At 35.0% G+C, this 71,527-nt stretch overlaps 8 protein-coding genes across 10 annotated transcripts; 7 read left to right on the top strand and 1 right to left on the bottom strand.

The window, feature by feature from the left end:
* Nucleotides 1–544: 544 nt before the first annotated feature.
* LOC113861677 (germin-like protein subfamily 1 member 7) lies at nt 545–1,307 on the top strand. Its single transcript, XM_027494648.1, has 2 exons — nt 545–659; nt 760–1,307. The coding sequence occupies exons 1-2, from the start codon at nt 545–547 to the stop codon at nt 1,305–1,307; spliced, it is 663 nt and encodes a 220-aa protein (XP_027350449.1).
* A 4,009-nt stretch (nt 1,308–5,316) lies between these two features.
* Nucleotides 5,317–12,397, top strand: LOC113862309. Its single transcript, XM_027495399.1, has 6 exons — nt 5,317–5,373; nt 5,472–5,745; nt 5,848–5,945; nt 6,092–6,166; nt 6,260–6,400; nt 12,281–12,397. Exons 1-6 carry the CDS (start codon nt 5,317–5,319, stop codon nt 12,395–12,397), a joined length of 762 nt encoding a protein of 253 aa, XP_027351200.1.
* Nucleotides 12,398–15,995: 3,598 nt separating this feature from the next.
* LOC113862310 lies at nt 15,996–17,015 on the top strand. The gene is made up of 2 exons (XM_027495400.1): nt 15,996–16,079; nt 16,314–17,015. Exons 1-2 carry the CDS (start codon nt 15,996–15,998, stop codon nt 17,013–17,015), a joined length of 786 nt encoding a protein of 261 aa, XP_027351201.1.
* Nucleotides 17,016–17,036: 21 nt separating this feature from the next.
* Nucleotides 17,037–18,147, top strand: LOC113862311. The gene is made up of 2 exons (XM_027495401.1): nt 17,037–17,525; nt 17,983–18,147. The coding sequence occupies exons 1-2, from the start codon at nt 17,037–17,039 to the stop codon at nt 18,145–18,147; spliced, it is 654 nt and encodes a 217-aa protein (XP_027351202.1).
* A 7,896-nt stretch (nt 18,148–26,043) lies between these two features.
* On the top strand, nt 26,044–26,806 carry LOC113863971 (germin-like protein subfamily 1 member 7). The gene is made up of 2 exons (XM_027497782.1): nt 26,044–26,158; nt 26,259–26,806. Exons 1-2 carry the CDS (start codon nt 26,044–26,046, stop codon nt 26,804–26,806), a joined length of 663 nt encoding a protein of 220 aa, XP_027353583.1.
* A 5,641-nt stretch (nt 26,807–32,447) lies between these two features.
* Nucleotides 32,448–33,871, top strand: LOC113862312. Its single transcript, XM_027495403.1, has 2 exons — nt 32,448–33,288; nt 33,372–33,871. Exons 1-2 carry the CDS (start codon nt 32,448–32,450, stop codon nt 33,869–33,871), a joined length of 1,341 nt encoding a protein of 446 aa, XP_027351204.1.
* Nucleotides 33,872–48,036: 14,165 nt separating this feature from the next.
* Nucleotides 48,037–48,863, bottom strand: LOC113863972 (germin-like protein subfamily 1 member 7). Of its 3 annotated transcripts, XM_027497785.1 has the most exons (3): nt 48,711–48,863; nt 48,370–48,593; nt 48,037–48,255 (listed from the first exon to the last, which is right to left on the bottom strand). In XM_027497785.1, exons 1-3 carry the CDS (start codon nt 48,826–48,828, stop codon nt 48,046–48,048), a joined length of 552 nt encoding a protein of 183 aa, XP_027353586.1. In that variant the 5' UTR covers nt 48,829–48,863; the 3' UTR covers nt 48,037–48,045. The 3 variants fall into 3 exon arrangements, with proteins under 3 accessions (XP_027353586.1, XP_027353585.1, XP_027353584.1); XM_027497784.1 differs by having other exon boundaries at nt 48,037–48,542; XM_027497783.1 differs by having other exon boundaries at nt 48,037–48,593.
* Nucleotides 48,864–50,378: 1,515 nt separating this feature from the next.
* LOC113863970 (germin-like protein subfamily 1 member 7) lies at nt 50,379–51,161 on the top strand. The gene is made up of 2 exons (XM_027497780.1): nt 50,379–50,513; nt 50,614–51,161. The coding sequence occupies exons 1-2, from the start codon at nt 50,399–50,401 to the stop codon at nt 51,159–51,161; spliced, it is 663 nt and encodes a 220-aa protein (XP_027353581.1). The 5' UTR covers nt 50,379–50,398.
* The last annotated feature ends 20,366 nt before the right edge of the window (nt 51,162–71,527 follow it).

Genomic DNA, 71,527 nt, shown 5'->3' on the forward strand with positions numbered 1-71,527 from the left:
TATTACAATAGGGTAAGAAAACAAGTTATACAGAAACAAGTTAAGGCTTTTTCCTTGCTAACATATACAAGTGAGATTTTGACCCTATCTTTGATAAAATAATCCCTATTCCACCAACTACTCATTACGATCGTATCTAAACTATACTATAATTCATAACACGCAGCAAGAAGAAAAAGGTGAGTTTGAAAAAGGGAAAACTATTTAATCACTCTGAAAATTTGAGAAAGAGTCCAAACAGGCCTTGGATTTAACTGATAATAGCTTTCCATTATAAAATAATATGACTGGAACAACTAGTGCGTGTGGAAAGGCAACTTGAAGAGGTAATACTGAAACATTCAAAATATGGAGCATCTCCTTAGTCTACTCTTTGATCAAGCACAAATGCAGTTGCTAAGGAAAGGTTCATCAAATAAATTAAAGAATTAATTGCGTAAGGTAAGAGTAATTTGGCAGCCAATCCTTATAAATAGCTAGCTTCAGTGCTTCACATGATCAAAATTCAATTCAAAACACAATTACTTAAGAAGAATCATTAGAAATGAAGGTTGTCTACTTCCTTGTTGCCACCTTGGCTTTGGCATCCTCACTTGTCTTTGGATATGACCCCAGTCCTTTACAAGACTTTTGTGTGGCAATCAACGAAACCGATGGTGGTATGTACAAACGTTCCTAACATGTCTTCCTACATAAATTTTAAGATTCTCGTAATAACAAGAACGTATTGTTTAAAAAATGTTCCTTGTTAATTTGCAGTGTTTGTGAATGGAAAATTCTGCAAAGACCCCAAACTTGTGAAGGCTGAAGATTTCTTCAAACATGTGGATCCCGGAAATGCAAACAACCCACTGGGCTCACAAGTGACTCCGGTCTTTGTTGATCAACTACCAGGACTAAACACACTTGGTGTATCTTTGGCTCGCATAGATTTTGCACCTAAGGGTTTAAACCCTCCCCATATTCACCCTCGAGGCACTGAGATCCTTATAGTCCTTGAAGGCACTCTTTTTGTTGGATTTGTCGCCTCTAATCAAAACAATAATCGTCTCTTCACCAAAGTGCTTAATAAGGGTGATGTTTTTGTGTTCCCAATTGGTCTCATTCATTTCCAGCTCAATGTGGGATACGGAAACGCTGTTGCCATTGCTGCTCTCAGTAGCCAAAATCCAGGGCTTATCATTGTTGCAAATTCTTTATTTAAAGCTAATCCACCTATTTCTCCAGAGGTTCTTACTAAAGCGTTCCAGGTAGACAAGAACACAATTGCTTATCTTCAGAAGCAATCTTGGTATGACAACAACTAGTTTCTCAGCATTCGTGCTCAATTTATTCTGATGCGATATATCACAACAGTGTTTTGATCACCTCAACCATTTGACCGTTTTCCAAATAGTTAGGGTTATTGTAACAAATAAATTGGATGCGGAGGTTATAATGATATATTATAGTTATGTTTTATTTATTTTGATTAAATACATTGTTATGTTGATTTTATACTAAAGGTTGACTTCCTCCTTACTTTGTCAAATTATATTTTAGTTGGGATATGTTTTCTTATTTATACTAATTTACAAACAAGGAATTCATAATACTTTCCGCGAAAATCAAAATCAAATACATATACCATATTGTACGTATATGATATAGTGTCTTCCTCAACTGCAACACTTTGCCAATTATAATAACATTATTTGCCTTTTTAATATCTTTGGTAATAAGGAATCAAAGTACAAAAGGAAAAATGTATAATATTTCTCGAAATACATAGTTGTGTACGATGGTTTTTGTTTTCAATAAATAAATAAATTTAAGGGTTCGTTTCATGCATGAAATCAAAATTGACATTTAGAATTGTAATTTTAATTCCAATTTCATCATAATTGGAATTGGTTTAGAATTACAATTTTACGTTTGACATATTCAAGGAATTAAAATGTAGAATTAAAATTTTAAGTTTGAAATCAAATTCTACAGTGTGATGTAAGATCTAAATGTTTAAAAAATAATTTAATTTTGCATTAAAATTTTATTTAATAATTTTTTCAAAAATATTGTAGTAATTAAAAATACAAAATAATTAAAAAATAAATTGGTAAAGATGATAACTTAATATTTTTTTTCAAAAATTATGTCACAATAAATTTATCTTTTTATATTTAATCATTAAAATTTAATATTATGTTATGAACTATCTTTCTTATAAATTAGATGAAAGCATACAAATGCTCACAAATATAATTTAATTCTCAAAATTGAATAAGTGCTTTCAAGAACTCTTATTTTGAAACCATGAGTTAAAATAAGTAAAAACATTGTAACAAATTCTTCTACGCTTACATAATAATAAAATATTGCAAAGCTAAAAAAAAACCTCGTTTAATAACACTTAATTGATTATAACAATTTCATCCGTTTTATGATATAATTGCGAAAACCTTCGACTATGTCTTTGTCACACTCTGTAGAATTAATTTCTAATATTTTCTACGACATCTAACAATTCAAGAAAAGTATTAAACAATTTATTATACAATTAACATAAACAATTTGCAGTAAGCGCATAATAGTAATATGATACAATAACGTAAATATATTAAACGTCTAACAAATGTGAAAAATGAGAAAGAAAGAAAGAAAGAAGAAGACGTAAAAGAAAAATAGGAAACAAATGTAAAAAAAGAAGAAAGAAAAAATAAAAAGCATAAAAGAAAAATAGGAAGAATAAGAGGAAGAGGAATAGAAAAAAATTACTTTTATTAATAATCAATGTAAAACGAGAAAGAAGATAATAGAGAAAAAACGAGAGAACATATAAAAGAAGTGGTATTAATAATCAATGTTAGAATAAAGTTAAAAATAGATGAAAATATAGAGAATTAACAGAGCATAAGTAAAAGAAGAAAGATGCATAGGGGAAAGAGAGAATAAAGAAGAGAAAGAAAGCATTGGGAAAGAAACAAGAACTACGAAGATGAGGGAGACAAGATACGCGAGAGTGTATTTGTGAATTATGATATTAGGAATTCAAAATCCTAGGGTGCAGTAGGAATTGAAGTGAGTCAAATTTAGTTATAATAGAATTTCATAGAATTGGTCCATGGAATCATTATCTCAATTCCAAATGGACATCCAAACATGATAATTAGAATTCTTAAGCCTAATTCCAATTCTAACGTCCAATTCCATAATCAATTCTATATACTAAATAGACACAGAATAATCTATGTTTGAATTTTAGATTCTTTTAATAAATTCTTTATTAATGTGATTTTAGAAAACAAATTAATGAAGATAAGTGGATGGCATTTGAATGAGAAATAGAAAAAGAAAAAGAAGAACAATTATAAAGAAATAACAATAAATAAAGAAATATAAAAAACAATCTTAATAAAAAAATTACAATAAACAAAAAGTGTAGCTTAAAATGAGTCTATATTTATAAAAAAAACAAAAATACTAAAGTAACTTTCTATGGACACATCTAAACCTTATCGGTTCTTTTACATGATTTTTTCATAAATACTAATAAACGGCTTCTAACATGTCAAACTTAACATTTTTACACTTCTTTTATCATCTTTGAAACCTTTAGATTTAAATACTCCACTTTTAAAAATAGCTTAATTCATTACAATTTTATGTCTAATTAAATTCAAATTATTTTCGCTCAAACTCTCTTGATCCAATTCGCTAATATTCACTGTCCATAATGGGTCAGTGAGTTGACTGGTTCAATCTCATTGCATTTAATTACGGTTTCATTTTTCAAAGTCCTTGTCCCATCTTTGCGAAGTTATAATTACCTCTAAAATTAAATTTAACCCTTGAGTATGACTTTAAATTTTAAATAATGATTCATATACTTTTATTGTATATTTATTTTAGAATAAAAAACATGTATATTGCATAGACTATTAACTAATTTTAGTTTTATAATAAGTCGTTTCTACAATAAATTCTTATGTTCCTTCTTTTGATCTACTTTCATTACATCATTTTTCCATTTTTTTTATACTTGTTTTGCTTTTATCAAACGGCTCCATTTTCGTTTATTTTCATTTTCGTTATATTGTACAAATGAATTTAAATGGCTTCCGTAAGAAAGGGTCATTTTCATCCCAGAGCAATGAACATGTATGTTTTAGAACATCATTAAAACCTACAATCTTCACTAAAATGCAGGTTCTAATGATGTTCATCATTAGAATAGAACCCACGTACCTATATCTAGCCATTTAAATGTAATATTGTTCCTCTAGTGAAGTTTAGATGAAATGCACGTAGTGTTGTGGGGATAAGAGTGGATTAATAATGGGTAAAGTATAGATAGGGTATTATAATACCTATTTTTCTACCTGCATTTTTTAAAAATACCTATATTTAGTCTCATACCAACGTGGGTAGTAATTTTAATCCTAATATGCATATCCTTTGTGAGTATCTTAGAGCTTGCCTTCTTGTTTTCATCTCTATGTTTTCTATTTCATCTCTTCTCAAAGAGTATTCCACTTTATAAGGTGTAGCATGATTTTATCCTTTGGACCACCCATTTTCACTCTCTCCTTCATTGAACTTGTCTTTTGAGGTAAGGAGAGCTCTACCTCATTACTAAGAACATGGTATGTTTGGGCTCATGAAAATGTTGTGAGCGTGGTTATGTATATATATCTTGGATGAAAACATGTTTTTTTTTTTATTGAGAATGTGTATGACCTTTATTTTGAGCATATATGTATGTGCGTTGTGGACTGAGTCCGAGAGTGACCAACCTTCTTCGACAATGATGGATTGATGTATGATATAATAATGAACTAGAGCAAAATAGACAGATGAAAGGATGAATAATTTGTTAATAGAAAATAACGAGTTCAGGTTATGATGACTAATGAGAGGAATAGAGCCAGAATGAAAAACATAGAAATACAATGGGAAGTATGAAAGGAGAAATAAAATGAGAAAGGTAAATTGTTAGGACGAGTGTAGATAGTTCAGAGGTACACTAGAAGTGTGGAAGATGGGGGCAATTTGAAAAATCTTACAAAAATGAGGGTGGTGGAGCTTTCTTGAATTACGCATAACAACTGAGAGTAAGAGCACTACAAGCCTCACACTCATTTCCTGACTTAAACTCTTGACCATGTTTTTGCTGAATATTATTCCATTCTTATCTTCGCAACACAATGCTACGCGCATTTCATCTAAACTTCACGAGAGGAACAATATTATGTTTTACATAGTAAGATCAATTGCAATGATAAATTTTAAGTTCGATTAAGGGGTTTATTAATTGGTCGACATGCGGGTCAAAGATTAATGAAGAGGGATGTGACTGAATATGTGGCTAGATGCCTAACTTGCCAGAAGGCGAAGGTAGAACACTAGCATCCACCTAGGTTGTTACAGCCGTTGGAGATCCCTGAGTGGAAATGGGATAGTATTTCCATGGACTTTGTGTCTGGTTGTCGAAGACCAGGAACAATCATGATGCCATTTGGATGATAGTGGATTGGTTGACTAAGGCTGCATACTTTCTCCAAATTAACATGAAGTATAAGTTAGAGAGGTTGGCGAACTTGTATGTACAGAAGATAGTCAGGCTACATGGAGTGTCGATCAGTGTTGTGTCAGATAGAGATCTGAGGTTTACCTCGAGGTTTTGGGAGAGCCTGCAACGGGAGTTGGGGACTAAGCTGAGACTGAGCTCGGCTTATCACCCACAGACTGACAGCCAGACCGATATAAGTATTCAGTCCTACTGGAGGACTTACTGAGGGCTTATGTGCTCGATCAGCAGGGGACTTGGGAGGAATGCCTGCCATTGGTAAAGTTTACTTACAATAACAGTTACCATGCTAGTATTGGGATGGCGCCATTTGAGGCTTTGTATGGGCAGAGGTGCAGAACTTCGTTGTGTTGGTATGAAACTGGGGAAATGGTTCTGTGTGAGCCAGATATGATTCAAAAGCAAAACGAACAGATCAAAATGATCAGAGAGAAGATGAAGGCTGCCCAAGATCGATAGAAGAGTTATTATGATAATAGGAGGAAGCCTTTGGAGTTTCAGGTGGGTGACCATGTGTTTTTGAAGGTCTCACCTGTGACCGGAGTTGGGAGAGCTCTGAAATCTCAGAAGCTATCTCTTAAGTTCATTGGGCCATTTGAAGTGCTGAGTAGAATTGGTCCGGCTGCATACTGAATAGCGTTGCCTCTGAATCTCTTGAATCTACATCTGGTGTTCCATGTGTCACAACTCAAGCAATATGTGTCAGATCCTTCACATGTGATTGATCTTGACTCGGTCCAAGTTAGAGAAGACTTGTCATATGACATGCATCCTGTAAGGAAAGTGGATCTCTGTGTTAAACAGCTGAGGGGCAAGGAGATCTCATTGGTGAAGGTAATATGGAGCTCGAGTGATGAGGGAGATGCCACATGGGAAACAGAGAGTACGATGAGAGAGTTGTACCTGGAATTGTTTGTGTAATCTGTGTATGTTGAATTGAATTTTGGAGACGAAATTTCCTAAAGGAGGGGAGAGTTGTAACGCCCCAAATTTTGTAATATTAATTATTATTGATATATGTATATGGATATATGTGTGTGTGTGTCTATACATATATATATATATATATATATATAACTGGATTGGATTGATTGGGCTGAAAATAGGCTAAGTATGGATGCTGCTGCAGGGCATTCTCACTGTAGCGAGAGGCCCTTGGGCATGAGGCATGAAACTGTGCCTTTTTCGCTGTAGCGACAGGATTCTTGCTGCAGCGAAAGGGCATTGGGAGAGAAGGATGAAACTGTCGTCTTGTCACTGTAGCAAGAGGTATCTTGCTGTAGCGACAAAGCCACAATTTGGGCTGTATTTCTGGGTGCAGTCTCGCTGTAGCGAGATTCTGCAGAAACCAGGGTGCATATTCGTCTGAGATTTTTGCTATACAGACAAGAAGCATCGATGCAGCGAGAGATGCCTCGCTGCAGCGAGAGTGTGTCGCTATAGCGACAATGTCGTGACCAGGGGGTTTAGGGATTGGGATTTCATTTCCTTATTTCCCTTCCAAATCTCTTCGATTCTCTCGACCTCAAACCCTATTCTACTGATTAAATTGCCTCCAGAGCCATTCGAGAGCAGGATTGAAGGTTGAATTCGTGTGGGGAACGCTTGGAGGTGACTTTTAATAGTTAGCGTTTTCATTTTTCATCCCCTTTCTTTGTTTTCGTGAGTTCCTTGGGTTCTCATGGAATTCTTCCATGTATTTGGCTAAAATCCATGTGGGAGCACTTCCATAGTTGAATTCGAGTGTGGGTCTTCAATCCAAGGTAAGGGAGAGAGGGACTCTACCCTATCTCTTTGGGTTTGATTGTCATGTATTGTGATGAATATTGCAATGTAGTTGAGATAGAGGGTAGGAAATATGTGTTTGATGAAAATTGCTGCATGTTGTGAGGTGTGATAGAATGTGGAAACCCGTGATGCGTGATTGTGTTATGTGAGTATGCCAATACTTGATGAATGAGGAATGTAAATGTGAACTATGTTTAAAATATTGTGTGTGTTGTTGAAATGAATTATGTTATAAATACATGTAGGCACTTGTGCCGTGTATTGAGAACGATTATTATGAACATGTGTGAGCCCAAGGGCCGTGTAATATGAACGAATATAGGCTTTGTGCCATATACTATAAAACGAATGAGGGCCTAGTGCCGTGTATTATGCATGATTGTGGGATTTATGCCGTATACTGAGAATGAATATTGCAATGTGTGTGAATGGGGCGTGATTAACGCCGGTGTAATGTGTTGTGAATGGTTCAGCGATACACTAGGAGTGTGGAAGATGAGGACGGTAGAAATACCTTGGGGAAGAGGGAGTGGTGGTGATACCGACAGTGGGAGCGGGTACACCACGGGCCACACACTCTCTTCCTAACTAGACCTCTGACCACTACCTTTGCTAAGAGGATAAATGTACTTAGGTTTGAGCTTTTAGATGCTAGAGAGAAAAACATATGTGCACAGTTGCATGTTGAACAATAGTGAAATTTTCTATTCTAAGTGATAGGTGTAACACTGATGAATCCATATTTTAATAAATTTTTATTAGCCTTTTCAATATTCTTTAATAGAAAAAAACAAACTTAGAAAGTGTAAATAAGGTGAAAATTTCATTTATGTCAAATATCATAGGTTTTATTAATTTTTGGTTTATTTACATTGATTTACATAGATATAATTTGCAATTTGATCATTTGAATAATTGTGCAGGAATTTCTAGACTTATTCTATGGATTTTTAGCCTTTGAAAAAATTTGAGGTAAAAGTGACCACTTTCAGAAGTGATAGTGGACACTACAACAAGCTAGATCCAGAGGGCAAATCAAAGTGACCACTTTTAGAAGTAATAGTGAACACTACAGAGAACCCAGATTGCACTAGACCTACGTGTAGCTACTATCAGAAGTGATAGTGACAATTACAGCAAGAGCCAAACTCACATAGACTTGCGCATAGTTACTTTGACTCACCATAGTAGCTACACGCACTGCGTGTAACCACTATCATTTGCCAAACTGACAGCTACAGAGAGGGAATGACAGATCTGAAGGTTGCCCGTAGCTACTATCACTTATGATAGTAGCTACTATGGACGACACCTACTTCACTATAAATAGATTTTTGAAAATTAGGGTAAGGAGATTTTTACACTTTTCGATTTTTGCCATTTTGAGGAACATTTGTAGAGCTTAGGTCAGCCTTGGGTGGCAGCCAAGAACCCAACCTAGGGTTTGATTTACTTTTCTCTTTACTTTCCTTTGATTTTTACATTCATGTCATTGAATTCTCTTTACTTTCATCTGGTATTTGTTAGACCCATCCTTATGGAGGGCTAAACCTTTTGTAATTCTTAGTGAGTTCAATTGGATTCAAGAATTCCTGGGTTATGAATGTTAATACAATTCCCTTTCCTTCATGGATTTCTTTTTCCTAATTTTTTAATTGAATTAATGGTTGAATGAGAGGGATATTGCGTAATTAATCCTAATTTGTTTTAATGAGATTCTAAACTTGAATTGCTTAATTCTGGGTTTATTTCTAAGGTTGCTTAATCTTGAAAAAAGGGATTAGAGTCCATTGAATTGCTTAAATTCGTACGGGATTTTAAGGTTGATTCTTGCTTGTTGAATTAACCTAATTGTGAGGTGTCGTAGGAAAATAGGGTGCTATTTGGACCTTCCTCGCTAAGGTGAGAATACCTCTTCTCAGGCGAGGATATCAGAAAAACCACTGTTTGGTTATCTCGCTTAAGCAGGGAAGAGCTCGCTCAAGCATGGATCTACTCGCTCAAGCGAGAGCCTGCTCGCTCAAGCGAGATCGCGCGGGTTTAAAGGGTATTTAAGATCTTATGCGTTCAAAATTTTCATTTTTCACCTAAACCACCTCTCCTTCTCTGATCGCTTTGTTCTCTCCCTTCCCCATCCTAGAGAAAGCTTTCAATACCTCTGAATCTCTGCTAGATCTAAGCTCAAATGTTCGTTCCACTCAGATCCAAGTAAATTTTTGGAGTCTAACCTTCGAATCTAGTTTCTATTTCTCTGCTCTTTCCCCTTCTAATCGTAATCTATTCTGTGATGTCAAAAAGAACTCTAGTTCTTGGGAAGTGTTACCGGTTGAGATGTGGAGTTTCTCCTTAGAGCCAACGAAAAACTTAGTTCTCAGGCCCATTTCCATGTAAAGGGAGTATTCTCGAGCCTTAGTTTTATTTCTATATGTAGTGACCCCATGACAATTTGAGTAACCTATTTTAGGAATAATCTATAAATTTTTATGAAACTATATTGTAAAAGTAGATTTTTAGTATAAAGGAAGGTTTTGAGTTTATTTGAAATTAATAGAATTGCATTTTTAGCAAAATGTCATGGGCTAGAACATCATTAAGAAGTTTTATGGCTAAGTTATTTGAGATGTACATGAGTGAGTAATAAAAGGTAGAGAATACTGAACCTTAGGTCAGAAGACTCTATTGAGACTGCAAAAATATGACCTCTAGTAAATTATTATGGAAACTGTACTATTTGAGCTGAGTCCGACCCCAGCATGTTGTGTGTTAATATGTTACTATTTGATAAATATTTGTTGACACGATAGAACATGATGATTGTGCTAAATTGTATGATAATGTGTTATTATTTGAGGTTATGTACTGAAATAATAGAATATGATGGTTGTATGAATTTGATGAAGTTTAGTTGATACTGGGAAGATTTGATGTATTAATATGTGAATTAGAATTAGTTGAGATATGCAAATTACTGAATATGTTTTGATTAATCAAATGATAAGAAAGGAGATAGAGAATATGATGGTGAATAGGGATGTATGAGCATGACTCTTAGGAAATTATGTAATATAAAAAATGATGATATGTGTGGAGGAAAGAAATAGGAATACTAGTACGTGTTTTACAAATACACCGATTGATGAGATTATGGTATATGTGTTATCAACAGGTGAGATTATAACACATAGGTTGTAATACATCAATTAATGTGGTTGCAACATATGTATTAGAACAATATAAGATGATGTGCCACAATTAAGATATGGTATGGGCTATGAATGTCCACGTTGTATCCGTGTGTGGTTTAGCTTACCATCGATTATCTATGTTGTGTAAGTCCTTCGTAACTAGGGATAATACGTTGGCAACGATTTAGAGTTCTGAGAGTACCAGGAGTACTGTTGAATTGATAGAATATTTGGATTTGATATGGATAAAGTGGCACAAAGTTATGGAATGGATAATGATATTTGGCAAACTGTAAAGTGACGTGCCTTCTTGTTTTATTATTGTATGTTTAATTGAGAAGTTAAGTTTTGAATGAAATTGATATGGATGGAATTAACTATCTTTAAATAACAAAAGAAGTTAGGTTATATGTGTGAACTAGAAGAAGTAAGAATCCCTGTGCTCTAGATATAAGTGACAAACCAATTTGTTAGAAAATGGAATGTTCCTAATTTATTATATGTGATTTTGAAAATACTTTTTTGTATTGATTTCATTATCGTATAAATTAAGAATTTTAGTGGGCAAGGGATACTCACTCTTACAACTATTTTTCAGGTAAAGAAGATCGATCTGTTCTAGGGTTATACTCGCAAGGAATGGTAGGAAGAAAACTGTTCTACAAAAATTTAGTTTATTTTAAAGGTCTGTAATAATATTATTGACTAAATTTCTATTCAAAGTTATTTACCCTATGTAATTATATTGATGGAAGTAATTAATTTGGAGTTAAAAACTTTGATAAATTTATTGTGACGGATGATTAGAAAATATATGTATAATAGTTAGTGACTAATTGTTAATATAACATTTCAAACATTTCAGCTCTTCTTTAAATGTGTATGAATTGAAATTCTAAAATCTTATTCTATTTTAGTAATTCAAAACATACATGCACAAAGATTTCTTATATACTTATTGATCTTTTACCTATTTTACTCAATAATTGATGATACTTCTATATTTATATAGAAGAAATCATTTAAATAAATATTAGGGGGTTACAATAGGTATTGCATGTAACTTTAGGTTTGTGGGGTGAAAGCAGTATAAATTTCTAGTGTTAGTTTTTTTTTTTTAAGGTTCTTTCTTTATTTTATAAAATAAATATTACATATCTTTATTATCTTAAATATATAAAATATATTTAAAGTTTTTTATTTAATTACTAGAAAGATTTATAAGAATAAACAAATATAAAAAATAAAATATTCGGAAATTACATTATATATCTTAGCAATTAATGCATTCCAATGTTTATCCTCTAGTACGCTAGTCTTGGTTGAGTATCGGGAAACAAGTTACGAATATACGTTAGAATTTGGGCTTGAAATAAAAGCTTTTTATTTTTTGAATTTATTTTATTTTTTTATAAATTACATGTATTTTTTTATAAAAGATAATTTTATTTAAGTTAAATAAAATTGTTATGAATAATAAAACTCTATTTTTATAAAAAATTTAATATAGTGGAATTATGTAAAACTTAAACTCAAAATTACATATTAAACCAAAATGCTTTATAAAAGAGTCTTTAATAAATAATTCTTTTCATAACTAGAAATAAGTTAATTAAAGGAAAAATAAAAAACAAATTTTGATTGATAATCAGTTTTTCAAAATTTAACAACCAATCCTCTCTCTCTCTCTATGTATATACACACACTTGGCCACAAGTTGAGGTTGATCTTTTGATCACAGGTTTTATCGATGTGGCAATGGCGACTTCTTATCACCGCCACTGCAAACATCACCTTCTTCTATCATGATAGCCACCACGTTTTCATGTCTTACAATGATGGTGCAATGTCATTGTAGAAAATTCCAAAACCAACCCTGTAACGCCCCGAATTTTATAATATTAATTATTTTTATTTATATAAATCTAAATGTATATTCATGTGTGTATTTTTAGATATATGTTGTGAATATGTATATATATATATATATATATACATATATATCAGTGTGTGTATGTGTGTATGCATGGTTGGGCTGAAATGGGCTAAGTGCCTAAGTGCAAGACGTGTTACTTAGTTGTTCTCGCTACAGCGAAAGGGCCCTGGGAGGAAGGATCAGAACTGTCGCCTTCTCACTGTAGCGAGTGATGATGCGAGATTTCGCTACTCATTATGCACAAAGATTGTCGTTAATCCTCATCAAATATGCAAAGAAATGAATGCAGTACTAGGGTGTTATCCTAGGTCGTCTCCAAGGAATTTTTGGTTGGGAACATACATCGAACAAGTGTAAACATGGATTTTAAAGCAAGTAAATTGGGGGGAGGTTTCTCAATTTCCAGATTTTAATCAAGAGCAAAATGTAAACTAGTGAAATTCAATCAATTAAGAAGCGTAATCCCTAGTCAATCAACGAGTTCTATCCCTATTCTTTCAAATGATTCAATAATCCCCAATTTTTCCCTTGAATTAAGTTAATTTATCAAGCGTAAATTAACTTTAGCATCCCAATTAAAATTAAGCATCTTAATGAGCTCCAATCTCTATCCCTAAGATTAAGCAATCTCAAAGATTAATCAAAATTAAGCAATTTTGGATTAGAATTTCGTTTGGGTAATTTAGGGTTCATTAAGCAATGTTCCCTTCATGCAAATTTCATTTCATTCAGAGATTGGGGTTAATAAATCCAAGGAAAGAAAGAGTAATATCGCCATTAAGCACAAGAATTCAAGAACCATATGAGTTGACTAGGAATTACAAGAGAATTTAGCCCTCCATATGGATGGGCTTCACAAATGAAAGAAAGAAAAGCAGAAACGTAAACAACATTAATGTGAACTCAATGAAAATAAAAGGGAAATTGGAAATCAAAACCTATAATGGACCCCTGGCTGTCACCCAAGGCTCCAAAGCTCTGTCAAGAAAATGTCCTAATTTGGTAAAGAGAATGAAAGAAATTAAAATGTTCAAGTCCCCATACCCTAATTCCTAAAATCTATTTATAGTGGAGGACATGTCAGCAAAGTGTCCACTTTTGCCTTTGAAAGTGTCCACTTTGGGCCTTGAAAGTGTCCACGCGCAATTCACGTAAGTTTGTCAATTCTCTGGAGTTGCCACTATTGGACTTGAAAGTGGCTACTTTGGATGCGTGTAGCCACTATGAAAGGCAATAGTGGCCACACGCAAAATGCTTCCAAAATGGTGTCCCTGGAGCTCTCTGGAGTTGCCATTTTTGGACTTGAAAGTGGCTACTTTGGAACCTTTAATGCCCAGACTTGCTGTAGTTGCCACTTTTGCTCCTAAAAGTGGCTACTTTGGGGGCAACTTTCATCCAAGGGCCAAGATATCTCAGAATTAACTTGGGGACTCTGCAAAATTATCAAGATAATTAAAATTGCAATCTATATCTATATAATTAAATGCAAATTAACCAAAACTTAATAAACCTATGATATTTACTCAAAATGTGATTTCTATATTATTTGCATTATCTAAGTCCATTTTTTCTATCAAGGAGCACAAAAAACGCAAGTAAAAATATAATAATAGGTGGATTCATCAGCGAGAGAGCGACAATTTGGGATGCATTTATGGGAGCAATCTCGCTGTAGCAAGATTCTGTACAAACTAGGATGCAATTTTGTCTGAGATTTTCACTGTGGCGACAGAGGGCATCACTGCAGCGAGAGATTCCTTGCTACAGCGAGAATTACTCGCTGTAGCGAGAGTATCTCGATCTGAGGGGTTTTAAAAGGGGGTTTAGGGATTTGAGATTCATTTCTCAAATTCCCTCCCAAATCTCTTCAATTCTCTGGACTCAAAGCCCTATTCCACCGATTAATTGCCTCCAAAGCCGTTCGGGAGCTTGATTGAAGGTTGAATCTATGTGGGGAATGCTTGGAAGTGAGTTTTCACGGTTAGAGTTTTGATTTTTCACCCCCTTTCTCTATTTTCATGGTTTCCCTGGGTTCTCATGGAATTTCTCCATGTGTTTAGGACAAAATCCGTGAGGGGGAGCACTTCTTGGTGGATTTAGCGTAAGAGACATCAATCCGAGGTAAGGGGGACTCTATCTATCTCAAATGTGTTGTAATTCTTGTGTGTTTTGTTAATTAATGCAATGTGGCTGAGATAGAGAGTAGGAATTGTGTGTTTGATGGAAATTGGTGTGCCATGTGATGTATGTTGGAATAGTTAGGCCCCGTGGGGTGATTGTGTGTGATAGAAAGATAGTGATTGGTAAATTAATGTTATTGTGAATGAATGAAGGCTATGTGCCGTAGATTATGGATAAAATGTGGGCTATGTGCCGAGTATTGTGAATTGAATATAGGCTGTGTGACGTGTGCAAGCATGAATATTGCGTGCGTGAATGAAATGTATATGAATGGGGCGTGTAGCACCATTGTAAAGTGCTGTGAATGGTTCAGCGATACAGTGGGGGTGTGGAAGATGAGGACGGTAGAAATACCTTAGGGAAGAGAGAGTGGTGGTGACACCAACTGTGGAATAGGTGCACCACGGGCCACACACTCTCTTCTTGACTAAAACTCTGACCATTACCTTTGCTGAGCGACCCATGACTGCACACGTGGTATCTGTGAGGCGAGGGTGACCGGTGACCATTCATAGTGTAAATCTGTGATCACAGTACTATAGTGAGATGGTTGGTGTGCATATGCATGGGTTTATGTATTGTAATTATGGATGTGAATTGTTGCCGATGTCGTGAGTGCATCGGTGTTAAATTGACATGAGCTGTGTGATAATGTTGCTTGTGATTGTGTTTGTTTAATGTATTGAAAATGTTCTGGAGGTGGGACTCTACATTGATTGTGTGTTTTTGGGTAGTATAGAGTACTCACCCTTACATTCATTTTTCAGGTAATCAAGACGATCAGCACCGGACTCAGTGAAGGGATGGATGGACTGCTATAGGACTTAACTTTTATTTTGAAATTGTTCAAACTGAACGAGTCTTGTAGTAGTCATTTGATATTAATTTGTAACCCTTCCCTTATTTTGAAGTATTTTATGAAAATTCAATTGTTCGAATTTGCGAAACTCTTATTTAATTGAAATTAAATTTAAGGTGTTACAATTTTGGTATCAGAGCAGTTTATCCAAACTGGACTGGGGTATCACGCTGAAGCGTCCAAGATAAGTTTTAATTGTTTTGTTTGCCTGAATTATAAATGTATTATTGATTTGATGTGTTGGACTGTGACCGTTAAATTGTGTAGCTAGATTAAATATGTCTGATAGAGATAGAGGTAGAGGTAGACGAACTAGAGGCACCGATGACCTCATGGAACGCATGGCTTAGATTCTGGAAGCAATGGTGCACAATCAAGGTGGAGAGCCGAATGAGTATAGAGGGTTATCTGCTTTCACTAGGCATGATCCTCTAAAGTTTGAGATTCAACTCCGAAGAAGCTCAAAGGTGGGTGGCCGATATGGAGAAGATCTTCAATGCAATGGGGTGCCATGAGGAGAACAAGGTTGTCTATGCCACCTACTTACTGTGTGGGGAGGTGGAGGTTTGTCAGTTAGACCCTGCCACAGGAAGATGGCTACATCCAGTGGGAAACATTCAAGACCATCTTCCTAGGGAACTACTTTCCTCGAGACCTAAGGAAGCATAAAGCTAGGGAGTTCCTTGAGTTGAAGCAAGGAAGTATGACCGTGGGGAATATGCAGCTAAGTTCCAGGAGTTGATGAAGTACTGGCCTCATTATCAGCATAGTGATGGAGAGGAGGATCTGTGTGCTTAGTTTGAGCATGGATTGAGGCCAAACATCCGGGCTGCAGTCAGTGTGTTTCAACTGACGGACTTGCCCACTCTGGTGGGCAAGAGTAGAATCTTTAAAGCTAACTCAAGGGGGAAGACAATGGATACTAGGGGAGCTGGCCCAGTGAGACAAGATAGAAGACCTCCTAGGTTCTCAAGTAGACCGTACTCAGGATCAAATAGCTCTCAATCTCGAGGGAGTTCTTCCCAGGAGAGGAGTAGTGAAAGTGGTTCAGGATCGAGTTCTTTCAGAGGGCCGCTTAAGTGCTTCAGGTGTGGAGGGCCACACATGGTGAAGGACTGCCCACAGCCGAGGATAACTTCTAGCAACTGTGGGAAGTCGGGGCACGTTGCCAACGAGTGCTGGGCCGCCAAGAGGGGAGACAGTACAAGTACAGCTCAAAGGCCGAAATTGAGAGGAAGTACGGGACAGAGTACGAGGCAGAAGCTGAGCATTCCTGGTAGAGTCTTTGCTATGAGTGAGGCAAAGGCTTCACAATCCAAAGAGCTGATCCGAGGTAAATGTATAATTAAAGGCATACTACTTGATGTGTTGTTTGAGTCGAGTGCTACGCACTCCTTTATATCTGTGGACTGTGTGAAGAGTCTAAATTTGTATGTGATGGAATTGTCGTGTAATGTTGTGGTGACTACCCCTACGAGTAAGCCAGTTGTGACGTCATAGGTGTGTCTGGGATGCGCAATGATGGTACACGGTAGGGAGTTTGAGGTGGACTTAATTTGTTTACCTCTTTCTCAATTGGATGTAATTTTGGAAATGGATTGGCTTGCTGCCAACCATGTGCTGCTGGACTGTAGGGAGAAGACTTTGATCTTCGGGGCGACAATGGCAAAGGTTCCAAGGCTTATGAGTCAAGGTGCATGGGGGAACATAGTGAACGCCAAGGCCTTTTCGATCATGTTTTCAGTGGAGGCCAAAAGTGTGGTGGAGCCGAAATATATTCCGGTGGTGACGGATTTCTTGGAGGTGTTTCCTGAAGATGTCTCCAAACTGCCACCTGAGAGGGAGATAGAGTTTGCTATCGACCTCATTCTGGGAGCAAGCCCAATTTCTGTAGTGCCTTACAGGATGTCACCAGTGGAGTTGGCAGCGGTCAAAAAGCAAGTAAAAGACTTATTGCAGAAACGGTTCGTGAGACTAAGTGTGTCACCGTGGGGAGAACCAGTGCTCTTGGTGAAGAAGAAGGATGGAAACATGAGGATGTGTGTGGATTACCGACAATTGAACAAGATAACAGTCAAGAACAAGTATCCACTTCTGAGGATCGATGACTTGATGGACCAATTAAGAGGAGCAGCAGTGTTCTTAAAGATTGACCTGAGGTCAGGGTACTATCTAATCTGAGTGAAGGATGCAGATGTACCTAAGACGGCGTTCAGAACACGGTATAGTCACTATAAGTATTTGGTGATGCCGTTTAGAGTGACCAATGCGCCTGCAGTGTTCATGGACTACATGAACAGGATCTTCCACAAGTTTTTGGATAAGTTTGTGGTAGTGTTCATTGACGACATCCTCATTTATTCAAAGACTCAAGAAGAGCATGCCGAGCACTTGAGGATTGTCCGGCAAATTCTGAGGGGGAGATAGCTGTATGTGAAATTCTCCAACTGAGTTCTGGCTGTCAAAGATCCAGTTTCTGGGACATGTAGTGTCAAAGGAAAGAATCATGGTAGACCCTGCAAAAGTGAAAGCAGTAGCTGAGTGGCCGAGGTCGATGAATGTGACAGAGGTGCGCAGTTTCCTCGATTGGCAGGCTATTATAGGAAATTCATTGAGGGATTTTCTAAGATAGCGTTGCCTTTAACGAAGCTGACTGGCAAGGGAAAAGAATTCAAGTGGACCAAGGGGTGTGAAGCTAGTTTCTTGGAGCTAAAGATAAGACTGACCTCAGCGCCGGTGTTGGCTACCTGATCCAGAGTGGAAGTTTAATGTGTATTGTGATGCATCTGGAAAAAGGACTTGGTTGTGTTTTGATGCAAGACGGGCGAGTGGTTGCCTATGTCTCAAGGCAATTGCACTCGCATGAAGTCAACTATCCGACTCACGATTTGGAATTGGCCACGGTGGTTTTTGCTCTTAAGGTATGGAGGAATTACCTATATGGGGCGAGGTTCGAGGTGTTTAGTGATCACAAAAGCTTGAAGTATCTATTTGATCAAAAGGAGCTGAATATACGGCAGAGGAGATGGATGGAATTCCTCGAGGACTACGACTTCACATTGTCTTACCATCCTGGCAAGGCAAATGTGGTAGCCGATGCATTGAGTCGGAAATCATTGCATGTGGCAGCGATGATGGTGAAAGAGATGGAGTTGATTGAGGAATTTCGGGACATGAATTTGGCCATGGAGGTGAGGTCGAGGAGTTTGTATCTCGGAGCGACGACGATTCACAACGACTTTCTGGTGTACGTCCGAGATGCTTAGCAGGGAGATGCCTTCATGCAAGACATGATGAAGCAGAAGGATGAGGGAAAGGACTTGGAGTTCCACCGTGATGAGAATGGAGTGATTAAGTTCTGGAACTGAGTGTGCATTCCTCAAGTGGATGAGCTGAGACAAATGGTGCTTGAGGAAGCACATAAGAGCAGGATGAGTTTTCACCCCGGTGCAACTAAAATGTATCAGAATCTCTGGAAGAGCTTTTGGTGGAATGGAATGAAGAGAGACACGGCTGAATATGTGACTAAATGCCTAACTTGCCAAAAGGCGAAGGTAGAACACCAGCATCCACCTGGGTTGTTACAGCCGTTGGAGATCCTTGAGTAGAAATGGGATAGTATTTCAATGGACTTTGTTTCTGGACTGCCTAAGACTAGGAACAACCATGATGCCATCTGGGTGATAGTGGATCGATTGACCAAGGCTGCACACTTTCTTCCGATCAACATGAAGTATAAATTGGAAAGACTTGCGGAGTTATATGTGTGAGAGATAGTAAGGCCGCATGGAGTGTCGACTAGTATGGTATCAGATAGAGACCCAAGGTTTACCTCTAGGTTTTGGGAGAGCCTGCAATGGGCGTTGGGGACTAAGTTGAGACTGAGCTCGGCTTATCACCCTTAGACTGAGCGGACCATCCAATCTCTGGAGGACTTGTTGAGGGCTTGTGTGCTCGAGCAGCAAGGGACTTGGGAAGAGTGCTTGCCGCTAGTGTCAATTCACGTACAACAATAGTTACCATGCTAGCATTAGAATGGCACCGTTTGAGGCCTTGTATGAGCGGAGATGCAGGACCTCGTTGTCTTGGTATGAAACCGGAGAGGCGACTCTGTGTGCGCCGAATATGATCCAAAGGCAGAATGAGCAAATCAGAATGATAAAAGAGAAAATGAAGGTTGCACAAGACAGGCAAAAGAGCTACTATGATAAGAGGAGGAAACCGTTAGAGTTCCAAGTGGGGGACCATGTGTTTCTAAAGGTCTCACCTATAACCAGAGTGGGGAGAGCTCTAAAGTCTCAGAAGTTGTCCCCTAAGTTTATTGGGCCATTCAAAGTGCTGTGTAGAATTGGTCCTACTGCATATCGGATCGCGTTGCCTTTAAATCTCTCAAATCTACATCTAGTGTTCCATGTGTTGCAGCTTAGGCAATCTGTGCCGGATCCTTCCCATGTGGTAGATCTTGACCCGGTTCAAATAAGAGAAGGCTTGTCGTATGACATGTACCTAGTGAGGATTGCGAATCACCGTATTAAACAGCTGAGGGGTAAAGAGATATCATTGGTGAAGGTAATTTGGAGCTCAAGTGATGAGGAAGATGCCACATGAGAAACGAAGAGTAGAATGAGGGAGTTGTACCCGAGATTATTTCTGCATACCATGATTATTTTTGTAGATTGTGTGTTTGGTTGAATTTTGGTTGAATGAGGGAGTTGTAACGCCCTGAGTTTTGTAATATTAATTATTGTTATTTATATAAATCTAAATGTATATTCATGTGTGTATTTTTAGATATATGTTGTGAATACGTATATATATATATATATATGTGTGTGTGTGTGTGTGTGTGTGTATGTGTGTGTGTGTAACTGGTTGGGTTGAATTGGGCTAAGTGCCTAAGTGAAGGGCGTGTTACTGGGCTGTTCCCGCTGTAGCGAGAGGGCCCTGGGAGGAAGGACCAGAACTGTCGCCTTCTCGCTATAGTGAGAGACGTCTTGCTGTAGCGAGAGAGCGACAATTTGGGGTGCATTTCTGGGTGCAGTCTCGCTGTAGCGAGATTCTACAGAAATCAGGATGCAATTTCGTCTGAGATTTTCGCTATGGCAACAAAGGGCGTCGCTGCAGCGAGAATTTCTCGCTGTAGCGAGAGTATCGCGATCTGAGGGGTTTTAAAAAGGGGTTTAGGAATTTGAGATTCATTTCTCAAATTTCCACCTAAATCTCTTTAATCCTCTCGACCCAAAGCCCTATTTCACTGATTAATTGCCTCTAAAGCTGTTCGGAAGCTTGATTGAAGGTTGAATCTGTCTGGGAAATGCTTGGAGGTGAGTTTTCATGGTTAGCGTTTCGATTTTTCATCCCCTTTCTCTGTTTTCGTGGTTTCCCTAGGTTCTCATGAAATTTCTCCATGTGTTTAGGACGAAATCCGTGAGGGGGAGCACTTCTTGGTGGATTTAGCATGAGGGATGTCACGACCCCAAGGGCAAGGTCATAAACATAATCCCCTAAATCTCAGCAATACACAATAATCACTATTAATTAGGCATTCATGGAAAATCATCAAGGAAATCAACATGTATTGATTGAGAATAATTCTTAAACAATATAAGTATTACAAAATATGACTTAGTTTGTCATTACAAATAATAATTACAACAAAAGTCGAATACACGAGAAGTTCTAAATAACCTAATGTCTAAACCTCCGTTTCTCCATCAGCTACTCCTGTCAGCCTGGGAAGCCGAGGCCTCACTTGCCTGATCTGCTCACGTACCGAGGTACGATCATCACAGCACAAACATCACAACAACAGCAATGCAAGGGTGAGCTTACGAAAGAAACATCATATCAAGTAAAATAATCGCAGCAAATCAGCAAGAAACACCAATTTCAGTCCATGCAGCCCATGCAGCCCAGCCCTGCTCATGCTTATGCAGAAATGAGAAACAGAGTCCAAGAGGAACTGCGCCGGTCCAAGAGCGACTCATTCCGGTATCTGGATCTAGATAGTACAACTCAGCTTTTTAAAGCCACATGACTACCCACCTAGCATATGACACAGTGCCTATCATGACAGCCCTATTCAGCTATAATATGATGCAGCAATCAGCATATTAATAATTTCAGCAATAGTAATCATGTAACAGCTCAACTAATTCAGCAAATTTTCAGCAATATACAGCACTACTAACTCAGCAAACAGCCCAGCAATTTACTACACGGCATATTCAGCACATTGGGTCATCCTCTCTAGGGTTTTTCACAGCATACAACCACAATACTCAATCATTCGGCTATCAAATTACTTCTCCTAGGGTTCAACAATAATCAATCATATCAATACAACAATTTCATTTCAAAAACGCAGTTCTAGCCCTCTCTCAACACCTCTCATCACTCCCAAATCATTAAAATGACCTAGGGCAAGCTCCCCTTACCTCAATCCGGTGTTTTTCAAGGTGTTATTGGTTATTCAAGTCCAGAATCCGCAAGAATTTCCCTACAAACGCAGCCAAGCTCAGAAAATCAAATGGGGATTTGAAGAAATTCAAGAAATCTCAAAGGAAACCATAGAACTTACCCAAAATGGCTTAAATCACTCCCCTTGGCCTAGAATCACGCAAGAGGTTAGGGTTTTCTAGTAATTTGGGGTGGAAATTGGCCGAAAATGTGAAAGGAAGAAGAGAGGGGTTGAGGGTTTTGAAATAACCCTCCCGCAGCTTTCTAAGAACCCTTAAATACAGTCTGATTCGCAACATTCTCACTACAGCAACATGTTCTTGCTGCAGCGAGGTTTCCTCGCTGTGCCCTCTCGCCATAGCGAAAAACTCAGAAGAAATTGCACTCTGATTTCTGCAGAATCTCGCTACAGCGAGGCCCTCTCGCTACAGCGAGACTGCACCCAGAAATGCAACCCAGACTGTCGTTTTCTCGCTACAACGAGACCTCTCTCGCTACAGCGAGAAGGCGACAGACGCATGCCTTTCTCCCTGAGTGTTACTAGGCTGTTCTCGTTGCAGTGAGAGAATTCTCGCTGTAGCAAGAGGGCCCTGTTAGGAAGGACAAGAACTGTCGCCTTCTCACTGTAGCTAGAGATGTCTCGCTGTAGAGAGAGAGCGACAGTGTGGGGTGCATTTCTGGGTGCAGTCTTGCTGTAACGAGTTCCTGCAGAAACCAGGATGCAATTTCATCTGAGATTTTCGCGTTGGCGACAGAGGGCGTTGCTGCAGCGAGAGTATTGCGATCTGAGGGGTTTTAAAAAGGGGTTTAGGGATTTGAGATTCATTTCTCAAATTCCCTCCCAAATCTCTTCAATCCTCTTGACCCAAAGCCCTATTCCACCGATTAATTGCCTCCAAAGTTGTTCGAGAGCTTGATTGAAGGTTGAATCTGTGTGCGGAACGCTTGGAGGTGAGTTTTCATTGTTAGCGTTTCGATTTTTCATCCCCTTTCTCTGTTTTCGTGGTTTCCCTGGGTTCTCATGGAATTTCTCCATGTGTTTAGGACGAAATCTGTGAGGGGGAGCACTTCTTGGTGGATTTAGCATGAGGGACGTCAATCCGCGGGAAGTGGAGACTTTATCTATCTCAAATGTGTTGTAATTCTTGTGTGTTTTGTTAATTAATGCAATGTGGTTGAGATAGAGAGTAGGAAGTGTGTGTTTGATTGAAATTGGTGTGCCATGTGATGTTTGTTGAAATAGTTAGGCCTCGTGGGGGTGATTGTGTGTGATAGAAAGCTAGTGATTGGTAAATTAATGTTATTGTGAATGAATGAAGGCTATGTGCCGTATATTGTGGATAAAATGTGGGCTATGTGCCGTGTACTGTGAATTGAATATAGGCTGTGTGCCATGTGCAAGCATGAATATTGCGTGCGTGAATGAAATGTATGTGAATGGGGCATGTAGCACCGTTGTAATGTGTTGTGAATGGTTCAGCGATACACTGGGGTGTGGAAGATGAGGACAGTAGAAATACCTTGGGAAAGAGGGAGTGGTGGTGACACCGACTGTGGAACGGGTGCACCATGGGCCACACATTCTCTTCCTGACTAGACCTCTGACCATTACCTTTGCTGAGAGACCCGTGACTGCCCACGTGGTATCTGTGAGGCGGGGGTGACCGACGACCATTCGTAGTGTAAATCTATGATCACAGTACTATAGTGAGGTGGCTGGTGTGCATATGCATGGGTTTATGTATTGTAATTATGGATGTGAATTGTTGCCGATCCCATGAGTGCATCGGTGTTAAATTGACATGAGCTGTGTGATAATATTACTTGTGATTGTGTTTGTTTAATGTATTAAAAATGTTCTGAAGGTGGGACTCTACATTGATTGTGTGTTTTTGGGTAGTGTAGAGTACTCACCCTTACATTCATTTTTCAGGTAATCAAGACGATCTGCACCGGACTCAGTGAAGGGATGGATGGACTGCTATAGGACTTAACTTTTATTTTGAAATTGTTGAAACTAAACTAGTCTTGTAGCAGTCATTTGATATTAATTTGTAATCCTTCCCTTATTTCAAAGTATTTTATGAAAATTTAATTGTGCGAATTTGTGAAACTCTTATTTAATTGAAATTAAATTTAAGGTGTTACAAACCCAAGCTTTTATTTTGTTTGATTTGCTTTGAATCTTCAAGTTCCATATCTGAAGTTCTGTGTGTACAAAGTTCGAGAATTATTTTCATAAATTAAAATAATATATTAGCTGCCGAATATTTGATTGCTAGTTAAGCGATTGAAAAATTTTGTTGTTAATACGGTCACTAATTTGGCAAATAAAAAAAATGTGGTGGGTAATTCACTTTCAGCAAGTTAACATTGAATTAGCGATCAAATATTTATCTCACTCACTACGCCAGAACGGAGATCTGAGAGTGGTTCCGTAACCGCTCTCCAAAGTATAGGTGTAAGATTAGAGAGCGATTATGCGTGGATTTCTAAAGTATAGATATAGACAGTGAATCTAAAATTTGAAATTGATTTCGTTTTGAATTTTCTAATGCAAAATAAAATTAATTTATTATTACGTTTAAATCAAAATTTAGAATTGATTTCTTTGTGAGTTTTCTTCATTTTTATCACAAATTAAAATTGAATCTTGAGTTTACACATTTGGTGTTAACCAAACAGTCCACATCTGCATGAACTAAATACAAGTAAGCAAAGAAAAAAGTGAACAAATTAATAGGATGATTTTTAACATTAATAGAGATAAAAAGAAAGAAAGAGAGAATGAATGATTCACCGTTAACAAAGAGAAGAAGAAAGAAAGAGAGAATGAAGAAGTACATACAAATGTGAAAAAAAAACTAATTTGTTAGTGTAGAGAAGATGAAGAGAGCAGACTAAAAGAGAATGAAGAGGTACCTACAGATAAAAAAAAATTCAATTTGTGAGCGAGAGAAGACTAAGAGAGCAGACTAAACAAAGAAGATGAAGAGAACATAAGAGAGCAGAGAAGAAACATTAGAGATTAGAGAAGAAACATGTTTCATTTATAAATGACTTTAGTAACATTAGAGAGCGGTTCTTTATTAACCGCTCTCCAAGAATGAGATTAGAGAATAACTATTTGGCTGTTTCTTTATATAGTTACAAAGCAATTTTTACTGCTGTCCAAGTTAACGTTCTAAAAGCTCATTTATGATATAGTGACTTTTGCAACAAAAAATTTTGGTGGCTAATTTATTATGTGCAATTTAGCAACTAAATTCATATTTTATTTTTGCCACCGAATCTTTTAGTCGTTAATTTGATCGCTATTTTTGTAAAAAATTTTAAAATTATAATTATCATCGGTGGCTAAGTAGGTTGATAATTATAGTGTTTGCCTTGCGAATTTATACCAGTGATAATTCGAAAGATTTTGACTCTCTCTTTGTATATATATTTGAATGTGCTGTTTATCTTGTTACACTTTTGTGTTAATTGAGTATAAGTTCCGATGAATCTACGTTAGCATATCTAATTGCAATTAGAACCTTTAAATAATCGTTGAATGGATATAAATAATGTAAGTCTTTTGCCTTGCAAATTTATATTAGTGATAGTTCGAATTTCACCGAATCCATTATAAAATAATCGCTGTTTCTCCAACTGCTCATGACGACGGTTCTAAGGTATTATGATAAAGCATGTAAAACAAGGCGAGTTTGCAAAAGGGTTAACTATTTGGATCAAGTCTGAAGAAATGAGACAAAGTCTAAACTCTTGGATTTAGCTGATAAACCGTCCATTATAAAATACTATTATGAGAAAACCTACTAGGTACAAAGCCAAGTTGACGGGGTAATACCGAAACATTTTCCACAGTCTAATCTTTGATCAAGCATGTATCTAGTTGTTAGGGAATGGTTCATCTTCAAATAAATAATTAATTGCATGAGAGATAAACTGCAAGCCAATTCAATGCTTTCATCCTTATAAATAGCAAGCTTGGCATGATCAAATATCAATTCCCAAAATCGATTAAAACATAGAATCATTAGAGAGTGGTATTGATCGAGAGGCAAAAATGAAAGTTGTCTACTTTCTTGTAGCTACCTTAGCTTTGGCATCCTCTCTTGTCTTTGCTTATGACCCCAGTCCTCTACAAGATTTTTGTGTGGCAATCAATGAAACCGATGGTGGTATGTACAAACGTTCCTAACATGTCTTGCTACATAAATTTTAAGATTCTCGTAATAACAAGAACGTATTGTTTAAAAAATGTTCCTTGTTAATTTGCAGTGTTTGTGAATGGAAAATTCTGCAAAGACCCCAAACTTGTGAAGGCTGAAGATTTCTTCAAACATGTGGATCCCGGAAATGCAAACAACCCACTGGGCTCACAAGTGACTCCGGTCTTTGTTGATCAACTACCAGGACTAAACACACTTGGTGTATCTTTGGCTCGCATAGATTTTGCACCTAAGGGTTTAAACCCTCCCCATATTCACCCTCGAGGCACTGAGATCCTTATAGTCCTTGAAGGCACTCTTTTTGTTGGATTTGTCGCCTCTAATCAAAACAATAATCGTCTCTTCACCAAAGTGCTTAATAAGGGTGATGTTTTTGTGTTCCCAATTGGTCTCATTCATTTCCAGCTCAATGTGGGATACGGAAACGCTGTTGCCATTGCTGCTCTCAGTAGCCAAAATCCAGGGCTTATCATTGTTGCAAATGCTTTATTTAAAGCTAATCCACCTATTTCTCCAGAGGTTCTTACTAAAGCGTTCCAGGTAGACAAGAACACAATTGCTTATCTTCAGAAGCAATCTTGGTATGACAACAACTAGTTTCTCAGCATTCGTGCTCAATTTATTCTGATGCGATATATCACAACGGTGTTTTGATCACCTCAACCATTTGACCATTTTCCAAATAGTTAGGGTTATTGTAACAAATAAATTGGATGCGGAGGTTATAATGATATATTATAGTTATGTTTTATTTATTTTGATTAAATACATTGTTATGTTGATTTTATACTAAAGTTTGACTTCCTCCTTACTTTGTCAAATTATATTTTAGTTGGGATATGTGTTCTTATTTATACTAATTTACAAACAAGGAATTCATAATACTTTCCGCGAAAATCAAAATCAAATACATATACCATATTGTATGTATATGATATAGTGTCTTCCTCATCTGCAACACTTTGCAAATTATAATTATACTAGATAAAGACCAACTCGGTCCTACTTATAATGAAAGGAAACCGAGTACCTATTCGGCCTAGGTGGCCGGATATCCATTGTCAGGATTATAAGTTAATTAACCCAATTAAGGGTAATAATCAAGATATTATTTATTTTAAATAAAGGGCTAAAATGAAGACTGGCTTGACAAGCCCACTGGCCCATTACAGTGCCTATATAAGGAAGGTAAAAGTACAGGTAAAGGGTTGACTTTTCATTATTAAATAGCATTTATTGCTCAGAACCGAATCCTGACTTCAGCATCGAAGTGCCTTTTGCAGGTACCCTCCCACGTCAGCAACGGTTAGAGAAACATCAACACGTTAGAGCAGAGACTTGAAGACCCGTGTTACCTTAACAGGAACATTTTGGCGCCCACCGTGGGGCTCGATTAGCCTCTTATTTCAGATTAATCATGGTACTTATTAGAAGCCAGCAGGAAGGAACCTCTCGGCAACAGATGGAAGGTGTCACACCAGATGAACCGATACCTGAAGTGGTGATGCAAAGAGGAATAGATGAGAGCATCTTAGCTGTACTGAGGCAGCTTAAAGCAGAAATGACAGAAATGAAGAAAGAGCGAGAGAAGGATGCACTGGAGCTCTCGGCTCTAAGAAGGGAAAATGCTAAGTTAAGAGAAGAGATAAGGACACACATCCCCTCCCAAACTACACCCATCATCCAGGATCAGGGGGAATCCTCGGCGTTGCAAGAAAAGTCAAAGCAGGTTTATCAATCTGTAGCCAAAAATGACCGAGATGATCTCATGTATCGAAGCCCATTTGTTCACCATATTCTGGAGGCTAAGCTGCCCGATAATTGGAGAGGTTTGGCAATAGATAAGTATGATGGTACATCTGATCCTAGAGAACATTTGGATGTCTTTACAACCCAAGTCGGTTTGTACACAGAGAACGATGCTTTATGGTGTAGAATTTTTCCCACCTCACTTCGAGGACCTGCAGTCAGTTGGTTCACCTGACTCCCCCCTTCGTCCATCGACTCTTTTGCAACTCTCACAAGACGTTTCAACTTGCAGTTTGCAACAAGCCGACCTCATCCCTTAGCATCCCTGGCCCTAGTCAATATTCGCCAAGAAAAGGGAGAACCACTTAAAGCGTTCATGGAATACTTTGGCAAAGTGACCCTTTCAATCCATAACTTAGAACCAGTAGTGGCTATGCACCACCTCACAACGGCCTTAAAGCCAGGACCTACAAAAAACCCCCATGTTGACCTAGACGAGTGATGAGTCCACATTTTACTACATTTTTATACATCATTTATTACTTCTTATAGAAAAGAATAGACTTAGATAGTGTAAATAAGATGAATATTCCAATTAGGCTAAATAATATAGCTTTCTTAGTTTTTTGTTAATTTACATGAATTTAGATAGTTTATTTTACATATTTTGATCATTTGAATAATATGGCAGGAATCCCCAAGCTTATTTTGAAGAATTATTGGATTTTGAGGAATTTGAGTTGAAAGTAACTACTTTCAATATTGATAGTGACAACTACAGCAAGCCACTTCCAGCAAAGGGACCAAAGTGATCACTTTCAAAGCTTAAAGTGACAACTACAGTAGCCCAGAATCAACCAAACCTGCGCGTGGTTACTATGAATATTCATAGTAGTCACTCTAGAGCATGCAGAATTGAAGGTGCTGCGCGTAGTTACTATCAAAATTCATAGTGACAACTCCAGAGAGTCCAAAATGTCCCAGTGTTACGCGTGATTACTATGAATATTCATAGTAATCACTCCAGAGAGGCAAAACTCAACTGATGCTGCGCGTGTTTACTATGAAAGAATGAGAGTAACTACTTTGGAGGGCGCCAGCTTTAGTATAAATAGATTTTTACCAAATTAGGGTAGAGAGTTCTTACACTTTTTGAACCTTTTCTCTTCTTTACTCAATTTAGAATATTTTCCAGAGCTTAGGGCAACCTTGGGTGACAGCCAAGGGTCCAGCCTAGGGTTTGGTTTCTCATTTCTCTTGCTTTTACATTAATGTTAATGAGTTTTCTGCATTTCCCAATTGCGTTTTTGACCCCCATTTCCATGGAGGGCTAAGTTTGTGTAATCCTTAGTGAATTCACATGGGTTCTTGAGTTCCTTGAATTTAATGATAATATAATTCCTTTCTTTCATGAATTACTTCTTCCTTGTCTCTTGAATTGAATTAATGGTGAATGAGGGGGGTATTGCTCAATTAACCCTAATTTCGTTTTAAGGAGATTCTAAACTAAGGGTTGCTTAATCCTAGGTTTAATTCTAAGGTTGCGTAATTTTGGGATAAGAGATTAGAGCCTAACAAATTGCGTAATTTCGTTGGGACCATAAGGTTGATTTTCGCTTGTTAAATTAACCTAATTCATGGAAGAGAGGATGAATGTTAAATCTTGAGTGGAATTAGGATAGAATCTATGTGGATGAACTAAGGATTGCTGTTTTCTATTGTTTGAATTAATTAAACTCATTTGCTCATTGCTCTTATTTTAATTTGAAACCACAAACCTCCCCCCCATTTTAATTGCTTGTTTAATTAATGCCTTCAACATGTTTAATGAAGATTAATAACCAATGTTCATGGAGACAATCTAGGGTTACCCTAGTACTACATTAATTTGTTTAAATTTTGATGAGGATTTACGACAAATCTTTTAAACACCTCGAAATAGATCATCATCAACGAGTTACGGAGTCGAGCTGCAAGTATATGCAGATGGAAGAATTATCCAAATACCGAAACCAGGTATGGATGGACCAAGGGTCCAATTCAAAAAATACAGACAGGAGAGAAGCTTTCAAGGCTAGGCAGGGAAATGAGAGAAAAAATGAACTTGAAAGGCCACACCGGGGACCTAAATATCCTTCCTACATTACGCTCAACACTAATCGGTCCAGAGTACTTGACCAGGCACTGGCTACAAAAATATTGAGAATGCCTAGACGCGCCAACACCCCTCCTCAGGCAGATAAAAGCAAGGCTTGCCGCTATCATCAGAACAGAGGTCACACCACCGAGGAGTGCACAGCACTGAAAGATAAAATTGAAGAATTAATCAAAGAAGGACATTTAAAAGATTTTGTACAGACAAATCCCATGGGTCAACCTAACAAAGGAAGAGACCGTTACCATGAACCACCGAGGAGATCTGATGACAAAATATTTGAACGACATAGGAGTAGGTCCAGGGAACCCCCAACTAGAAGATATGATGAACGAGAGAAGTATCACAAAAGGGTCATTAACACCATAGCTGGAGGGTTTGCCGGTAGAGGACCTACCCATTCTGCTAGAAAGAGGCATCTCAAGCATGTCCGTTCTGTTAATAATGTTTCATTGGGTAGCAAAATCTGGATCCCGCCTATTACGTTCACTGATGATGACTTTCAAGGAGTCAATCCGGTGCAGGATGATCCCATGGTCATTAGTGTAGACATTCTTAATTGTACTGTTCGGAAAATACTAATTGACCAAGGGAGCTCGACGGACATCCTGTATTGGAATACGTTTAAGCAATTAGGCATCCCTGAAGAAGAGGTCAGAGAATATCATGAACTGTTGGTTAGTTTTTCTGGGGAACGAGTGGAGACTAGGGGCTGTATTGACTTATCTTGTAGTACATGCGAACACCTCCTATAATATATTACTCGACAGACCATCCCTGAATAAATTGAGGGCCATAGTGTCTACTCCGCACTTGGCCATGAAGTTTCCATCTGAAAGGGGCCGAATCGTTACAGTCCATACTAACCAGAAAACAGCTAGAGAATGCTACTTTGCAAGCTTATATCTTAGACCCTTTAATGGGAATAGCCGAGGTGTCAATATTGTATCCCCTCAGTTGGGAGAGGAATTAGATGTTGAACTTGATCCTAGAATGGATGAGGGATATCGGGTTGAACCTAATGAAAACAAGCAACCTTTCCAACTAGGATCAAGGCCAGAACAAGTTACTTATTTGGGGGTTGGTCTGAATGCACAAGAAAAGCAAATTTTTCAGGAAATGTTGCTGAATAATGCCGATTTGTTTGCTTGGTCAGCCTTGGACATGCCTAGCATCGACCCAGCATTTCTTTGTCACCACTTATCAGTTTATAAGGGGGCCAAACTGATAGCTCAGAAGAAGAGGAAAATTGGTGGCGATAGAGCAAAGGCAGTAGAAGAAGAAACCGGCAAGCTACTACAGGCTGGCTTTATCCGAGAAGTCAGGTATTCAACGTGGTTAGCCAACATCGTCATGGTTAAAAAAGCCAATGATAAATGGTGAATGTGCACGGACTTCACGGACCTCAACAAAGCATGCCCAAAGGATGCATACCCCCTACCAAACATTGATACCTTGGTCGATAGTGCAACCGGTCACAGAATATTAAGCTTTTTGGATGCTTATTCTGGATACAATCAAATATAAATGTATCCCCCGGATGAGGAGAAAACAACATTCATCATAAATTCAGCAAATTTTTGTTACCGAGTGATACCGTTTGGTTTGAAGAATGCAGGGGCGACATACCAGGGACTCATGAACAAAATTTTTGAGAAGCAAGTGGGTAAATGCTTAGAGGTGTATGTGGATGACATGGTGGTAAAGTCCACCGTATTGAAGGAACATCTTACTCATTTGGAAGAGGTATTCGAGGAGGCTAGGAAACATCGTATGAGGTTTAACCCCGAGGAGTGCACATTTAGGGTAGCCGGGGGCAAGTTTCTTGGATTTATGTTATCTGAAAGGGGAATCTAGGCTAATCCTGACAAATGCCAAGCCATAATCGAAATGGTTAGCCCTCGGAATGTCAAGGAAGTTCAGAAACTTGCCAGTCAGATTGCAGCCCTCGCTCGATTTCTATCAATAATGGCAGAAAGGTCTCGGCCTTTCATTGAACTGCTCAAAAAATCTCAAAAATTTGCTTGGTCCAACGAGTGTGAGGCCGCCTTCGTTCAATTCAAGCATATGCTATCAACGCCGCCCGTGCTGACAAAACTGAATCCTGAACAAGAGATGATTGTTTATTTGGCCGTATCTGATAATGCCATCAGCTCGGTTCTACTGCAAGAAACACCTGAACCGACCCCCGTGTATTTTGTTAGTCGAACACTCCAAGGCCCTGAATCTCGCTACTAGTTGATAGAGAAGCTAGTACTGGCTTTACTTCATACAGCTCGTCGGTTAAGACGCTATTTTCAAAGTCATTGGGTAATCGTACGTACAGATTGTCCAATGGCCAAAATTTTGAGGAAACTAGAGTTGGCTGGTCGGCTAGTAGCATGGACAATTGAACTATCTCAATTTGACATTCATTTTGAAAACCGACGCCCCCTTAAAGCTCAGGTGTTAGCCAACTTCGTCAATGAATTCACTGTACAACGACACACTACTTTGGACATGTGGAATCTGCACGTTGACGGATCATCAAACCGACTAGGTAGTAGAGCTGGGGTCATAATTGAAGGGCCGAATGTATTCACCATTGAACAATCCATTCAGTTTGGATTCAAGGCATCCAACAATCAAGCTGAATGCAAGGCTTTACTTGTCGGTCTCAGATTAGCAAAGGAGATGGGAATTAAACGCATTACTGGTTGGAGTGATTCAAAAGTTGTGGGCGAACAGATTAATGATACATATCAGGTTAGGGACCCAGTTATGCTTAAATGTTACCAAGAATTCAAGAAAATAAAAGATGAATTTGATGAGGTATGTGTTTGGCACACGCCAAGAAACATGAACGAACGAGCCAACAGGCTTGCTAGGCTGGCTAGCCAAAGGAAACCGGGGCAGTTGCAAAGCGTGGTTCATCAAGAAATCCTCCAACCCAGTATCGTGAAACAAGAATGCATGGACATAGAAAATTCATCTCATAATCGGATGACCCCACTCATCCGGTACCTCATCGATGGCAGCTTACCAAAGGATCTAGCTTCAGCTAAGAAAATAAAAATGCATGCAGCTAAGTACCTTCTTCTGGGCAAGGACTTGTACAGAAGAGGAATTTCAACCCCTATGCTTAAATGCCTAGACGACGACCAAGCTAACTACGTCATGAGGGAAATCCATGAAGGTATTTGTGGTACCCATTCAGGCGAACGAACTATGGCAACAAAAAACTCAGAGCCGGATACTATTGGCTGACACTTACTCAAGATTGCCATGTGTTTGTGAAGAAATGCATTCCCTGTCAGCAACACGGTACTCACCTACACCAACATGCCGATACCCTTCGCCCTATTAGCTCTCCTTGGCCTTTTGCCATTAGGGGAATGGACCTCCTCGGTCCTTTCCCTTTAGCAAAAGAGCAATGCAAATTTCTCCTTGTCGCTATGGATTACTTCACCAAATGGATCGAAGCCGAACCCCTTACCACCATCACGGCCAACAACGTACAGAAATTCACTTGGAAAAACATCATTACACATTTTGGCCTCCCTCATGCACTAATTACAGACAATGGGCTTCAATTTACAGATCGGCGATTCAATGAGTTTTTGGAAGGCCTGCATATCAAGCACAGAGTTACGTCTGTTAAACACCCTCAGACTAATGGCCAGGCTAAGGCTGCAAACAAGGTGATCTTAAATGAATTAAAAAGGAGATTGGGTTTGGCAAAGGGAGAATGGGCAGAGAAGCTGTCCGAGATATTATAGGCTTATCGGTGCACGCCGCAAACCACAACAAAGGAGACTCCTTTTCGGCTTACATATGGTACTGACGCCATGGTACTGGTAGAAATTAGAGAGCCTTCATTTCGAAGGGAGAATTTCGAGGAATCAGCTAATAACGAGACTCTGGTCGTCAACGTGGATTTGATAGATGAGGTGCGTGGCCAGACAACCATCATGACCGAGGCAAGCAGAAGAATGATGGCAAGGAAATTTAACTCCAAAGTCAATCCGCGGCAATTTTATGAGAATGATTTAGTATGGCGCGTAACTAGGGAGGCACGAAAGGATCGGCGAGAAGGGAAGTTGGTGGCTAACTGGGAAGGCCCCTTTCGGGTAGCAACAAGTTTAGATAATGGAGCGTACAAGTTGGAAACTTTGGAAGGAAAGCTAATATCGAGGACCTGGAATGTTACACACTTGAAGCATTATTACAGTTAAAGCATTGTAATTTGTAAACGGTGTACTCTTTTCCTCCTCCAGGTTTTGTCCTCTTAAAAGAAAGTGAAAAGGGGTTTTCCTGAGAAGGTTTTTAACGAGACACCTTATCAATAAAACACTTCTTTTCACCTATATAGTTTATGCATTAGGATTTCTTTCAAACACTTGAATTAATTAAATTCCCTCCCGACTACCCCTACTCGGTCAAGGATGAATCGTTATTTAAACTCCCTCCCAAGTATCTACTTGGCTAAGGTTGAATTAATTAAATTCCCTCCCGAGTAACCCTACTCGGTCAAGGATGAATCATTATTTAAATTCCCTCCCAAGTATATACTTGGCTAAGGTTGAATTAATTAAATTCACTCCCGAGTACCCCTACTCGGTCAAGGATGAATCATTATTTAAAATCCCTCCTAAGTATCTACTTGGCTAAGGTTATATTAATTAAATTCCCTCCCGAGTACTCCTACTCGGCTAAGGATGAATTCATTATTAAATATATTGTATTTTAGTACGAGTTATATGACCGATTTTTCAATGCAAAGTACAAGAGAAGGAGAAAAAAGAGATTCCATTTCAAAATTAATGGCTACAAAATTTGGGCACTAATGGCCCATGAGTACAAAGAAAACAAATCTAATTTTCTTCCCCTCCCTCGGCATTAGGACTGGCTACCTCAGGATTAGCAGCATTTTCACTATCGGCGATTCGTCTTGGGGCTTCGGCTTTAGGCTCCACATCTTCATCAATCTCATTGTAAGGAATAAACCTGCCACCAAAGAAGTCCTTCGTGATGTCAAAATAGAAATCGAGCAAAACCTGGCAGAATCCATGGCATTGACGAATAGCATGGTTAAAACCAGATTCATGTTCATAAGCGACTTGTTGAGAACACTTCTCGGCAAAGGTTTTCATCTCAGTTTCAGCCCTTTGCTTTTCAAATGCCAAGGCTTCCTCCATCTCGGTCGATTTGGCCTGTAGGGCCTCCTCCATTTGACAAGACTTCACCCTTAATGACTCCATTTCCTCCTCCTTGATCCTCAAAGTCTCCGCGTTTAACTGTGTAGCTACTCTGAACACGTGAAGTGGCTATGCGCTTAACTATGCATAAGTGAATTAGCCTTAGGCGTAGCTACTCTGAACACTTGAAGTAGCTACTCTCTTGGTCTTCATGGATTTTCTTCTTCAAAGTGTTAACTTTGTGTACTCAGAGTTGTTATGCCTTACACATAACACTTGATTCTTCATCTTTAAAGCTCAATTCCTCTACTTTCTTCACTTCAATCTTCAACTCAAATTCTCAGCTTAAGCTTCTACACAAGGATTAAGTCATTTTAAGTCAAATTGTTCAGAATTGGACCGAAAATGTAAGATTCTAAATTATTTATACAATTATGAATATTAATGTAATTTTTATGATATTTTCAAGTTTATTTACTATTTAACTCTTTATTTACTAACAAAAACTAGGCTAAAAATATAGTAAAATATGGATTTATCAAACTATAGAGACGAGGAAGAGATAAGAAAGATACACAATACACGAGAGTATATTTGTGAATTTTGATATTAAGAATTCAAATTCCTAGGATTCAGGTTAAGAATTAAAGTTGGCCAAATTTAATTATAATAGAATTTCATAGAATTGATCCATGAAATTATTATCTCAATTTCAAATGGACATCCAAACATGATAATTAGAATTTTGAAGCTCAATTCCAATTCTAACGTCCAATTCCATACTCAATTCCATATTCTAAATAGACACAAAATATTCTAAACAGACACAAAATAATCTGTGTTTGAATTTTAGATTCTTTTAATGAATTATTTATTAATGTGATTTTAGAAAAAAATTAATTAAGATACGTGGATGGCATTTGAATGAGAAATATAAAAGGAAAAAAGAAGAACAATTATAAAGAAATAACAATAAATAAAGAAATATAAAAAACAATCTTAATAAAAAAAATTACAATAAACAAAAAGTGTAACTTAAAATGAGTCTATATTTATAAAAAAAATAAAAAATACTGAAGTAACTTTCTATGTACACATATCTAAACCTTATCGTTTCTTTTACATGAATTTTTCATGTTTTAAATTATAAATACTAATAAACGGCTTCCAACATATGTCAAACTTAACATTTTTACACTTCTTTTATCATCTTTGAAACTTTTAGATTTAAATACTCCACTTTTAAAAATAGCTTAATTCATTACAATTTTATGTCTAATTAAATTCAAATAATTTAGTTCAATCTAATTAATTACAATGTCCGTTATACTCTAGAAACTTAGGCTTTACAAAATTTTAACATTTTTTTTATTTACAAATTGGAATTGTTTACGCTTTTTCTTGATCCAATTCGCTAATATTCACTGTCCATAATTGGTCAGCGAGTTGACTGACTCAATCTCACTGCATTTAACTACGGTTTCATTTTTTAAAGTCATTGTCCCATCTTTGCCAAGTTACAATTACCTCTCAAATTAAATTTCACCTTCGTGTATGACTTTAAATTTTATTGCATAGGCCATTAACTAATTTTAGTTTTATAATAAGGTGTTTCTACAATAACTTCTTATGTTCCTTCTTTTGCTCTACTTTCATTACATCATTTCTCTATTTTTTTTATACTTGTTTTACTTTTATCAAATGGTTCCATTTTCGTCCATTTTCATTTTCGTTATATTGTACAAATGAATTTAAATGGCTTCCTTAAGAAAGGGTCCTTTTCAATCCCACAGCAATGAACATGTATGTTCTAGAACATCATTAAAACCTGCAATCTTCACTAAATGCGGGCATACCTATATCTAGCCAATCATTCTTTTTTCTCTGACAGATGGTCAGAACTTCATCTGGGTTTGAATCCTACTGAGAGGTCCACTAGAGATTAGAAATTATTGATGAAAGAACATGATATTTCTTTTGTTCTTTCCAGGCGATGGGAAAATAAAGAAATAGTTAATATATTCAAGATAATTATGTACTTACAAAATATTCCTTTCGTGAAGTTTAGATGAAATGCACATAGCATTGCGTTGTGAGAATAAGAGTGGAATAATAATGGGTAGAGTATGGATAGAGTATTATAGTACCCATTTTCATACTTGTATTTTTTAAAAACATTTGTATTTAGTCTTATACCAACGTGGGTAGTAATTTAGTCTTATATCCTTTGTAAGTATCTTAGAGCTTGACTTCTCGTTTTCATCTCTATTTTTTGTATTTCATCTTTTCTCAAAGAGTATTCCTCTTTATAAGGTGTAGCACAATTTTATCTTTTGGACCACCCCTTTTCACTCCTTCACTAAACTTGTCTTCTAAGGTACGGAGAGCTCTATTTCATTACTAAGAACGTGGTATGTTTGTGCTCACGAAAATGTTGTGAGGTAATGCATGATTGTTTTGATGAAAACATATTTTTGTTGTGATTGAGAATGTGTATGACCTTTATTTTGAGCATATATGTATGTGTGTTGTAGACTGAGTCCGGGAGTGACCAATCTTCAGCAATGATAGATTGATGTATGATATAATAATGAACTGGAGAAATATATAGAGATGAAGGGATGAATAATATATTAATAGAAAATAATGAGTTTAGGCTATGGTGACTAATGAAAGGAGTAGAACCAAAATGGAAAGCATAGAAAAAAAATGGGAAATATGAAAGGAGAAATAGAATGAGAAAGGTAAATGGTTAAGACGAGTGTAGATAGTTCAGAGGTACACTAGGAGTGTGGAAGATGGGGGCGATTTGGAAAATCTTAGGAAAATGAAGGTGGTGGATGCTTTCTTCAATTGCACATAACAACTGAGAGTAAGAGCACTACAAGCTTTTGCTAAATGGGGCCGGGTCAGCACACGTTGTATTCGTGTAACTGCGGCTATCCAGTAACTATCTATGCTAAGGAAAACTTTAAGGGATCCTAGGGGCAGTGAAAGTGTAAAGTGAGAACTCCAAATATTAATTGAGAGAAAATGTAATAAGTTGAATAATTAATGATTGATGCATGTATTTGAATGTGTTAGGTAATGTGAATAAAGGCTTATCCTTACATAAACTTTCAGGAAACTAGGATGATAGAACCCAAAGATAGCATTAGGCTTATAGATAGCTCTGTACATTGTATGCTTGGTTTTCTCGCTTAGGTGAGGGTGAGCTTTTCCAAGCGAGAGCATATCTCGCTCAAGCGAGGGTTAGCTCACTTAAGCAAGAGCGCGCAGGCTAGAAGGGTATTTAAAGGGCCTCAGCGCCCAAAAACTTCATTTTCTCACCAGGCAACTTTTCTCTCTCCTATTACCCATAGATAAAATCTTCTCGAAGCCGAATTTCTTCTCGATTAAAGTGAGATCTTTTAACTTAGCAAGATCTAAGTGAGTTTTTGGAGCTCAATTTTTCAATTTTTACTTGTCTCTTTTCTCTTTTCCTAAATGGACTTAAATCGTGTTGTTCTGAGTAGATCAGAGCCATTCAAGTCGTATTTCAAACCCAAACGATTGATATATCTCTGCGGGACTCATTAGGAGTACAATCTTAAACTTATTCCAGGTAAGGGGAGCTTACCTAATCTGATTTAGTTCATTTAGTGAGGGCTGAGTGTTTATATAAATGATTTCATTCTAGCTGAGAATAGTGATCTGTGTAAGTTAATCTTGTTGTATTTCTCTATTATCAGATAGTGTATTTCTTGTTGTATGATAAATGTTTGCAATGCTATGGTGAGAAATGATGTACTGAACTGTTGTGATAAATAAGTTGAGAATATAAATATATGTTAGAATATTTAATTAATATTTTGACATGCTTAGTTTTATTGTGTGCTGTATACTGAAAATGCTGAGTTTAGCTGTGAAAATATATATGGCTGAGTTAGGATGCTGACCTATGCTGTGTTTGGATCTATATACCGGGATAGGTCGCTCTCAGATTGAAAAACAGTTCCTCTGGATTACTTAGGCTGTGAAATCAAATAGAAACTAAATCGCTATATTTGCATTAGATGGGTTAAGAATGGGTTGAACATGCTGCATTATTTTATTGAAGCTGTGTAATGCTGTGTGCTGATTGTTATGAGCTATTTAATTAATTTTATCCATATTCATTCATATTTCATTATTAAGGTTGTCAATTTTATCCCACCCTTGCATTTTATTGTGTTGGTATGTGTGTGCTGTATTGATCGTACGATGGTATATGAGCAGAAGTTACAGGAAATGCATCCACTTCTCAAGCTAGAAGGTCTGGCTGAGAGACATTGGAGTTAGCTTTTTTGGAAGATCAGTCATTTTGTTGGATTAGATTTTAAGCATTAAGTCTAGACTGTTGAGTTATTAATTTGCCAAGGAATGTAACTACATTTTGAACCCTTATATTTTGAAATCCCCACTAAATCATTATGTTGTAAATATATAAATTTTATGTAAAGTTTAGTGTTATATGTAAAAAAAAAATAATCCAATTTGCAGTAATTTTATATTCTTGGATTCATGAATGTAATATCTAATAAATGAAAGAGTGAATTAAGAAGGGTAATACGGAATGTCATTGATTCTTTATAAAAATAGGTCGTAACAGGTTTCAGGCGTGAAAGTTACTGCAGACTCTAGATACCTCTATCTCGGGTCAGACGAGGATCTCGATTTCAAAGACCTTGCAGAGATTGAAAGATGGCATGAAAACGACTAGTGTTGTCTTCAGTCTTTTAGTTGATGGACTGCTCGTTAATACTTACAGTATTTAGTATTTTGTAAATGACGTGAATGAGTCCTAATCTATTTTGAAGATATTTGTATTTATGAAACTCTTGTGAACTTACTAAAATAGTGTACATTAATGTTATTTTATGTTCCCTTTAACTTTGTTTAATTCTCCTTACTTTTAAATTTGTATAAGTTTGAGTAAAGTAAACAAAATGTTCTATACTTCCACACATATTTAGCTTAAGAATGAATTTAATTTAATTTCAATTTTTAAAAAATCTTAACTTAAACCTCATTGTTAATTCGACTAAGTTAGAATTTTTAAAATGTGTTTTAAGCCTAACGAAAAGAAATGCTTGTTAGATTATTTATCATATCATTTTTTATTTAAAAATAATATTTTAAGCATAATGTACGTTGAATTATTTGATTGTATTAATAATAATAATTTTTACTTTTCAGTAAAAATTTCTGTAAAAATTTCATAAATAATAAAAAATACTCTATTTTATTATATAAAAGTAAAATAAATAGATATTTTAAAATTGAGAATTATAATTTGAAAAATAAATTATTTCAATTAGTACATGTCATTTTTATTTATATAATAAATTAATAATTTTTGTAAAATACTAAAAGTATAAACTAAAAATAATAAAAAATTAATTTAACAGGAATTTTTCTTCAAATAATAAATTAAATATGATGATTTATTATTATATATTTTACATTTTAAATAAAAGTATTACTTATTTAACTTTAACTATATGTTTGTTATATGTTATTGGATATTGAATATAAAGTAAAACGGTACTATTTAGGGAAAAAAAAATCCTTGATATGTTTTTAATTAATGAAAAATATATTAAACAAATATTTTTAAATAATATCAATAAATTTTTTTAATTCATCAATTTTAAAAAAATTGACTACAAAATCAATTGATGTATATGTTTTTAGTTTTTTATTTCAACAATTTTGAAATCAATCACTAAAGTTCTAAGAAAATCAGACACACATTCCGTCACTACAACGATTAATGAATATTTTTATATTTTTTATTTAATAAATTATAAATTAATTTTTAAATTAGTCACTGATAATGAATGATAATTTGGTTGCTAATGTTTTAAGAAAATCAATCAATATATTGATCACTGTGTCAATTAATAAACATTTTTTAAATTAATTATAAACCAATCACTAATACTAATGGATAATCAATCACTAACTTCTTAAAAAAATCAGTTATTATGTTGGTCGCTACATTATTTAATGATTATTATTTTATTTTTTATTTTACTAGTCGCAAAACTAGTCTCTAAATCGATTTAATCTCTAATTTTCTTAAAAATTTACATTAATTTAGTACTGTATCAATCAATCATAAATTGGTCTCTACTTTGGACCCTATAAAAAAATATAATTTAATAAATAAATAATGTATTCAGTATAAAAAATTAGTCACTATATTAGATAAAAATATTCAATTACTAAAAAAACAGTCACAAAATGATGATTTTTTTGTTGTGACGGTTACTAGCCCCTTCTAAAGTCATTTTTGAAACGCAGTTATATTTTAATTGCTCTTTAAAAGGTTTGTTAGAGTAATTTAAGTTGGTTTAAAATCTCTTTCTAGTGTATCTTTTGTTACATTAAACAGTCACAACCAATACTAGTTGATGCATTTTGTTAGTCTTTGGATCCCTCAGCCGCTCCTTTTCCCCACAAACCAATACAAGACTTTTAAGTGTGTTTTGTCTTTATTCACACACTTTCCAGAAACTTCGTAGACCCACCCATAATTGCCCCAAGTTAAGCACGCTTAACTTTGGAGTTTTTAAGTGATAGGCCACCAAAAAGTAAATGTATTTTGTTGCTATAGGTAGTCCTAATCAATTCCTTTAAATTATTCTCAACTGTATACATAGTCTCTGGATCCCTCTTATTCCGGTGTAAGTTCAATTCATTCATGGATCTCTAAGCAAAGGTGTTAGTCAGAGGCCGAGTCAAGAGGAGAGTGTGTGACGTGTGGTGCACTCACGCACACTGTTAGTGTCACCACCACTCTCTTTTTCCTAAGGTATTTCTACTGCCCCATCTTCCACACTCCCGTGTATCGCTGAACCATTTACTGTTTTTCCAACATATTCCAACACAATCACATTCACAATTCATCATGCCTTCCACACACACATTTCATTTATCTCATATCATTCATTCTTAATCAAAGGTACATACACCCATATTCCATCACACAATATTTAATCACATGGTTTTTATCATAATCTACCTACAATCATTCATTTCATCACACACAACATCCACTATCCATCACCCACATTTGTCAAATATCAACCACATTATGTGGCGCACCACATTTCCATCAAAATTTGATCACAACCAAACCATTCTCATCAAAATACATATCTTCTTACTTTTTATCCTAACCACATAACAATACACAACCAAATAAGCAATTCTCAAGTACAATGAGATAGGGTAGAGTCCTCCTTTACCTCAGAATGAAGACCCAAATGTGAAATCAATAATGGAAATGTTCTCCACATTGATTTTCATCCTAAACACATCGAAAACTCCATGATAAACCAAGAAAACAAAAAAAAAGATGAAAGACCAAAACCTTAGTTCATAAAACTTACCTTCAAACATCACAAACACAACCTCAACCTTCAATCTTATTCACAAACGGCTTTAGAGGCAGTTTAATCGGTGAAACAGGGCTAAGAATTGACAGAATCGAAAGAAAGGTGAAGAGGAAAGGGTGGGAATGCGTTTCTCGAACCCTAAACCCCTCAAATACCCCAGGAGTCGTGACACTCTTGTTGCAACGATACCCCCTCTCGCTATAGCAAAATATCAAAGGAAATTACTCTCTGGTTTCCTAAATCCTAAACCCTCGATCTACAGTGAGACTGCATATAGAAATGCACCCTCCTGTGTTGTCCTCTCGCTGCAACAAAAAGCTTTTCGCTATAGCGAGAGCGCAACAGAATCATGCTCCACGCCCAAGGCCTTCTTGCTACAGCGAGAATGCTCTGCAGCATACTCTTAACCTATTTTCCTCAATCAATCCAAACCAAACACAAGTCAAACACATCCCCATCTTAACCCAAAATCAATATTCACATTTATACTCATATGTTTATCCCCATACATTCACACACAAATATTCACACCATCATTCAATATATATCATCATCATATAACTCAACACACAAATATATAGCAATTCACATTTTTATATTAATAATCAAAATATTATTATAAAATCCAGAACGTTACAAGTATCGCCTTTACTACATACAAAACATAAAATTATATGACAAAAACAACTTCAAACAAAATATAATTTTAGTGTAATAGTATCTTAATAAATAAACTTTTATTATTATTTTGGTAAATAAGCCCATGCAAAATTATAATAATTTTGAAAATCTTTTTGAGTGATATCATGCTAACTAACTTTCCACCTACACAATCTTTTGTGAATGGGTAATTACGTAAAAGGTTAATTAAGCATATATCAAGCTTTTAATGAAACTTGTGAATAATCCAGTACCATATTGATGTTAGAGAAAGAATACATTACTACTATCCTATTGTTTGGGGAATTTTTTTTTTTTCTAAGTTACCAAAGCTCTTATCAGATTTTCGTAGTTGGAAATAGACTATGCCTTTTTAAGGAGAAACTCAACTCGAAGATCAGTGGCATGGACACACTGTTTGACTAAAAGAAAAGAGAACCCTAGGTTCTCACATCCTAACAAGCCGAAGACCTATGAAAAATCTAAGTTTAAAAAACTTGTCAAAGATACTACTCTTTGACACATTTCAAGGAGTTTTGAAGGGGTCACGATGAAGAATCTCATTCTTTATTGAAAAGAAGGCTACATTTTGAGAAGTATAGAAGGGTCATGAAAAGAGCCTTTAATTTTGTCAAAAAAAAAGGTACCTTTTGTAACACCCTCTTCTTCCAATTATTTGATAAATTAATGATTGTTTGGTATTATATAGTGTTAGAGTATATTGGAATGAGTTAAGGATGTTTTGGTGGAAAGTCTGGTGTAGGGATCTCGCTCAGGCGAGACAGATCTTGCTTAAATGAGATTGAGCGCCTAAAACCACATGATTTCAGTGCAATCTTGCTTAGGCGAGATGATTCTCACTCAAGTCAGATAGGATAAATTTATCCCAACTATGACCTCGCACAGGCGAGAGGTGATCTCGTCAGGCAAACAGTGATCTCACCCAGGCGAGCTAAGTCGCCTTGGTGAGGACTCACAAGAAATATGTCCAACTTTCTGGACGTTATCTCACTTAGGCGAGCTCGACCTCGCTCAAGTGAGCATATGCAAAAATGCTTGGCGAGGCCATTTTCTGGTGTTCTCGCTCAGGCGAGCTGTACCTTGCACAGGCGAGAATTTTGCCGCTCAAGCATGAGCATGCGGGGCTGGGGTATTTAAGAGATTTTCAACTGGAAATTTCATTTCATTCCAAACCTCATGTTCTCTTCTCACTTTCTCTGAACTCTCACTTCCTTCTCTCAAATAAAACTCTCTCAAACTTTGATTACTCCTCAAATCCAAGCTTGGATGTTAAATCTAAATTACTTCAAGTAAGTTTCTCTGGATTAAACTTCATTTTCTCTAATCGTTTCTCGTATTTTAATTTCTCACGAATATCTCTTGATACTCAAGAGAACTTCTGTGGTTGAACTCAAATCTTCGTCAATCTCTCTTCACATACTCACCTTAGGGTAAGGAGAGCTCTGTTTTATGGTTCTATTAAAGTGTTTATTTTGTATTCATTGGAGCGCTATGACATAGGGATTTTGTGAAAATATGTGTTTGGAGTATAATATTTATGAATGATAGCTGAGAATATACTTGTTAGATTGTGTGGCTTGAATGACTGTGATACGTTTACATGTAATATATATATATATATATATATATATATATATATATCACATGTAAATATATATACATATATATATATATGTATATATATACAAGTGCTCAATGTGGAGTGTTACGAAAATATGATAAATGATTATGGTGTAATTATATGAAATATGTTTATATGAGCTGTATGATGAAGCATGATGTTGTATTTGTAAGTTGGAATACATAGACTATATGTCGAGATATGTATATGAGCATTTTGCGGCTATTATAAAGTATGATGTTGTCTGAATGATTTAATGAGTGAAACTAAGCTCTAAAGAAATGAGTGATGTGAACTTAGCATGGAAGTACTTTAATAAGCATAATCTTATGAGTGAAGAATGAGGAGATTCTCAATACAAGTATAAGTGTTGGACATCGAATAGATCTAGTGTGAATAGTTACATAGATACACTAGAGGTATAGAGTCTAGAGACAATAAAAGTCTAGGAGAAACGTAGGGTGGTGAACGGAATTTATGTATTTGTACACACTCTTTCCAAGAGTGAATGCATCACATGGCCTCACACTCATTTCCTGACTAGACTCTTGACTACACCTTTGGTAAGGGTTCGTTATTGTATGCATTGTATCCGTGTACATGGGCTAACAGATGACTCTTTGCCTAGTTGAGTAAGACCTCAAGAAATGCTAGACGCATCATTGTCTGTGATCATAGGGCACTGGGAGTGTGTATTTAAGGAGAAAAGTAAATAAGTCATAACAAATTGTTGGTAAGAATATGTGATTATGGTTGTTCTGTGAATTGGTTATTAAAATGATTATGTTTCTTTATGTCATATTATGATTTCATGTAATATGCTTATTTGTAAAATGATAGAATAGATGCTCATCCTTACTAAAATTTTCAGGGAAACATGATAATGGTGCCACAAGAAAGAATTAGATTAATAGATAGTTTTATACATTGTAAACTTAATTATGCATTTAATGAGTACCAAAGGACATGTTATTTTAAGTTGGCTGTACATATTGATGACATACCTAGGAATATTATTATATTGGAGATGGAACTATATTATAGCGTTTCTTTTGATTTTTCTATAAGTAGAATCCACTGTATGTTATATTTATATATTTATAGAGATATAGTTAGACCCTAACAGCCTTCACATATTTATTCACATACCATGATCATAACCATCTTAAAATGTTGACTCGAGTTACCGGTGAGCGAGTCACGGGTGTTGAGGTTGCGGCTGACTTAGGAGATTTATATCTCGAATCAAATGATGATCTCAATTAAGAGGATTTAGCAGAGATAGAAGGATGACATGAAGATGACTAGCACTGGGTCCTCAGTTTTTGGATAATTTTTAGGATTGCTCTAGAAGTTAAATTATTTTTGTGATGTAATTATTTTGGTTGTGTAATTGTTATCTTAAGTCCAATATATTTTGACAAACAGTTTATAAATTTTCATACTTGATATATATAATGCATGTTTAGGATCCAGATTTGAAAATTTGTTTCCTTATTATTATGATCTTTAAATTTACTGTTATTTAATTAATATTCCATGATTAAGAAATTTTGTAAATAATCTTATTGACAAAATTGTATTTTATTTACTCTATTTACAATGCTTGTCATATACAAAAAATTTTATTTTATTCTTTGTTTGTACAAATAAAATAAGCAGTTTTAAGACAAAAAAATAAAAAAAGATTAGGAACTAACAGGAAAATTACTTTAAGTTCACGAGACAAGATGAAGCTCACAAATTTTTCTTGAAATTTGTCGAAATAGGAATTAACAAGAGAAAATGTTCTACGTCCAAGAGAGAGGATGGAGCTCACGAATTTTTCTTAAAACTTGCTAAAAAGAGAATTGACAAGGGAAATTACTCTAAGTTAAAGAGGCAGGATGGAGCTAAAAAAGCGGAGAAACATGTTGAAAGAACTACAAGGTTTGAAACGACTACCAAAGCAGCAGTTACCAGCAGTTACCACTAGTTAAAGGTCAGAGACACGAAGAAATAATCGTGAACGACAATGGTTATGGATACGGCATGATCATGAGCGGTCATGGATAATGGGCGACAACAGTTGGAGAGAAGCACACACAAAATGTAGTTATTAAGAAGTGCTCACAAAAGGAGGAAAGCGATTGATATTCATTTGTCTATAAATAACATGAAGCTTTACATGACAAGAGACTTTTTGCACCATATACTGCACGTAAAATTCTCTACATGCTAAAATTCTACACCAAAATAGATACCGACTACCAAGAGAGTCTCCCACGTTTAACTCTGTAGAAGGTTAAGCAAAATTGTTGAATTCAGAGTCTTTTATCATTTTTTTTCATTTGTTCTCTATCCAAGATTTTGTTTTCTGTGTTTTCCTTATAAGGTTCTTCGAATTGAAGTCTATGGTTCGATGGAAACAAAGTTTGAAGCTCCATTAAAAAATTCCTCCATTTTCTATCTTTATTGTTCATTGTTATATCAATTCTCTAATTTTCTAACTTTGTTTTTTGTTGCATAGTTATATAAAAGCGGAATTTATTTTGTTTATCTTAATAGTATCTTCGTATCAATGAACAAAGGTTCTAATATCTTTGTATCCCGTAACTTGAGGGGCTTAATTAATTAAGAACCCCTTATTAATTCCAAAGAAAATGCCTTTTTAATGTCTTAAAGTTCCAACACATACATTAAAGAAGACGATACTCTAGTCTCGTCTTTATTACTTGTTACGATACAGAACCTTTGTAATTTTTATCTAACACACTGACGTGTCATTTCTTATAAATTAATATAAGCCTAAAATTTATAAAAAAATCTCTTAAAAAAAGAGAGGGGCGAAATGTAGTTCTTTTGTTAAAGCTCAGAAAAAGTGTGTATTGAATCAAAACACACTCCACGTAAACAACTACGTTATATAAGTATGACCCACGTACATTTTATTTATGATAATAGTAATTATTTGAAGAAGGTCAAATACATAAGGTTAACTGAACTCAAATTTCAATAACAAATGTGAGTCAACAGTCCATGTTCCGAAATTAGTTGTTGTCGTACCAGGAATTCTTCTGAAGCTGATCAATTACTTTCTTGTCGACTTGAAAAGCTTTGGAAAGAACTTCAGGAGAAATAGGTGGATTAGCTTTAAACAAAGCATTTGCAATAATTATAGTTCCTGGATTTTGACTGCTAAGACCAGAAATCGCAACAGCATTGCCATATCCCACATTCAGTTGAAAATGGATGAGGCCAATTGGAAACACAAAGACGTCGCCCTTGTTCAACACTTTGGTAAAGAGACGATTATTGTCCTGATTTGATGTGACAAATCCAACATAAAGAGTACCTTCAAGGACTATAAGAATCTCTGTGCCACGAGGGTGTGTGTGGGGAGGGTTCAAACCCTTGGGTGCAAAATCTATGCGAGCCAAAGATATGCCGAGTGTATTTAATCCTGGTAGTTGATCCACAAAGACCGGAGTTACTTGTGAGCCCAATGGGTTGGCAGTGTTCCCAGGTTCCACATGTATGAAGAAATCTTCAGCTTTAACAAGCTTGGGATCTTTGCAGAATTTTCCGTTCACAAATACTGCAAATCATCAACGAGGCAAAGCTTTTTAATTACACTAATTCTGGACGTGATTTTAATATTATAAAGAAACAAACTTAAAATGAGTGTAAGTAGACTTTTGAGGAATGCTTGCACATACTCCATCAGTTTCATTGATTGCCACACAAAAATCCTGCAGAGGACTGGGGTCATAAGCAGAGGCAAGGGAGGATGCCAAAGCCAAGACAGCAACAAGAAAGTAGACTTGTTTCATTTTTTCCGTAGAACTATTGTAAATGGTTCTGCGTGTGCATGCAATTGCGAGTAAGAATTGATAAATTTAACTCAGGTAAAACTTGCTATTTATAAGGATGAAAGTTGAATTGGTTTTCTGTTTATCTCCTAAGCATAATTAACACTCCATTTGATGATGAACGAGTCCTTAACAACTACATGCGTGCTTGATCAAAGAGTAGACTAAGGAGATGCTTCACAAGAAAAAGCAAACGTTTCAGTAATACCTCGTCCACTTAATCAAAGAGTAGTCGTGACTGTAATATTATTTTATTACGAAAAGCTCGTAAACTAATTCAAAAATGCAGTTTAGACTTTGTCTCAAATTTTCAGACCTGACGGTAACAGTTTACAGTATTTAAACTTATTTTCCGAACCATCTGTTTTTGGCTTTCTGTTACTATTTCAAGTTTAAACATCTTCGTCAAAAGTAGTTGGTGGAATATGGAAATTTTGTAAGAGTTTGGGGTACAATCGGACCATCAATGAATTATTTTTCACACGGTCGCATTTAAGACTCCGGTTGCAATTCGCTGGACTTGTTTTCTTACGCCATGGGAAATGGATTTTGTAAGGCAAAATAGAAAACGGTAATTTGAATATCAAGGGGCTGTTTGTTTCACTTCTTAAAAAGAATTGATAAATTTGAAAAATATAGGATAAATAAAATTAGAATTTTGTCAGAATAAGTAGCTAATAATAATAAAATTTTAGAGAAAATGTTAATCAAGGAAAAATCTTAATCTCTGACAACAGTGACAATCGATTCATGGATTTAGATCCTCTACGGCGAAAATTTCAATTAACTTAATTCAGGGACAATCTTAACCATCTATTTTGTCTTTTTTTTAAATAAAGGATTAGATCCAGTCGAGTGATAATGTTATTGCAGATATATATCCTTTTCCATATCGATTCATATAAAGGCCGACGTAACGACAAAAGCGTTTGCAAAGTCAACGAATCGATTTGACCCAATCCTTTAAACGATGTTGTGTCATTAGAATATTACAATAGGGTAAGAAAACAAGTTATACAGAAACAAGTTAAGGCTTTTTCCTTGCTAACATATACAAGTGAGATTTTGACCCTATCTTTGATATAATAATCCCTATTCCACCAACTACTCATTACGATCGTATCTAAACTACATTATAATTCATAACACGCAGCAAGAAGAAAAAGGTGAGTTTGAAAAAGGGAAAACTATTTAACCACTCTGAAAATTTGAGAAAGAGTCCAAACAGGCCTTGGATTTAACTGATAATAGCTTTCCATTATAAAATAATATGACTGGAACAACTAGTGCGTGTGGAAAGGCAACTTGAAGAGGTAATACTGAAACATTCAAAATATGGAGCATCTCCTTAGTCTACTCTTTGATCAAGCACAAATGCAGTTGCTAAGGAAAGGTTCATCAAATAAATTAAAGAATTAATTGCGTAAGGTAAGAGTAATTTGGCAGCCAATCCTTATAAATAGCTAGCTTCAGTGCTTCACATGATCAAAATTCAATTCAAAACACAATTACTTAAGAAGAATCATTAGAAATGAAGGTTGTCTACTTCCTTGTTGCCACCTTGGCTTTGGCATCCTCTCTTGTCTTTGGATATGACCCCAGTCCTTTACAAGACTTTTGTGTGGCAATCAACGAAACCGATGGTGGTATGTACAAACGTTCCTAACATGTCTTGCTACATAAATTTTAAGATTCTCGTAATAACAAGAACGTATTGTTTAAAAAATGTTCCTTGTTAATTTGCAGTGTTTGTGAATGGAAAATTCTGCAAAGACCCCAAACTTGTGAAGGCTGAAGATTTCTTCAAACATGTGGATCCCGGAAATGCAAACAACCCACTGGGCTCACAAGTGACTCCGGTCTTTGTTGATCAACTACCAGGACTAAACACACTTGGTGTATCTTTGGCTCGCATAGATTTTGCACCTAAGGGTTTAAACCCTCCCCATATTCACCCTCGAGGCACTGAGATCCTTATAGTCCTTGAAGGCACTCTTTTTGTTGGATTTGTCGCCTCTAATCAAAACAATAATCGTCTCTTCACCAAAGTTCTTAATAAGGGTGATGTTTTTGTGTTCCCAATTGGTCTCATTCATTTCCAGCTCAATGTGGGATACGGAAACGCTGTTGCCATTGCTGCTCTCAGTAGCCAAAATCCAGGGCTTATCATTGTTGCAAATGCTTTATTTAAAGCTAATCCACCTATTTCTCCAGAGGTTCTTACTAAAGCGTTCCAGGTAGACAAGAACACAATTGCTTATCTTCAGAAGCAATCTTGGTATGACAACAACTAGTTTCTCAGCATTCGTGCTCAATTTATTCTGATGCGATATATCACAACAGTGTTTTGATCACCTCAACCATTTGACCGTTTTCCAAATAGTTAGGGTTATTGTAACAAATAAATTGGATGCGGAGGTTATAATGATATATTATAGTTATGTTTTATTTATTTTGATTAAATACATTGTTATGTTGATTTTATACTAAAGGTTGACTTCCTCCTTACTTTGTCAAATTATATTTTAGTTGGGATATGTTTTCTTATTTATACTAATTTACAAACAAGGAATTCATAATACTTTCCGCGAAAATCAAAATCAAATACATATACCATATTGTACGTATATGATATAGTGTCTTCCTCAACTGCAACACTTTGCCAATTATAATAACATTATTTGCCTTTTTAATATCTTTGGTAATAAGGAATCAAAGTACAAAAGGAAAAATGTATAATATTTCTCGAAATACATAGTTGTGTATGATGGTTTTTGTTTTCAATAAATAAATAAATTTAAGGGTTCGTTTCTTGCATGAAATCAAAATTGACATTTAGAATTATAATTTTAATTCCAATTTCATCATAATTGGAATTGATTTAGAATTACAATTTTATGTTTGACATATTCAAGGAATTAAAATGTAGAATTAAAATTTTAAGTTCGAAATCAAATTCTACAGTGTGATGTAAGATCTAAATTTTTAAAAAATAATTTAATTTTGCATTAAAATTTTATTTAATAATTTTTTCAAAAATATTGTAGTAATTAAAAATACAAAATAATTAAAAAATAAATTGGTAAAGATGATAACTTAATATTTTTTTTCAAAAATTATGACACAGTAAATTTATCTTTTTATATTTAATCATTAAAATTTAATATTTTGTTATGAACTATCTTTCTTATAAATTAAATGAAAGCATACAAATGCTCACAAATATAATTTAATTCTCAAAATTGAATAAGTGCTTTCAAGAACTCTTATTTTGAGACCATGAGTTAAAATAAGTAAAAACATTGTAACAAATTCTTCTACGCTTACATAATAGTAAAATATTGCAAAGCTAAAAAAAACCTCATTTAATAACACTTAATTGATTATAACAATTTCATCCGTTTTATGATATAATTGCGAAAACCTTCGACTATGTCTTTGTCACACCGTAGAATTAATTTCTAATATTTTCTACGACATCTAACAATTCAAGAAAAGTATTAAACAATTTATTATACAATTAATATAAACAATTTGCAGTAAGCGCGTAATAGTAATATGATACAATAACGTAAATATATTAAACGTCTAACAAATGTGAAAAATGAGAAAGAAAGAAAGAAGAAGACGTAAAAGAAAAATAGGAAACAAATGTAAAAAAAGAAGAAAGAAAGAATAAAAAGCATAAAAGAAAAATAGGAAGAATAAGAGGAAGAGGAATAGAAAAAAATTACTTTTATTAATAATCAATGTAAAACGAGAAAGAAGATAATAGAGAAAAAATGAAAGAACATATAAAAGAAGTTGTATTAATAATCAATGTTAGAATAAAGCTAAAAATAGATGAAAATACAGAGAATTAACAGAGCATAAGTAAAAGAAGAAAGATGTATAGGGGAAAGAGGGAATAAAGAAGAGAAAGAAAGCATTGGGAAAGAAACAAGAACTACGAAGATGAGGGAGACAAGATACGCGAGAGTGTATTTGTGAATTATGATATTAGGAATTTAAATTCCTAGGGTGCAGTAGGAATTGAAGTGAGTCAAATTTAGTTATAATAGAATTTCATAGAATTGGTCCATGGAATCATTATCTCAATTCCAAATGGACATCCAAACATGATAATTAGAATTCTTAAGCCTAATTCCAATTCTATCGTCTCAATTCTATATGCTAAACATACACAGAATAATCTGTGTTTGAATTTTAGATTCTTTTAATGAATTCTTTATTAATGTGATTTTAGAAAACAAATTAATGAAGATAAGTGGATGGCATTAATTTGAATGAGAAACAGAAAAAGAAAAAAGAAGAACAATCATAAAGAAATAACAATAAATAAAGAAATATAAAAAACAATCTTAATAAAAAAATTACAATAAACAAAAAGTGTAGCTTAAAATGAGACTATATTTATAAAAAAAAAAAACCAAAATACTAAAGTAACTTTCTATGGACACAGCTAAACCTTATCGTTTCTTTTACATGATTTTTTCATAAATACTAATAAACGGCTTCTAACATGTCAAACTTAACATTTTTACACTTCTTTTATCATCTTTGAAACCTTTAGATTTAAATACTCCACTTTAAAAATTAGCTTAATTCATTACAATTTTATGTCTAATTAAATTCAAATTATTTTTGCTCAAACTCTCTTGATCCAATTCGCTAATATTCACTATCCATAATGGGCCAGGTCAGCAAGTTGACTGGCTCAATCTCATCGCATTTAACTACGGTTTTATTTTTCAAAGTCCTTGTCCCATCTTTGCTAAGTTACAATTACCTCTAAAATTAAATTTAACCCTTGAGTATGACTTTAAATTTTAAATAATGATTCATATACTTTTATTGTATATTTATTTTAGAATAAAAAACGTGTATATTGTATAGACTATTAACTAATTTTAGTTTTATAATAAGGCGTTTCTACAATAACTTCTTATGTTCCTTCTTTTGATCTACTTTCATTACATCATTTTTCCATTTTTTTTATACTTGTTTTGCTTTTATCAAACGGTTCCATTTTCGTTCATTTTCATTTTCGTTATATTGTACAAATGAATTTAAATGGCTTCCTTAAGAAAGGGTCATTTTCAATCCCAGAGCAATGAACATGTATGTTCTAGAACATCGTAAAACTCGCAATCTTCACTAAAATGCAGGTTCTAATGATGTTAATCATTAGAATAGAACCCACGTACCTATATCTAGCCATTTAAATGTAATATTGTTCCTCTAGTGAAGTTTAGATGAAATGCACGTAGTGTTGTGGGGATAAGAGTGGATTAATAATGGGTATTCCACTTTATAAGGTGTAGCATGATTTTATCCTTTGGACCACCCATTTTCACTCTCTCCTTCATTGAACTTGTCTTTTGAGGTAAGGAGAGCTCTACCTCATTACTAAGAACATGGTATGTTTGTACTCATGAAAATGTTGTGAGCGTGATTATGTATATATATCTTGGATGAAAACATGTTTTTTTTGTGATGGAGAATGTGTATGACCTTTATTTTGAGCATATATGTATGTGTGTTGTGGACTGAGTCCGGAAGTGACCAACCTTTGACAATGATGGATTGATGTATGATATAATAATGAACTAGAGCAAAATAGAGAGATGAAAGGATGAATAATATGTTAATAGAAAATAATGAGTTCAGGTTATGATGACTAATGAAAGGAATAGAGTCAGAATGAAAAACATAGAAATAAAATGGGAAGTATGAAAGGAGAAATAAAATGAGAAAGGTAAATTATTAGAGAGGTACACTAGAAGTGTGGAAGATGGGGGCAATTTGAAAAATCTTAAGAAAATGAGGGTGGTGGAGCTTTCTTGAATTACGCATAACAACTGAGAGTAAGAGCACTACAAGCCTCACACTCATTTCCTGGCTTAAACTCTTGACCATGTTTTTGCTGAATATTATTCCATTCTTATCTTTGCAACACAATGCTACGCGCATTTCATCTAAACTTCACGAGAGGAACAATATTATGTTTTACATAGTAAGATCAATTGCAATGGTAAATTTTAATTTCGATTAAGGGGTTTATTAATTGGTCGACACGCGGGTCAAAGATTAATGAGAGGGATGTGACTGAAATTGTGGCTAGATGCCTAACTTGCCAGAAGGCGAAGGTAGAACACTAGCGTCCACCTGGCTTGTTACAGCTGTTAGAGATCCCTGAGATCCCACCCACAGACTGACGGCCAGACCGATCTAAGTATTCAGTCCTACTGGAGGACTGAGGGCTTGTGTGCTCGATCAGCAGGGGACTTGGGAGGAATGCCTGCCATTGGTAGAGTTTACTTACAATAACAGTTACCATGCTAGTTTTGGGATGGCGCCATTTGAGGCTTTGTATAGGCAGAGGTGCAGAACATCGTTGTGTTGGTATGAAACTGGGGAAACGGTTCTGTGTGCGCCGGATATGATTCAAAAGCAAAACGAACAGATCAAAATGATCAGAGAGAAGATGAAGGCTGCCCAAGATCGACAGAAGAGTTATTATGATAATAGGAGGAAGCCTTTGGAGTTTTAGGTGGGTGACTATGTGTTTTTGAAGGTCTCACTTGTGACCGGAGTTGGGAGAGCTCTAAAATCTCAGAAGCTATCTCTTAAGTTCATTGGGCCATTCGAAGTGTTGAGTAGAATTGGTCCTGCTGCATATTGAATAGCGTTGCCTCCGAATCTCTTAAATCTACATCCGGTGTTCCATGTGTCACAACTAAGGCAATATGTGCCGGATCCTTCGTATGTGATTGATCTTGACTCGGTCCAAGTGAGAGAAGACTTGTCATATGACGTGCATCCTGTAAGGATAGCGGATCACCATGTTAAACAGCTGAAGGGAAAGGAGATCTCATTGGTGAAGGTAATATGGAGCTCGAGTGATGAAGGAGATGCCACATGTGAAACGGAGAGTAGGATGAGAGAGTTGTACTTGGAATTGTTTGTGTAATTTGTGCATGTTGAATTGAATTTTGGAGACGAAATTCCCTAAAGGAGGGGAGAGTTGTAACGCTCCAAATTTTGTAATATTAATTATTATTGATATATGTATATGGATATGTGTGTGTCTATATATATATATATATATAACTGGATTGGATTGATTGGGCTGAAAATAGGCTAAGTATGGATGCTACTGCAAGGCATTCTCACTGTAGCGAGAGGCCCTTGGGCATGAGGCATGAAACTGTGCCTTTCTCACTATAGCGACAGGATTCTTGCTGCAGCGAGAGGACACTGGGAGAGAAGGATGAAACTGTCGTCTTGTCACTGTAGCAAGAGGTCTCTCGCTGTAGCGACAAACCACAGTTTGGGCTGCATTTCTGGGTGCAGTTTTGCTGTAGCGAGATTCTGCAGAAATCAGGGTGCAATTTCGTCTGAGATTTTTGCTGTACAGACAAGAAGCATCGTTGCAGCGAGAGTGTGTCGCTATAGCGACAATGTCGTGACCAGAGGGGTTTAGGGATTGGGATTTTATTTCCCTATTTTCCTTCCAAATCTCTTCGATTCTCTCGACCTAAAACCCTATTCTATCGATTAAATTGCCTCCAGAGCCGTTCGGGAGCAGGATTGAAGGTTGAATCCGTGTGAGGAACGCTTGGAGGTGAGTTTTAATGGTTAGGGTTTTCGTTTTTTATCCCCTTTCTCTGTTTCCGTGAGTTCCTTGGGTTCTCATGGAATTCTTCCATGTATTTGGCTAAAATCCGTGTGGGGAGCACTTCCATAGTTGAATTCGAGTGTGGGTCTTCAATCTAAGGTAAGGGAGAGGAGGACTCTACCGTATCTCTTTGGGTTTGATTGTCGTGTATTGTGATGAATATTGCAATGTAGTTGAGATAAAGGGTAGGAAATATGTATTTGATGAAAATTGCTACGTGTTGTGAGGTGTGATAGCATGTGGAAACCCGTGATGCGTGATTTTGTTATGTGAGTATGCCAATACTTGATGAATAAGGAATATAAATGTGAACTATGTTGAAAATATTGTGTGTATTGTTGAAATGAATTATGTTATAAATACATGTAGGCAGAGAACAATTATTATGAACATATGTGGGCCTAAAGGTCGTGTAATATGAACGAATATAGGCTTTGTGCCATGTACTGTAAAATGAATGAGGGCCTAGTGCCGTGTATTATGCATGATTGTGGGGTTTATGCCGTATACTGAGAATGAATATTGCAATGTGTGTGAATGGGGCGTGATTAACGCTGGTGTAACGTGCTGTGAATGGTTCAGTGATACACTGGGGGTGTGGAAGATGAGAACAGTAGAAATACCTTGGGGAAGAGGGAGTGATGGTGATACCGACAATGGGAGCGGGTACCCCACGGGTCACACACTTTCTTCCTAACTAGACCTCTGATCACTACCTTTGCTGAGAGGATAAATGTACTTAAGTTTGAGCCTTTAGATGCTAGAGAGAAAAACATATGTGCACGGTTGCATGTTGAACAATAGTGAAATTTTCTATTCTAAGAGATAGGTGTAACACTGATGAATCCATATTTTAATAAATTTTTATTAGCCTTTTCAATATTCTTTAATTATAAAAAAACAAACTTAGAAAGTGTAAATAAGGTGAAATTTTCATTTATGTCAAATATCATAGGTTTTATTAATTTTTGATTTATTTACATTGATTTACATAGATATAATTTGCAATTTGATCATTTGAATAATTGTGCAGGAATTTCTAGACTTATTCTATGGATTTTTTAGCCTTTGAAAAAATTTGAGGTAAAAGTGACCACTTTCAGAAGTGATAGTAGACACTACAACAAGCTAGATCCAGAGGGCAAATCAAAGTGACCACTTTCAGAAGTAATAGTGAACACTACAGAGAACCCAGATTGCACTAGACCTACGCGTAGCTACTATTAGAAGTGATAATGACAACTACAGCAAGAGCCAAACTCACGCAGACCTGCGCGTAGTTACTTTGACTCACCATAGTAGCTACGCGCACTGTGCATAACCACTATCATTTGCCAAACTGACAACTACAGAGAGGGAATGACAGATCTGAAGGTTGCCGGTAGCTACTACTTATGATAGTAGCTACTATGGAGGACGCCTACTTCACTATAAATAGATTTTTGAAAATTAGGGTAAGGAGATTTTTACACTTTTAGATTTTTGCCATTTTGAGGAACATTTGTAGAGCTTAGGTCAGCCTTGAGTGGCAGCCAAGAACCTAACCTAGGGTTTGATTTACTTTTCTCTTTACTTTCCTTTGATTTTTACATTCATGTCATTGAATTCTCTTTACTTTCATCTGGTATTTGTGAGACCCATCCTTATGGAGGGCTAAACCTTTTGTAATTCTTAGTGAGTTCAATTGGATTCAAGAATTCCTGGGTTATGAATGTTAATACAATTCCCTTTCCTTCATGGATTTCTTTTTCCCAATTTTTTAATTGAATTAATGGTTGAATGAGAGGGACATTGCGTAATTAACCCTAATTCATTTTAATGAGATTCTAAACTTGAATTGCTTAATTCTGGGTTTATTTCTAAGGTTGCTTAATCTTAGGAAAAGGGATTAGAGTCCATTGAATTTCTTAAACTCATACGGGATTTTAAGGTTGATTCTCGCTTGTTGAATTAACCTAATTGTGAGGTGTCGTAGGAAAACAGGGTGCTCTTTGGACCTTCCTCGCTAAGGTGAGAATACCTCTTGCTCAGGCGAGGATATCAGAAAAACCACTGTTTGGTTATCTCGCTTAAGCGGGGAAGAGCTCGCTCAAGCATGGATGTACTCGCTCAAGCGAGAGCCCTCTCGCTCAAGCGAGATCGCGCAGGTTTAAAGGGTATTTAAGATCGTATGCGTTCAGAAATTTCATTTTTCACCAAAACTACCTCTCCTTCTCTGATCGCTTTGTTCTCTCCCTTCCCCATCCCAGGGAAAGCTTCCAATACCTCTGAATCTCTGCTAGATCTAAGCTCAAACGGTCGTCCCACTCAGATCCAAGTAAATTTTTGGAGTCTAGCCTTCGAATCTAGTTCCTATTTCTCTGCTCTTTCCCCTTCTAATCGTAATCTATTTTGTGATGTCAAAAAGAACTCTAGTTCTTGGGAAGTGTGATAGTCATATTTTAGTACATCTTTCTCTCCATGTTTTTGGTTTAATTGTGCTTCATTAGTGCATTATTTTGATGTGTTAGTTTAGATTTGTGTTAGTAAGTAATTTAGAATTTAAATATAAATCTTTCTTAATTCTCACCATAATTTTTTATTTTGACACAGTTTCTTGCAAAGACCATATCTGGAGCTACACTACTCGGAATTGGACAAAATTGGTGTCCCTGGAAATATAACACAGAGATCTACAACTTCTCTGTTGGGAGAAAAGCCTAGTTCGAGCATCTTCAAGTCCAAAATTGCGTCACAATGTTGCAGCCCTGCACTAAAATTTTCAGAATTTGATTGTATTGTTGATTTTACTTAGTTAGAGAGTTGGGTCTTAATTAAGCCCAATTATTATGTCTTTTACTTAGTTAGGTGTTTAGGAAACTCATTAGGGAGTTGGGCCTTAATTAAGCCTAATTATTTTATCTTTAAATAGAGGTTATGACTCTATGTACGAATCCTTGTTTTTCTTTTCCCGTAATTTTTTTTAGAATTACAAGTCTTTATTTTAAATTCTTTCCTTTATTTTCGTCTCTCTACCTTCCATCTTTTCATATTTTCTGGTTTTGGCCGAAGCAAACATGATCATGAAGCAAGGCTAATCCATCAATCGGTTCAAGGTTTCAAGAACAACATTGCGTTTGAGTTTCGGGTTAGGTTCTATCGAATTCACACTTTTCCTCCTCTTTTCTGATTAGGATAATTACGTTTTTCATGATATTGATTTTTTGTTTGCATTCTAAACAGAGAATGAGAATTTCAAATTTGAAATAAATAAATTCACCTAATTCAATAAATCAATTGTTCTAAATTTTGTTAAAGCATTGGATTTGCGATTGCAGTTCTTGTTTTGATGAAATTCATAATCTAGATTTAGATTTTGGGTTATTAATGTCGTATTGAATTAGTGTTGATTGGAAATTCGTTGGAATTATATTCGTGTAACAATGAGAATTGCGTTGTAGTGATTGAGATCTTGATTTGGTTGAATTTCATATTTCGTTTCGTTATAATTATTCCTTGTTCTTTTCTTTTCTATTGTTTACAATTTAATTCAAAATAATCCTTCTTTAAGCTAATCTGAAATCACATGATGGAACCAGAAACAGAATGTATCTTATGTCCTTGTGAGATTACCTAGGTTTACTCCTTGTATTGCAAAATTTTTAAGAAAATCTAGTTTGTTTGATACCATTGCGACGTGGTTATCAAAGTGTTACCGGTTGAGACGTGGAGTTTCTCCCTAGAGCCAACGAAAAACTTAGTTCTCAGGCCCATTTCCATGTAAAGGGAGTATTCTCGAGCCTTAGTTTTATTTCTATATGTAGTGACCCATGAGAATTCGAGTAACCTATTTTAGGAATAATCTATAAATTTTTATGAAACTATATTGTAAAAGTAGATTTTTAGTATAAAGGAAGGTTTTGGGTTTATTTGAAATTAATAGAATTTAATTTTTAGCAAAATGTCATGGGCTAGAACATCATTAAGAAGTTTTATGGCTAAGTTATTTGAGATGTACATGAGTTGAGTAATAAAAGGTAGAGAATATTGAACTTTAGGTCAGAAGACTCTATTGAGACTGCAAAAATATGACCTCTGGTAAATTATTATGGAAATTGCACTATTTGAGCTGAGTCCGACCCCAGCATGTTGTGTGTTAATATTTTATAAATATTTGTTGACACGATAGAACATGATGATTGTGCTAAATTGTATGATAATGTGTTATTATTTGAGGTTATGTACTGAAATAATAGAATATGATGGTTGTATGAATTTGATGAAGTTTAGTTGGTACTGGGAAGATTTGATGTATTAATATGTGAATTAGAATTAGTTGAGATATGCAAATTACTGAATATGTTTTCATTAATCAAATGATAAGAAAGGAGATAGAGAATATGATGGTGAATAGGGATGTATGAGCATGACTCTTAGGAAATTGTGTAATATAAAAAATGATGATATGTGTGGAGGAAAGAAATAGGAATACTAGTACGTGTTTTACAAATACACCAATTGATGAGATTATGGTATATGTGTTATCGACAGGTGAGATTATAACACATAGGTTGTAATACATCAATTAATGTGGTTGCAACATATATATTAGAACAATATAAGATGATATGCCACGATTAAGATATGGTATGGGCTATGAATATCCACGTTGTATCTGTGTGTGGTTTAGCTTACCATCGATTATCTATGCTGTGTAAGTCCTTCGTAACTAGGGATAATACGTTAGCAGCGATTTAGAGTTCCGAGAGTACCAGGAGTACTGTTGAATTGATAGAATATTTGGATTTGATATGGATAAAGTGGCACAAAGTTATGGAATGGATAATGATATTTGGCAAAGTGTAAAGTGATGTGCCTTCTTGTTTTATTATTGTATGTTTAATTGAGAAGTTAAGTTATCAATGAAATTGATATGGATGGAATTAACTATCTTTAAATAACAAAAGAAGTTAGGTTATATGTGTGAACTAGAAGAAGTAGGAATCCCTGTGCTTTAGATATAAGTGACAAACCAATTTGTTAGAAAATGGAATGTTCCTAATTTATTATATGTGATTTTGAAAATACTTTTTGTATTGATTTCATTATCTTATAAATTAAGAATTTTAGTGGGCAAGGGATACTCACTCTTACAACTATTTTTCAAGTAAAGAAGATTGATCTGTTTTAGGGTCATACTCGCAAGGAATGGTAGGAAGAAAACTGTTCTACAAAAATTTAGTTTATTTTGGAGGACTGTAATAATATTATTGACTAAATTTTTATTCAAAGTTATTTACCCTATGTAATTATATTGATGGAAGTAATTAATTTGGAGTTAAAAACTTTGATAAATTTATTGTGAAGGATGATTAGAAAATATATGTATAATAGTTAGTGACTGATTGTTAATATAACATTTCAGCTTATCTTTAAATGTGTATGAATTGAAGTTCTAAAATCTTATCCTATTTTAGTAATTCAAAACTTACATGCACAAAGATTTCTTATATACTTATTGATCTTTTACCTATTTTACTCAATAATTAATGATACTTCTATATTTATATAGAAGAAATCATTTAAATAAATATTAGGGTGTTACAATAGGTATTGCATGTAACTTTGGGTTTGTGGACTGAAAGCAGTATAAATTTCTAGTGTTAGTTTTTTTTTTAAGGTTCTTTCTTTATTTTATAAAATAAATGTTACATATCTTTATTATCTTAAATATATAAAATATATTTAAAGTTTTTTATTTAATTACTAGAAAGATTTATAAGAATAAAAAAATATAAAAAATAAAATATTCGAAAGTTACATTATATATCTTAGCAATTAATGCATTCCAATGTTTATCCTCTAGCACGCTAGTCTTGGTTGAGTATCGGGAAACAAGTTACGAATATACGTTATAATTTGGGCTTGAAATAAAAGCTTTTTATTTTTTGAATTTATTTAATTTTTTTATAAATTACATGTATTTTTTTATAAAAGATAAATTTATTTAAGTTAAATAAAATTGTTATGAATAATAAAACTCTATTTTTATAAAAAATTTAATATAGTGGAATTATGTAAAACTTAAACTCAAAATTACATATTAAACCAAAATGCTTTATAAAAGAGTCTTTAATAAATAATTCTTTTCATAACTAGAAATAATTCTTTCTCAAATTCTAATTGATTGATAATCAATTTCACTTCTTTAACCAAAGGACAATTCCTTACCTCATTGATCCTAATACCTAATTAAACCTCCCTAATTCCTTAGGTGAAATTCAATCAAATATTGCATTAAGTTCTGAAAATTACAGGATTACTAGATTATGATACTTATTCATAAGATCTTAATAACCTAGGCATATAATTCAGATCTGAGAAATAAACTCAATTTGCATTGATGAATATTTTTCTAAGTTCAATTGAATGAAGGATTAGTTCACAACTATATTAAGAACAGAATCACATACTCAATTCAATCAAAACCTCAAGGTCTAGATCCAAAATTACATCACAATATCAAATCTGGATCCATGGATCCCTAACAAAAAGAAATCAAAACATGTTCCTAAAAGAAAAAGAGAGAGAAAGAGTAGAAGAAGAGGAGCTGCTGAATTTCTTCATAAATCTAATCCCCAGCTTGATTCCTCAAGGTCCAGAGCTTGGAAGTCGCCCCCAATCTCCCTCTCTAACTCTCCTAAGATGTAGAAATAAAAAGAAAACAAAAAATGGCAAAAGACCTCCAATTCTGAACTCTTAACTTCTATTTATAATATTTTTGCTGTCTTTTCCACTTCCACACTTTAATCTCTAAGGGTTATAGCATGAAAGGTCTTCTAGAAGCTTCTATAACTGAATTAGGAACTCCAATCATCCAAAGTTGACACTTAGAAGTGATATTTAAAATTCTTTTACTTTTACGTAGACACTTTAAATGGTTGAAGTGTCTACGCGCAAGTGTCTTTTATGAGAAAAGCCTCACGCATAGCTACTCTCAGCACCTGGAGTGGCTGCGTGCTTAACTGCGTAGCTACTCTGAACACTTGAAGTGGCTATGCGCTTAACTATGTAGCTACTCTAAACACTTAAAGTGGCTACGCGCTTAACTGCGCATAAGTGAATTGGCCTTAGGCGTAGCTACTCTGAACACTTGAAGTAGCTACTCTCTTGGTCTTCATGGATTTTCTTCTTCAAAGTGTTAACTCTGTGTACTCAGAGTGGGTATGCCTTACACATAATACTTGATTCTTCATCTTTAAAGCTCAATTTCTCTACTTTCTTCACTGCAATCTTTAACTCAAATTCTCAGCTCAAGCTTCTATACAAGAATTAAGTCATTTTAAGTCCAATTGTTCAGAATTGGACCAAAAATGTAAGATTCTAAATTATTTATACAATTATGAATATTAATGCAATTTTTATGATATTTTCAAGTTTATTTACTACTTAACTCTTTATTTACTAACAAAAACTAGGCTAAAAATATAGTAAAATGTGGATTTATCAAACTACAGCGACGAGGAAGAGACGAGAAAGAGACACAATACGCGAGAGTATATTTGTGAATTTTGATATTAAGAATTCAAATTCCTAGGATTCAGGTTAAGAATTAAAGATGGCCAAATTTAATTATAATAGAATTTCATAGAATTGATCCATGAAATTATTATCTCAATTTCAAATGGACATCCAAAGATGATAATTAGAATTCTGAAGCTCAATTCCAATTCTAACGTCCAATTCCATACTCAATTCCATATTCTAAACAAACACAAAATAATCTGTGTTTGAATTTTAGATTCTTTTAATGAATTCTTTATTAATGTGATTTTAGAAAAAGATTAATTAAGATATGTGGATGGCATTTGAATGAGAAATAGAAAAAGAAAAAGAAGAACAATTATAAAAAAATAACAATAAATAAAGAAATATAAAAAACAATCTTAATAAAAAAAATTACAATAAACAAAAAGTGTAACTTAAAATGAGTCTATTTATAAAATAAAAATAAAAATACTAAAGTAACTTTCTATGTACACATATCTAAAACTTATCGTTTCTTTTATATGAATTTTTCATGTTTTAAATTATAAATACTAATAAACGGCTTCCAACATATGTCAAACTTAACATTTTTACACTTCTTTTATCATCTTTGAAACCTTTAGATTTAAATACTCCACTTTTAAAAATAGCTTAATTCATAACAATTTTATGTCTAATTAAATTCAAATAATTTAGTTCAATCTAATTAATTACAATGTCCGTTATACTCTAGAAACTTAGGCTTTACAAAATTTTAACATTTTTTTTTGTTTACAAATTGGAATTGTTTACGCACTTTCTTAATCCAATTCGCTAATATTCACTGTCCATAATTGGTCAGCGAGTTGACTGACTCAATCTCACTGCATTTAACTACGGTTTCATTTTTTAAAGTCATTGTCCCATCTTTGCCAAGTTACAATTACCTCTCAAATTAAATTTCACCTTCGTGTATGACTTTAAATTTTATTGCATAGGCCATTAACAAATTTTAGTTTTATAATAAGGTGTTTCTACAATAACTTCTTATGTTCCTTCTTTTGATTTACTTTCATTACATCATTTCTCTATTTTTTTAATACTTGTTTTGCTTTTATCAAATGGTTCTATTTTCGTTCATTTTCATTTTCGTTATATTGTACAAATGAATTTAAATGGCTTCCTTAAGAAAGGGTCCTTTTCAATCCCAGAACAATGAACATGTATGTTCTAGAACATCATTAAAACCCGCAATCTTCACTAAATGCGGGCATACCTATATCTAGCCAATCATTCTTTTTTCTCTGACAGATGGTCAGAACTTCACCTAGGTTCGAATCCTACTGAGAGGTCCACTAGAGATCAGAAATTATTGAAGAAAGAACATGATATTTCTTTTGTTCTTTCTAGGCGATGGGAAAATAAAGAAATAGTTAATATATTCAAGATAATTATGTACTTACAAAATATTCCTTTCATGAAGTTTAGATGAAATGCACGTAGCATTGCGTTGTGGGAATAAGAGTGGAATAATAATGGGTTGAGTATGGATAGAGTATTATAGTACCCATTTTCATATCTGCATTTTTTAAAAACATCTGTATTTAGTCTTGTACCAACGTGGGTAGTAATTTTAATCCTCATATGCATATCCTTTGTGAGTATCTTAGAGCTTGACTTCTTGTTTTCATCTCTATTTTTTGTATTTCATCTTTTCTCAAAGAGTATTCCTCTTTATAAGGTGTAGCACGATTTTATCTTTTGGACCACCCCTTTTCACTCTCTCCTTCACTAAACTTGTCTTCTACGGTACGGAGAGCTCTATTTCATTATTAAGAACGTGGTATGTTTGTGCTCATGAAAATGTTGTGAGGTAATGCATGATTGTTTTGATGAAAACATATTTTTGTTGTGATTGAGAATGTGTATGACCTTTATTTTGAGCATATATGTATGTGTGTTGTAGATTTAGTCCGGGAGTGACCAATCTTTGGCAATGATAGATTGATGTATGATATAATAATGAACTGGAGAAAAATATAGAGATGAAGGGATGAATAATATATTAATAGAAAATAATGAGTTTAGGCTATGATGACTAATGAAAGGAGTAGAGCCAGAATGGAAAGCATAGAAATAAAATGGGAAATATGAAAGGAGAAACAGAATGAGAAAGGTAAAAGGTTAGGACAAGTGTAGATAGTTTAGAGGTACACTAGAAGTGTGGAAGATGGGGGTAATTTGGAAAATCTTAGGAAAATGAGGGTGGTGGATGCTTTTTTCAATTGCATATAACAACTGAGAGTAAGAGCACTACAAGCCTCACACTCATTTCCTAACTTAAATTCCTGACTATGCTTTTGCTAAACGGGACTAGGTCGATACACGTTGTATTTGTGTAACTGCGACTATCCAGTAACTATCTATGCTAAGGAAAACCTTAAGGGATCCTAGGGGCAGTGAAAGTGTAAAGTGAGAACTCCAAATATTAATAGAGAGAAATTATAATAAGTTGAATAATTAATGACTGATGCATGTATTTGAATATGTTAGGTAATGAGAATAGAGGCTCATCCTTACATAAACTTTCAGGAAACCAGGATGACAGAACCCAAAGATAGCATTAGGCTTATAGATAGCTCTGTACAGTGTATGCTTAGTTTTCTTGCTTAGGCGAGGGTGAGCTTGCCCAGGCGAGAGCAGATCTTGCTCAAGCGAGGGTTAGCTCACTTAACCGAGAGCGCGCAGGCTAGAAGGGTATTTAAAGGGCCTCAACGCCTAGAAACTTCATTTTCTCACCAGACAACTTTTCTCTCTCATTTTCTCTCTCCTATTACCCTTAGATAAAATCTTCTCAAAGCCGAATTTCTTCTCGATTAAAGTGAGATCTTTTAACTTAGCAAGATCTAAGTGAGTTTTCGGAGCTCAATTTTTCAATTTTTACTTCTTTCTTTTCTCTTTTCCTCAAGGGACTTAAATCGTGTTGTTCTGAGTAGATCTGAGCCATTTAAGTCGTATTTCAAACCCAAACGATTGATATATCTCTGCGGGACTCATTAGGAGTACGATCTTAAACTTATTCCAGGTAAGGGGAGCTTACCTGATCTGATTTAGTTCATTTAGTGGGGGCTTACCTGATCTGATTTAGTTCATTTAGTGGGGGCTGAGTGTTTATATAAATGATTTCATTCTAGCTAAGAATACTGAGCTGTATAAGTTAATCTTGAGCTAGAATCCAAAGCCTATATAGTCAAGCAGATTTCTCTATTATCAGATAGTGTATTTCTTGTTGTATGATAAATGTTTGGAATGCTATGGTGAGAAATAATGTACTAAACTGTTGTGATAAATAAGCTGTGAATATAAATATATGTTGGAATATTTAATTAATATTTTGACATGCTTAGTTTTATTGTGTGCTGTATACTGAAAATGCTGAGTTTAGCTGTGAAAATATATATGGCTGAGTTGTTAAAGCTAGATGAAATTGTGTTTTTTGGTGTACTGCTGAAGCTGAAAATGAAAATTTATTGTGCTACAATATGTTAATTTTGTTGTGCTACATCACATTTATTATCATCATTTTAGAGCTGATTAGGATGTTAACCTGTGTTGTGTTTGGATCTATATACTAGGATAGGTCTCTCTCAGATTGAAAAACAGTTTCTCTGGATTACTTAGGCTGTGAAATCAAATGGAAACTAAATCACTATATTTGCATTAGATGGGTTGAGAATGAGCTGAATATGCTGCATTATTTTATTCAAGCTGTGTAATGCTGTGTGCTGATTGTTATGAGCTATTTAATTAATTTTATCTATATTCATTCATATTTCATTATTAAGGTTGTCAATTTTATCCCACCCTTGCATTTTATTGTGTTGGTATGTGTGTGCTGCATTGATCGTACGATGGTACATGAGCAGAAGTTACAGGGAATGCATCCACTTCTCAAGCTAGAAGGTTTGGCTGAGAGACATTGGAGTTAGCTTTTTTGGAAGATCGATGTTAATCATTTTGTTGGATTAGATTTTAAGCATTAAGTCTAGACTATTGAGTTATTAATTTGCCAAGGAATGTAACTACATTTTGAACCCTTGTATTTTGAAATCCCCACTGAATCACTATGTTGTAAATATATAAATTTTATGTAAAGTTTAGTGTTATATGTAAAAAAAAAGAAAATCCAATTTGCGATAAGTTTATATTCTTGGATTCGTGTATGTAATATCTAATAAATGAAAGAGTGAATTAAGAAGGGTAATACGGAATGTCATTGATTCTTTATAAAAATAGGTTGTGACAGGTTTCAGGTGTGGAAGTTACTGCATACTCTAGATACCTCTATCTCGGGTCAGACGAGGATCTCGATTTCAAAGACCTTGCAGAGATTGAGAGATGGCATGGAGACGACTAGTAGTGTCTTCAGTCTTTTAGTTGATGGACTGCCCGTTAAGACTTACAGTATTTAGTATTTTGCAAATGACGTGAATGAGTCCTAATCTATTTTGAAGATATTTGTATTTATGAAACTCTTGTGAACTTACTAAAAGAGTGTACATTAATGTTATTTTATGTTCCCTTTAACTTTGTTTTATTCTCCTTACTTTTAAATTTGTATAAGTTTGAGTAAAGTAAACAAAATGTTCTATACTTCCACACATATTTACCTTACAAATGAATTTAATTTAATTTCAATTTTTAAAAAATCTTAACTTAAACCTCATTGTTGATTCGACTAAGTTAGAATTTTTAAAATGTGTTTTAAGCCTAACGAAAAGAAACGCTTGTTAGATTATTTATCATATAATTTTTTATTTAATAATAATATTTTAAGCATAAAGTACGTTGAATTATTTGATTGTATTAATAATAATAATTTTTACTTTTCAGTAAAAATTTCTGTAAAAATTTCATAAATAATAAAAAATACTCTATTTTATTATATAAAAGTAAAATAAATAAATATTTTAAAATTAAGAATTATAATTTGAAAAATAAATTGTTTCAATTAGTACATGTCATTTTTATTTATATAATAAATTAATAATTTTTGTGAATACTAAAAGTATAAACTAAAAATAATAAAAAATTAATTTAACAGGAATTTTTCTTCAAATAATAAATTAAAAATGATGATTTATTATTATATATTTTACATTTTAAATAAAAGTATTACTTATTTAAGTTTAACCATATGTTTGTTATATGTTATTGGATATTGAATATAAAGTAAAACGGTACTATTTAGGGAAAAAAATCCTTAAGATGTTTTTAATTAATGAAAAATATATTAAACAAATATTTTTAAATAATATCAATAAAAAAAATTTAATTCATCAATTTAAAAAAAAATTGAGTACAAAATCAATTGATGTATATGTTTTTAGTTTTTTATTTCAACAATTTTGAAATCAATCACTGGAGTTCTAAGAAAATCAGACACACATTCCGTCACTACAACGATTAATGAATACTTTTATATTTTATATTTTAATAAATTATAAATTAATTTTTAAATTAGTCACTAATAATGAATGATAATTTGGTTGCTAATGTTTTAAGAAAATCAATCAATGTGTTAATCACTGTGTCAATTAATAAACATTTTTTAAATTAATTATAAATCAATCACTAATACTAATGGATAATCAATCACTAACTTCTTAAAAAAATCAGTTATTATGTTGGTCGCTACATTATTTAATGACTATTATTTTATTTTTTATTTTACTAGTCGAAAAACTAGTCCCTAAATCGATTTAATCTCTAATTTTCTAAAAAATTTACATTAATTTAGTACTATATCAATCAATCATAAATTGGTCTCTACTTTGGACCCTATAAAAATATATAATTTAATAAATAAATAATATATTCAGTATAAAAAATTAGTCATTATATTGGACAAAAATATTCAATTACTAAAAAACAGTCACAAAATGATGATTTTTTTTGTTGTGACGGTTACTAACCCCTTCTAAAGTCATTTTTGAAAAGCAGTTATATTTTAATTGCTCTTTAAAATGTTTGTTAGAGTAATTTGAGTTGGTTTAAAAGATGATGCAGAATCGCTTTCTAGTGTATCTTTTGTTAAATTAACCAGTCACAACCAATACTAGTTGATGCATTTTGTTAGTCTTTGGATCCTTCAGCCGCTCCTTGTCTCCCCAAACCAATACAAGATTTTTAAGTGTGTTTTATCCTTACTCACACACTTTCCAGAAACTTCGCAGACCCACCCATAATTGCTCCAAGTTAAGCATGCTTACTTTGGAGTTTTTAAGTGATAGGCCACCAAAAATAAATGTATTTTGTTGCTATAGGTAGTCTTAATCAATTCCTTTAAACTATTCTCAACTGTATACATAGTCTCTGGATCCCTCTTATTCCGGTGTAAGTTCAATTCATTCATGGATCCCCAACCAAAGGTGTTAGTCAGAGGCCGAGTTAAGAGGAGAGTGTGTGACGTGTGGTGCACTCACGCTCACTGTTGGTGTCACCACCACTCTCTCTTCCCCAAGGTATTTCTACTGCCCCCATCTTCCACACTCCTGTGTATCGCTGAACCATTTACTGTTCTTCCAACATATTCCAACACAATCACATTCACAATTCATCATGTCTTCCACACACACATTTCATTTATCTCATATCATTCATTTTTAATCAAAGGTACATACACCCATATTCCACCACACAATATTTAATCACACAGTTTTTATCATAATCTTCCTACAATCATTCATTTCATCACACACAACATCCACTATCCATCACACACATTTCTCAAATATCAACCACATTATGTGGCGCACCACATTTCCATCAAAATTTGATCACAACCAAACCATTCTCATCAAAATACATATCTTCCTACGTTTTATCCTAACCACATAACAATACACAACCAAATAAGCAATTCTCAAGTACAATGAGATAAGGTAGAGTCCTCTTTTACCTCAGAATGAAGACCCAAATGCGAAATCAACAATGGAAATGTTCTCCACATTGATTTTCATCCTAAACACGTGGAAAACTCCATGATAAACCAAGAAAACAAAAAAAAGGATGAAAATCCAAAACCTTAGTTCATAAAACTTACCTTCAAACATCCCAAACACAACCTCAACCTTCAGTCTTATTCACAAACGGCTTTAGAGGTAGTTTAATCGGTGAAACATGGCTAAGAATTGACAGAATCGAAAGAAAGGTGGAGAGGAAAGATCCCAGGAGTCGTGACACTCTCGTTGCAACGATATCCCCTCTCGCTATAGCAAAATATCAGAGGAAATTGTTCTCTAGTTTCTGCAGAATCTCGCTATAGCGAGACCCTCGATCTACAGCGAGACTGCATCTAGAAATGCACCCTCCTATGTTGTCCTCTTGCTGCAGCAAAAGGCTTTTCGCTATAGTGAGAGTGCAATAGAATCATGCTCCACGCCCAAGGCCTTCTTGCTACAACGAGAATGC

Source organism: Abrus precatorius, unplaced genomic scaffold (assembly GCF_003935025.1).
Source record: "Abrus precatorius isolate BTA unplaced genomic scaffold, Abrus_2018 Scaffold3, whole genome shotgun sequence".
In the NCBI taxonomy this organism is placed as follows: Eukaryota; Viridiplantae; Streptophyta; class Magnoliopsida; order Fabales; family Fabaceae; genus Abrus; species Abrus precatorius.

What these genes read in the sequence shown, in the direction of transcription:
- LOC113861677 (XM_027494648.1), top strand. Translation starts at nt 545, where the DNA reads ATGAAGGTTGTCTACTTCCTTGTTGCCACCTTGGCTTTGGCATCCTCA. An exon ending in AATCAACGAAACCGATGGTG is followed by an intron (nt 660 to 759) that starts GTATGTACAAAC and finishes GTTAATTTGCAG; the next exon opens with TGTTTGTGAATGGAAAATTC.
- LOC113862309 (XM_027495399.1), top strand. Translation starts at nt 5,317, where the DNA reads ATGAAGAGGGATGTGACTGAATATGTGGCTAGATGCCTAACTTGCCAG. An exon ending in AACTGGGGAAATGGTTCTGT is followed by an intron (nt 5,946 to 6,091) that starts GTGAGCCAGATA and finishes GTGTTTTTGAAG; the next exon opens with GTCTCACCTGTGACCGGAGT. An exon ending in AGGAGATCTCATTGGTGAAG is followed by an intron (nt 6,401 to 12,280) that starts GTAATATGGAGC and finishes TTTTGATCACAG; the next exon opens with GTTTTATCGATGTGGCAATG.
- LOC113862310 (XM_027495400.1), top strand. Translation starts at nt 15,996, where the DNA reads ATGGAGAAGATCTTCAATGCAATGGGGTGCCATGAGGAGAACAAGGTT. An exon ending in TACTGTGTGGGGAGGTGGAG is followed by an intron (nt 16,080 to 16,313) that starts GTTTGTCAGTTA and finishes CTGTGTGCTTAG; the next exon opens with TTTGAGCATGGATTGAGGCC.
- LOC113862311 (XM_027495401.1), top strand. Translation starts at nt 17,037, where the DNA reads ATGGTACACGGTAGGGAGTTTGAGGTGGACTTAATTTGTTTACCTCTT. An exon ending in GGGGAGAACCAGTGCTCTTG is followed by an intron (nt 17,526 to 17,982) that starts GTGAAGAAGAAG and finishes TGGCTGTCAAAG; the next exon opens with ATCCAGTTTCTGGGACATGT.
- LOC113863971 (XM_027497782.1), top strand. Translation starts at nt 26,044, where the DNA reads ATGAAAGTTGTCTACTTTCTTGTAGCTACCTTAGCTTTGGCATCCTCT. An exon ending in AATCAATGAAACCGATGGTG is followed by an intron (nt 26,159 to 26,258) that starts GTATGTACAAAC and finishes GTTAATTTGCAG; the next exon opens with TGTTTGTGAATGGAAAATTC.
- LOC113862312 (XM_027495403.1), top strand. Translation starts at nt 32,448, where the DNA reads ATGGCCAAAATTTTGAGGAAACTAGAGTTGGCTGGTCGGCTAGTAGCA. An exon ending in CATGAGGGAAATCCATGAAG is followed by an intron (nt 33,289 to 33,371) that starts GTATTTGTGGTA and finishes CACTTACTCAAG; the next exon opens with ATTGCCATGTGTTTGTGAAG.
- LOC113863972 (XM_027497783.1), bottom strand. Translation starts at nt 48,828, where the DNA reads ATGAAACAAGTCTACTTTCTTGTTGCTGTCTTGGCTTTGGCATCCTCC. An exon ending in CAATGAAACTGATGGAGTAT is followed by an intron (nt 48,594 to 48,710) that starts GTGCAAGCATTC and finishes GATGATTTGCAG; the next exon opens with TATTTGTGAACGGAAAATTC.
- LOC113863970 (XM_027497780.1), top strand. Translation starts at nt 50,399, where the DNA reads ATGAAGGTTGTCTACTTCCTTGTTGCCACCTTGGCTTTGGCATCCTCT. An exon ending in AATCAACGAAACCGATGGTG is followed by an intron (nt 50,514 to 50,613) that starts GTATGTACAAAC and finishes GTTAATTTGCAG; the next exon opens with TGTTTGTGAATGGAAAATTC.